This window comes from Aegilops tauschii, chromosome 5 (genome assembly GCF_002575655.3).
Source record: "Aegilops tauschii subsp. strangulata cultivar AL8/78 chromosome 5, Aet v6.0, whole genome shotgun sequence".
Lineage (NCBI taxonomy): Eukaryota > Viridiplantae > Streptophyta > Magnoliopsida > Poales > Poaceae > Aegilops > Aegilops tauschii.
In genome coordinates, this window is record NC_053039.3 from 463,134,224 (window position 1) to 463,206,312 (window position 72,089).

At 44.8% G+C, this 72,089-nt stretch overlaps 1 protein-coding gene across 1 annotated transcript; it reads right to left on the bottom strand.

Annotated features, from left to right (window-relative positions):
- Positions 1 to 32,763: 32,763 nt before the first annotated feature.
- On the bottom strand, positions 32,764 to 44,339 carry LOC109763283 (uncharacterized). Its single transcript, XM_020322125.4, has 16 exons — positions 43,860 to 44,339; positions 38,912 to 39,324; positions 38,603 to 38,828; positions 38,246 to 38,500; positions 38,052 to 38,161; positions 37,445 to 37,540; positions 37,275 to 37,362; positions 36,814 to 37,043; positions 36,391 to 36,575; positions 35,993 to 36,192; positions 35,427 to 35,759; positions 35,211 to 35,312; positions 34,269 to 34,566; positions 33,719 to 33,867; positions 33,361 to 33,645; positions 32,764 to 33,184 (listed from the first exon to the last, which is right to left on the bottom strand). Exons 2-16 carry the CDS (start codon positions 39,220 to 39,222, stop codon positions 32,984 to 32,986), a joined length of 3,069 nt encoding a protein of 1,022 aa, XP_020177714.1. The 5' UTR covers positions 39,223 to 39,324; positions 43,860 to 44,339; the 3' UTR covers positions 32,764 to 32,983.
- Between the last annotated feature and the right edge of the window lie 27,750 nt (positions 44,340 to 72,089).

Sequence of the window (72,089 nt, forward strand, 5' to 3'; positions counted from 1 at the left end):
AACTGGTACAGTGGGCGAACAACCTCAGGAGGAGTGTTCTTGTGCTCGATGAGCTGGTGGGTATGAGGATGATCTGAATGATCCGTCCCCCGCTATGGTGGTGGCTAAGTCCTATTTATAGTGACCTTGGTCCTCTTCCCAAATGTAAGGCGGGAAGGGATCCCACAACGGCCAAATTTGAAGGGGGACAACTAGTACATGCTATCCTGATAAAAGTAGTCTTCGCCTGCAAAAGCCACTGGTCGTGACGCCGTGGTGGGCTCGGCGATGACCTCCGTCCTGCCGTCCTGGCGGTCTTGGTCTTGTTGCACTGAAATGGAAACCTTTGGCTGATTCCTCGGGACTCCACGCCTGCGCTTGCCTCCTTAGCACAAACGAGGAAACTGGTACACTGCGCCCGCTGGCGCCCGCCTGGCCTTGATCGTCATGGCTCACGTCATCCGAACCTCGCGAGGTGAGCCTTGCATAGAAATCTCCGCTCCTCGGGAGCCAGCCTAAGGAGGCCGCCCCTCGAGGAGGTCTTGGTGTCGTCCGCCTCGCGAGGGTCTTAGGTTGTTGATCCTAAAGCTGGCCCGTACCAGGCCGTCGATGGAGCCACGTCATGGGCCGCAGGCAGGCAAGTCTGGGTACCCCCGGTCCCAGGAACCAACCAGTAAGGCCCACCAACCGCCCATTCTTCTTCCTTATCCTCACAAGGGGCACCCCAGCCACAAATCCCCCACATCTCCATCACACCATCTCGCATCTCTGGCTGGCTCACGCATGTCATGGCAGCCGCAAACTACAGACACAGCCAGATGCCGCCCCCATGAAATTGTTGCAGCCCAAGCCCACGCGAACCCCAGGAACTGCTGCAGGGACCAAGCTAGCGACGATGAATGCAGACTGACAATGGTTGTGTGCACTACAGCTGCAGCGTCAGAGCCGTGACCGTCGCGTGTCAGCAGTGGAGGGGGTTGGATGCCCAAGCTGATGGCGTGACGGGTGACAGGGGGTTGTGCATGCACGCGATGGGCGGTGAGCTCTCCGGTGACTTTTTTTTGCTGGAACCAGAGTTCTTGGTTGCTGGAATAGGCTGTCTTTTTTGCTACAGTCAATTTTTTGTTGGAGTTTGCTGCTTGTGGGATTTTTGCTGGAACCACAGTAACTTGTAGCTGGGATCGATTGTCTTGTTGCTGCAATCGATTTTTTGTTTGGAGTTTGTTATTTGTGGGATTTTTACTAGACCAGAGTAAAGTGTTGCTGGAACCGGCTATTTGTTTTGCTACAATCAAATTTGTTGGAGTTTGCTGTTTGTGGTATTTTTGTTGGAACCAGAATAAATTTTTGCTAGAATCGGCTTTTCGTTTTGCTACAATCGAATTTGTTGGGTTTTTCTATTTGTGGGATGTTGTTGGAACTAGTGTTCTTTTTTGCTGGAACCGACTACTTATTTTGCTTCAACTGACCACCATAGCCTTTTGTTTTGCTACAATCAAATTTGATCGAGTTTTTCTATTTGTGGGATTTTGCTGGAACCAGTGTTTTTTTTTGGCTGGAACTGACTACTTTTTTTTGCTTCAACTGACCACCATAGCCTTTTGTTTTGCTACATTCGAATTTTTTGGAGTTTTTCTATTTGTGGGATTTTGCTGGAACCAGTGTTTTTTGGCTGGAACCGGCTATTTTTTCGCTTCAACTGACCACCGTAGCTTTTTTGTTTTGTTGAGTTTTTCGCTGGAAGCCGGCAGCCCTAGTTAACGACTGCGGCAAGCCAGAGCCGAGGATGCAAGGATGTTGCAACCATGACGACCACCGCTGGAACCGGCTGGCGTCAGAGCTGCATCCATGGTAACCACACGTTGGGACCCATTGGCGGTCATGCTGCAATCCCAACGACCACGAGCGGGGGACTTCGCCGGTGCTCATCGGCCACGGCCCTGACGGCAGGGCAAACACTACTTTTGATATTTGGAAGCGATGAGTTGGGGACGGCACTGGTCTCTGCCCCCCCCCCCTTCTTTTTTTTGTCTCTGCTTTTGTTTTTGCTGTGAGGTGGTCGAAGGAACCGCATCGTACGCTTTAAAAAAGCCTTATTATGTGGTGGTGCGTCGACCGGCCCAAATTTTGGGCCGGCGTATCGGCGCATATCATGGCCCTTTCGTTTTAGGGCAGCCGACCAAGTGCGGTCTATTTTGTTGCACAAGAAGTGTTTAGGGCTGCCAAAAAATAAGATTGGGCAGGACGTTTCTTGCCCTCCTCTACCCTAAAAACAGTCCGTGCCTTATTGTAGGCCAGCTGTTGAAGATGCTCTAAATGCTGCTCAAGGCAAATATGCATGGAAAAACCCACCGCAACATTGAACCATGCATGAGAAAATGTTTTCCATTTAATTATTCTACTTATATTCAATAAATATTGTTACAACTATATATAAACAAATATAACATTGAGCTTGGCTATTGTGGACGACCACGCTCACTTGGTGGTTTTCATCCTCCTCTCATGAAGCACATGGTATTTCTTATTGACCTCACGCTTGATTTCACACTACCCCATGTATTCATTTTCTTTTATCTGTTTCATAGTAGTTTCTTTAATTGTTTGTTTTTTTTCTTTCTACTTCTTTTTTATTTCCTTTTGTTCTTTTCGCTATGAGCCATTGCAATATATAGGGGGTGGGGTTTACATATCTTCTCTCTCAATTTCACATGTCCGCATTTACAGAAGGCCCCATAACATCTACTCGTATCTTTTCATCGAAAGTACTAGGTACACATAGAAACATATAAACCATTGCATGCATCGATATACATAAAAATTAAGTCATACAAGCATAAGAACAATGTCCATACTAGGGTCCACAAGTCCACCCTCAAATTAAGTATCCAACATATCCACCCTCTAGTCCTTCTTCTTGGACGCCCCTTCCGCACCATCGTCTAGCGAGGACGCTTCTTGCCGCTCATCGACGACTTCTCGTCGTCCCCCCCCCCCCTCCCCCCTCCTCCTCCGACTAAGGATACACCAACACTGAGTTAGTCTCCGAGTCGCCCAATGAATCCTCGCTTAAAGTTGGACTGCGGGTGTCGTCGTCGGTGCAGGACTCTTGGTTCCATGACCATTTTCAGAAGGCCATTATTGCGCTGCATTTTTTACACTAATGAGTATTTACGAATATCCAGCTAACTATCTACTCCCTCCGTCCGGGTTTATTGGGCCCGGAGACCACTTTTCTTGGACCAAGTCATATAGTAATTTTCTCACATTAATCCTTCCATCACACTCCCAATGCACACTCTCACATGTCAGCTCTCACATGCAGCCAATAAAAAAACATACATGCAACATATTTATTATTCAGTCGTAGGACTAGCAATAATGCCTCTTGCTACAACCAATGAAATGGTTGCATGCAGGTAAGTTTCCAAAGTAGGATCTTATAAAAATGGACATGCTTGTGGTGCTCTTAGGCCTAATAAATCCGGACGGAGTTAGTAATAATTTACTAACTATAACTAGCATTTGCAAACATTTCAACACATATCCACATTTTAACAAAACATAGCAATTTTCTACTACTAACTTTTTCTTTCTTTTAAAATGACCTTTCATTTTATTTCTCCTAATCATTAATTTATTATTTATAAATATTCCTAAACTCTACTACACATGTATAGCATATCTACCCTCCTCTCCTCTCACCCTCTTCTCCTGTCATCTCCTCTTCTCCTATTCTCTCACACTCAAAATCATAAAAAATATTCACACATATCATCTAACATATTCATAGAAATTTCCATATTGATTCCATATTAGTTACATGTCATTTCATATCATCCAATGAATATTGACCTAGATAAGTAGCTAACAACTACTCTAACCACTGTACTAAACAATTAACAAATAAACACGTCTGACATTTTATGAAAGGAAAAAATACAGGGAAAAAGTGAAGAGCCTAACCTTGCATGCTTGATGGCCAGAGGAGGAGACTCGAGCTGGTGGCGGAGGAGATCTTCCGGGGTTGTCGGCTGAGTGCGCCACCGTGGTAGTTAGTGCCGACGAAGACGAGCAGGGCGACCAGCGGGATAGTAGAGTTACAGGGCACGCGATGGCAGGCTGGACTAGGAGGTGGACGACGCACAAGGCGGTGGTTGTCGAAAGGAGGAGGCCAGTGGAGTGGCGGTGGGGAGTGTGGGGGGAAGAGGAGGCGATGCAGCGGCGGCTGAGGAAGACGAAGTAGAGGCTAACGGAGCCACCCACGCGACGCGTATCATTTATACTGGTGCAAGTAGACAAAGTGTCAACGCTTTGCCGAGTTTTTATGTATGGGAGCTCGGCAAAGCAATGACCCCCGGCACTCCCTATCAAAAATATGGAAAAAGATAGCCAAGTTTCCGTTTGTGAAAATTCGGCAAAAACAGACCGGCGTCACTTTCCCTTAGTCTAGCCATTGGAAGGGCCCACCTATCAGGACATTGTCGGGTATCTTTCCATCGAAACTCGGTGAAGCTATGCCTTTTTTGAGTTTCTTATTGTCGCTGAGTTCCCTTTTTTGAAGCTTGGCCAACGAGAATGTGTGCCGAGTTGCTATGCACCGCCGGGTTAAATAGTCAGTGTATTCGACAAACGTCTTCCAATGCTGAGCTCCTGATAAAAGAAAAAGCTCGACATGAACGGGGATTCCAATAGTGCATATCGACGAGGTAGGAACGACAAGGGGGAGATGAGACCAGGAAGCAGATTGGCTGAGGCCAACGGTCCACAACATGGACGAGCCTCCACCGCCCAAACGCTGCCCACACAGTCGATCGGGTCAGTGAACACCTGATGCGCCATCCGCCGGACGAGATCATCGCCGCCCTAGATATAGGCCCCCTCCCCTGCAATGACGCAGGGCAGCGAAGCCTCACTGCCACCTTCAATGGAAGACGCGCTGCAGTGCCGGCGAGCTCCTCGGGTGACGGCGGGGAGGGGGAAGGGTGGGGTGGTCGCGAGACTAGGGTTAGGTCGCTGTCTCTCGTGAGGGGCAATGTGAGAGTGAATCATATGAATACTACTCACTCTGTAAAAAAAATATAAGAGCATTTAGGCTGAGCCGTGGCCGAAGACGGACTCTTCGTCTGCTAGAAAGCCGAAGAGGTTTCTTCGTTTCTACCTTGGCCGAAGAGCTATTATTCTTAGTAGTTCACCAGGCCGAAGAGAGTCATTCATCCACGTGGCCGATAGAATCTCAGCGAGTCGCGCAACTCTTGTTTATCTCGGCCATTCTATCAGCTCGTGGCTTGCGGTCTCAAAAAATATAAAAATCAGCTCGTGGCTATCCATGTTTACATGCCGGCCGGTGCGTGAGTATCAAGCATGTACGGTATGGGTATTTGAATACGTGCCCATCGGCCGCATCGATTCATTGTATGCATGCACTTAGGAATATGCAAATAAAAAAATGTAGGCAACCTTTGCATGCATGCACTTACAACATCTACAACCGTGATGGGCAAATCTGGCCCCTCAAACGTCAACGAAGGGGTTGCGCGTTCATCACCGCGTTCGGACGCCAGACAAACCGCACCGCCTCCGGCGAGGCAGCTACGACTGCCCTAGCGCCGGATCCATGCGCCATTTGGACGGACGCAATGAATCGACGGAAGGAGTCCGAGCGCTGCCGTCCACGGGCCTTCTCCGGGGAGCGGCAGAGCGCAAGCTGGACGACCATCTCCTCCTCAGGGCCGCGTGGGATGAGCTCGGGGTCGACGGATCTGGAGGTGAAGGACTCGGATCTGCTGCCTGCCATGCCGAAGACGGCCAGAAACCGCCGTAGGTGGTGGCTGCTCTCTGAAGATGAAATAAGCTTCTCACTGCCGGAGGTGGTTTATCTTTATTTATGTGTCTTCAGGTAAGATCCTTTTGATCGAAGAAGAACGTCGGTTGTGACAAATGAGGCATGGTAAGAAAAAAACACCCGGCCTCCAATTCCTTGGAGCTTAGTAATTGTACTGATGTTGGCATTCGAATACGTAGTACGCACACTAAAGTCTTTGCATGCATGCACTTAGGAATACGTAGGCAGCTGCTAATCTGAACAATGCATGTACAGATGCACTAGTGTGTGGCTTTTTTTTTTTTTTTTTTTTTTTTTGCGGGTAACACTAGTGTGTGCCTGTGTGCGTTGTCCAGCTAGTTTACTTGTATAGTTACGGATATCATCCACGTTAAAAGCTAATCTGAGCTAGGTTTATACGTGCATGCATGGCACTGTGCTTTTCGGTTTTGCCGGCGACGAAGAACACGTACGTCTTCGGCCAACAGGCGAACGAAGAGAAACTCTTCGGCCAGACTGCTACTATAAGTGAAGCTTTTCGGCCTGGGCGCGGACGAAGAGTACGTACTTCTTCGGCCTGAGCTCAACCGAAGAGTCACTCTTCGGCCAGCACGCGGCCGACAGGGTAATATAACTAAAATATCTTAAAACGGGTATATAGTTTTGCAATTTCCGAAAAATAAAATAATATTTTAAAAAAATCAGCATTTAGATCACTAAAGTTATGATCTAAACATTTTTATATTTCTTTATGAAGGGAATACAGGAGTACGCTTAAATTCAGCAGATAGATAAATGACAGCTTTACACATAGCATTGTTAACTATTCCAATCTACAAAAATATCTTCAACACTATTTATATGTTTGATGAGTTTCAACTTGCTCTTTAAGCATTCACACGGATTATCGCTCATGTAATGGTAATGTTGAACCCGTAAGCATTATCTTTGTACCGATTCTAGATGCGACCAGTTGTCTATATATCTATACCTTACCTAATAATAAAGGGCCATTGGTTCTACCGGCACGTCATCAAAATTGCCTTGCAAAATATTACCCACCAATGCTACCTATAAGTGATAAAAAATGTTTCACACATGAGAATCCCCAGCTGGGCCGGCCCATATAGTGGAAACCTTCTATATTGCACTCTGCACGCTGGGAGAAGACACAGCTCGCCTGTTTGTGGCCCATGTCCGGGCGGCCTATTTTTTTCTGTCTTTATTTTTTCTACTTTAGATAATTTGGAATTCAAAAACAATCCAAAAATAGAAAAAATACGAATTTTTAAATAAAATGTTTAAAAATTCATAAATGTTTGTGGATTCAGAAAATGTTCCCAATTTTGAAAACAAATGTTTGGGAAATCAAAAAATGTGCAAGATTTTTTTAAACAGTTCGTGTGTTAAAAAATGTTAATGAAATTGAACAAAAATTCGCCAATACAAAAAATGGTCATGAATTTAAAAATATCCTAAAAAACAAAAAACTGTTCGTGACTTACAAAATAGTTTATTGATTCATAAAATGTTCTCTTTTTTAAAAAAATGTTCGTTAAATCAAAATAATGTTCATGAATTTCAAAAATTCTTCCACCAATTTCCAAAAAAATGTTCGTCAATTCTAGAAATGTTCTCGTATTCCAAAACAATGTTGTAAACAATGTTCACCATTTTTTTCTCATATAGTATAAAATGTTTATGATTTTAGAAAATGTTCAGAATCTATAGAAATGTTAAATAATTTCAAAAATATTCATGATTTCAGATATGTTCATGAGTTAAAAAAATGTCCATGATTTTCTAAAATTGTTTGCAGCAAAATAACCATAACCATTGGAGATTATGATTTTTTTATCCACGTTGCAACGCACGGGCCGTTTTGTTAGTGGTTATTTATTTTCATTGTGCGCTTTGGTTCCGTCAACAGGCTGAAACCAGTGGAGTGGGATTACAACTGGCCGACCGGTGCATGGCTAGCATTGCAGGTTTGAACAGTTCCTAGAGTGAAGATGATTCGAGTGATTGACGACCGGTGCATGGCTGCGGCTGGTTCCTATTCCGAGGCTGCTACTTAATTTCTCCACTCCAACGAACTGCATGCATATGCAGTTATGCACGCACGCGATGTGAACGCGAAGCAGGTAGGTAGGTACGCGATGTGAACGCGAAGCAACTTGTACCCCTATATATATAATGCACCCCTCCAATCCATCTACTCCAACCTTGATCAGCAGCAAGAGCCCGAGCGAGATCAAGTGATCAAGAGCCGAAGCCATGGACACGATCCTAGCGAGCAGCAAGCGTCTCTGTCAGATGGTCTTCGACGCCGGCCTGCAGCCCGGCACCGAGGAGCGCCTGCGGATGGTGCTGGCGACCGCCGCGGCGGAGTGCATCTTCAACGCAAGCTTCGTCCCTTGGTTTAAGGAGGCGGTCGTCGGCTTCCTTGAAAGGTTCACCGTCGTCACCAGGACGGCGGACGAGCTCGCGGCGCGTCTTACTGCCATGCGCCCCACCTGCACGCTACCGGCTGCCCTCGCCGGCCTCCGCGGCGACAACCTATTCCGCGCGCTTCAGGCGCTGTGGCTCCCCACAACGGCCTCGGAGGGCGTCCACCTTGAGGTCGCGCTCGCCGCACAACGCCTCGCCCTGCAGGAAACCGTGGGCTGCGTCATCCGCGCCTATGAGCAGATCATCTACGAGCGGAAGAGCACAGCGTCGGTCTATGAAGACACCAGCATGGCCGCCTCCCTCCGCCGCAGGCTAACCTTAGATGGCATTGTGGAGAAGCACATCAACCTTGCCGCCGCCGCAGCAGCTCCTCGTCCGCCCACCACCCCGCCGGTGAACTAAACTGGAAAGGAGGTCGTTGATGGATCGATCCTTGTCTTCTTATGATTGCTATTATTATTGCCGCCTCATCGTCGTCAGGTCCAGAGTCCAGAATATATAAGAAATCTATCCAGTGCTACTAATATCCTATATGTGAGTTCGTATGAGCCACCGTCACTGTATGTTTGGCTGTAAGCGCCGTTTTTATTAAATATATTGCTATCGTTATTATCTACTCTACCTATACTTGCAGTGCCATCTACTTACAGTTATTCACCACTATACGTGCATGCATATTTTGCCTATGCTTTCATTTCTGCCGATGTTATCATCCATGCATCACAACGTTGACGTCGCTAGCCGCAAAATGTACGTACCTAGCTGAAGTGTTCTGCCAAATCACTGTTGCCCCAAGCTTTACAATTGAAGTCGCAACGTACATGCGCAGCTGGAGTGCAAATTAGCGATTTCCATGCTCATTAGTGTTGGTGTTAAGGGGCTACGAAGGCGTATCCCCTATCGCCCATCTTGTTCAATCTTCAATGTGGTCGCTGATATGTTGGATATCCTTATAGGAGGGCTAAGAGCATCTCCAGCCGCGTCCCCAAGAGGCCCTCCTCAGGCGTTTTTTTAGCACCGGCGGATGAAAATCGGCCCAGTCGCGCCCTCATGAGTCCGTTTTTCGTCGGGTTGGGCCGAAATAACAGCCGGCGCACCCGAGCCGCCATGCCGCCGAAGAAGTACGTGCTCCCCTGCGCCGCGACGGTTTCGACCGCCGCCGTCGCCCAACCGAAGCAGAGGAAGCCGAGGGGGCCATCGGGCATGTCCAACGCCGACTGGAGGGCGGAAGTTCAGCGTCGGGAGGCTGTCACCACTGACCGGCGGAACAGGGCCAACGCCAAGAAGGCCCGGGACAGCGCAGCGCACGCGGCTGCGGCTGCGGCGGATCAAGCGGAGCGCCCGGCCGAACAAGCCGAGGCGGCCCGCGTGAGGATGATGAATCCACCCGGCGGCCACGCCCAGTACGCGCCCTGGAGCCAGCAGAGTATCGGTTCACCGGCCGGCTTCTCGTCACCGCCGCAACCCTGGGCGCCCCCGAGGGCAACAAAGGGGCCAAGAAGGGGAAACACGCCGACTCGGCTACTGCGCGCGTGTAGGAGTCCATCGAGCATTGCCTCGCCAACGCACAGGCCTGGGCCGCCCTGCGTGAAGAGAAGACCAAGGCGCGGTGGTCGGCATTGATGACGAGCAGCGCCGTCAAGTTCGACCTACTCCAGACCAACGTCGCCGCGAAGAAGAGGAACACCGACCTGACTTTCCTGCTGGGCGGGGCGGACATGCTCCAGAGCAACGACGAGGCGGTCAAGCGTGGTACTTGGCGGAGCGCGGCCTCATCCTGAACCAGCTGCCGTCGACGGCGCCGCCAACTCCCACGCCCACGCCGCCGCCGCCGCCAAGCCCGAGCGATGATGCCTCCACGACTCCCCGCAGCACAGAACCCACGCCGACGCCGCCCAGCACAGAAGAAGCTCCGACCCCGCCATGCCCGCGCACGACCCCGCCAAGCCCGCGCACGCCGACTCCGTCGACGCGGGAGGCCGACCTCACCGTCTGATGCGCGCTGCACGCGCGTCCTTTCTTTTTTGTACGCCGAACTTTTCATTCGATCGCCGAACTATGGCCGATTGATCGCCGGATTTGTGGCGTCTATTTTGAGAGCGGGAATGACTACGTTTGAATTTGTCGTGGCTTGGGGGGGCGACGCCTGGGGGCGTGGTTGGGAGCTAGGTCGCCCCCAGAGGCCAATCTAGCGTCGGTTCGCCCCAGGCCGTTCTTTTTCGGCGCTCTGGGGGGCCGAACGGCTGGAGATGCTCGAAGGAGGATGGACAAGTAGGAGTGCTCACTCCTCACCTGGTTAATGGGGGAGTCTCTGTCGGTCTGTCCTATACTAGACGATGCTATTATTTTTGTGAAACATATGGAGAAAGCGATTAGTATGAAGTTGATCAATTGCTTGTACAAAAAATTGTCCGGACTTGAATTAATGTCCATAAAAGAGAGGTGTTCTGTTTTTGAAATGCCAAGACAGAACAACACCACTACAAGCAACTTCTTAGTTGCGAGGTTGGTTAGCTTCCATTTTGTTATCTTGGGATTCCCATTATTCACCTTCGTTGTCTTCGTTTTGGAAAATTATTTCTCAAAAAAAGGACTGGAAAACTATTAACGCCCGCTTGAGAAAATGCTCAGTAATTGAAAGGGCAAGCTTTTGTTGTGTGGAGATCGTCTCATCCTAATAAACATTGTCCTTACTATAGCTTGTCCATGTTCATCCTATCCTTCTTTGAAATACCCAAAGGGGTGCGAAAAAGAAAAAGGTCTAAGTGACGCTCATGTTTTCTGGTGACAGAAACCTCCGAAAAAAATCCATTGCTAGAAAGAAAAAGGTCTGATTTGGACAATATTCATGTGAACTCAACAAATTCTGTCAAAAGGCTTTGGCTGACAAGCTAAGCATCTGATAGCTAGCACAAGCTGCATCTAACACTGGAAAATATGTGCAAGACAATGTATAGACTTCAAAACGTGGCACAATAAAACCAGTTGCAACTGTCATCACATGGATCACTTAGAAACAAATAAATCCTTGGCAAAAACAAAGGGCAGATTGGCAATCAAAGCAAATTAGCAAAGTGAAGGCAGGGACCAGTAAATAAACGTGAAATGTAACATGTAGTGCCGAAATGCTGAAAAAATCATCAAAGTTTCATTCCACCACAATTATACAATGTAGAAATGTGAATGAAGGAATTTCCAAAAACTGGGCATTTTAGTGTGTTATCGCAAGCCGAAAACCTAGGAAACCCTCGAGACACGGGCTGGTAACTTGATATGGCCGGCAAAGCAAACAACTGCACATACACTGTTCCCTCTTAGGACTTGCAACAAGTTCAAAATCTGCACTGTATTGTCACTTCTAAAGTGTTTTAGAATTTCCGCGGCCTCCCAATCCCATGACACACTGCTACGGGGTTACGGTCAATTTTGTAACTACTCCTGCAAACAGTTGGCTGCCTTGTTCACTTTGAGTTCCCTCTTGCAACGATTGCTTAGATCTAGTGTGTTATCTCGAGCCGAAAACTAGGAAACCCGTGATGCACGTGTTGGTAACTTGATATGGCTGGGAAAGCAAAAAACTGCACATACACCATATTTTCTTGGGACTTGCCACGAGTTGAGAATCTGGACTGTATTGTCACTCCTAGAGTGTAAGAGAATTTCCGCGGCCTCCCAATCCCATGATACACTGATAGGGGGTTACGGTCCATTTTGTAACTGCTCATGCAAACAGTTGGCTGCCTTGTTCACTTTGAGTTTCCTCTTGTAACGATTGCTTAGATCTCGTGTGCCTTTATATACGAAGTAAGACAAACATGTATGCGGCATAGTGTCCTTACACTCAATTCTGGTCGACAAAGCGGACGGTAAGAAAACTATGTATAGAACTGAGGGCACGTTGAATGTCATTGATGGAGTATAAACTTGATGTGGTGGTGTAGGGCACCGTAATCGCCATCATAGATGCAAGACCACACCTAAGATAGGGACAAATTGCCAAATGCAATAAATGTAGCAATGCAATAAATGTATCACTTGGTAAAGTACTGGATGAATCCTATTGTTCATGCAAAAATGGTATAGGTAGGGGGAGACAAGTAAAGGGAGTGGGGCGCCATTGAACATTGATTTTATCCATAACATCCAGCCCAAGAACTATGATCGACGTATAGCACTCTTAGTGTCTGATTAGATTAGCTCCTGAGATTATTGACCTCCTCTTTTGGAGGCTGCAGAGTTATCCTATTTATTGAATGTTGATATATAATAATAAAACCCTACCTGAAGATGTTGGTTTAGGAAAGTTAGCGCCCCGTCGGCCGGCCCAAACTTTTGACCGCTTCACTTCCTAACCATTTGATTAAGCCCATGATAATTGTTTGATCCTATCCCTTGTCTCCTCGCACATTCCGCATCATCTTCCCTGCCTTCTCTTGTTCCCCCATGGAGGGTTTTTTTTTTCAACCCCGACCACGTCCCCCCGCATCCGTCCACCGTCAGAAAGCCCCATGCAACAACACATGCCGCTTACCATAGCACTTGGGGGCATGTTACATCGGCGTGTTTGGCATCCAGAGAAGGGAAGAGGGAGTTTCAGCACCGGTCACTGATGGCAGCTTGGGGTCATAACTTCTCCGATGACCATGGCCGATAGCAGCACCGTCACAACTTTCTGCGCCACCCGTTCCAGCATCACCGTACACTTCTCCCAGCATTCGGGCAATGTCGTTTTAACTTTCTAATGTGCAGTTGCAGAAAAGAATGTGGGTCGACGTGGTCTACTCTTCGAGGACAGACAACCTCGGTTGGAGAAAATCAAGAAGCTGGTTGGAGCAAATCATGTAGCCGGTTGTAGCAAAAAGAGACGTTGGTTGTAGCAAAAATGTGAAGCTGGATGTGCATCGTAGCTCCCCCCGCGCATATTGTTAACCCTTGACGCGCGTGTTGTTAACTTGATACGGACGAACATGCACTTGTCCTTCTTGGAACTTGCACTAGTGCAGGAATTCATAGCATTGGCGGGCGCAGAAGGGCCAGAAGCGGCGGGCAAGGCTCCCAGGGCTGCCCTCCACTGACCTTTTGCCACTGCTAACATCGCATCATTGGCGGACGTGCGCCCGTCACTGCTAGTGCCTTTGGAGTGGCGGGCAACAGACTTATGCCCGCGACTGGTAATAGTTGTGGCAGTGGCGTGTAGATTAGAGCGCTCGTGACTAAAAGCTTAGGCACGCAAATTAATTTTTTTGCAGCCACGACAACATTTGTGCTACCATGGTTGCATTTTGCATAAAATCCATCTAAGAAATTCAATACGCTATGACCTTTGAGACTAGAAGCAAATAGAGCACGCGCTGTAAGCTTAGGCATGCAAGTTCACTAGTTAATTAGTACTTTTCATGGCAACTACTAACACTTCCAATTTGTTCCAGTTAACAAACTGACATCAAGGTATCACACACATCTTAACTAACTAACTAAGAGTTCATCGGATTGGAGATTTTTGACTTGGACCTTATTTCTAAATAAGGTCTACAACAACCATCATCTGCAAGGTGTCCATGTTTTTATTCCTTATCGTGATGACCATTGCTGTGTCAATCCTTAGTCGTCTCTTTTCCTTCAGAAATTCCCGCCAGCCGACCACATAGAACGATATGTGGCCATTTGTGTCCATCTTATACTAAACGCTGGTGACATGACCTGTTGCTTGATACGTCTCCAACGTATCTATAATTTTTTATTGTTCCATGCTATATTATATTCTGTTTTGAATGTTTAATGGGCTTTATTATACACTTTTATATTATTTTTGGGACTAACCTATTAACCGGAAGCCCAACCCAAATTGCTGGGTTTTTTTTGCCTATTTCAGTGTTTCGAAGGAAAAGAATATCAAACGGAGTCCAAACGGAATGAAACCTTCGGGCACGTGATTTTCGGAACAAACGTGATTCAGGGGACTTGGAGTCTACGTAAAGCAATCAACAAGGAAGGCACGAGGCAGGGGGCGCGCCTACCCCCCTGCGCGCGCCCTCCACCCTCGTGGGCCCCTCGTTGCTCCACCGACGTGCTTCTTCCTCCTATATATACCTACGTACCCCCAAACCATCATATACGGAGCCAAAACCCTATTTCCACCGCCGCAACCTTTTGTACCCGTGAGATCCCATCTTGGGGCCTTTTCCGGCGCTCGCCGGAGGGGGAATTGATCACGGAGGGCTTCTACATCAACACCATAGCCTCTCCGATGATGTGTGAGTAGTTTACCTCAGACCTTCGGGTCCATAGTTATTAGCTAGATGGCTTCTTCTCTCTCTTTGGATCTCAATACAAAGTTCTCCTCGATCTTCTTGGAGATCTATTCGATGTAATCTTCTTTTGCGGTGTGTTTGTCGAGATCCGATGAATTGTGGGTTTATGATCAAGATTATCTCTGAAAAATATTTGAATCTCCTCTGAATTCTTTTATGTATGATTGGTTATCTTTGCAAGTCTCTTTGAATTATCAGTTTGGTTTGGCCTACTAGATTGATCTTTTTGCAATGGGAGAAGTGCTTAGCTTTGGGTTCAATCTTGCGGTGTCCTTTCCCAGTGACAGCAGGGGCAGCAAGGCACGTATTGTATTGTTGCCATCGAGGATAAAAAGATGGGGTTTATATCATATTGCATGAGTTTATCCCTCTACATCATGTCATCTTACTTAAAGCATTACTCTGTTCTTATGAACTTAATACTCTAGATGCATGTTGGATAGCGGTCGATGTGTGGAGTAATAGTAGTAGATGCAGAATCATGTCGGTCTACTTGTCATGGACGTGATGCCTATATACATGATCATACCTAGATATTCTCATAACTATGCTCAATTCTATCAATTGCTCGACAGTAATTCGTTTACCCACCGTAATACTTATGCTCTTGAGAGAAGCCACTAGTGAAACCTATGGCCCCCGGGTCTATTTTCCATCATATTAATCTCCCGACAACAAGCTATTTCTGGCGCCGTTTATTTTACTTTGCATCTTTATTTACTCTTTATCATAAAAATACCAAAAATATTATCTTATCATATCTATCAGATCTCACTCTCGTAAGTGACCGTGAAGGGATTGACAACCCCTTTATCGCGTTGGTTGCGAGGTTCTTATTTGTTTGTGTAGGTGCGTGGGACTCGAGCGTGGTCTCCTACTGGATTGATACCTTGGTTCTCAAAAACTGAGGGAAATACTTACGCTACTTTACTGCATCACCCTTCCCTCTTCAAGGGAAAACCAACGCAGTGCTCAAGAGGTAGCACTGCTCCAAAGCATACTCCAGCTCTGCCGACAGCAGGGATATCCTGGCCGAAAATCATCTTCATATGTAATTTTCATGATTAAAAGAAAATAGAGCATGGAATGTTAGACATCTCTCCATATAGTGTTATTTTGGTAGAATTTTTTGAGTTCCAGAAGTTTGCGTTAGTTACAGATTAGTACAGACTGTTCTGTTTTTGACAGATTCTGTTTTTCGTGTGTTGTTTGCTTATTTTGATGAATCTATGGCTAGTAAAAGAGTTTATAAACCATAGAGAAGTTGGAATACAGTAGGTTTAACATCAATATAAATAAAGAATGATTTCAATACAGTACCTTGAAGTGGTGTTTTGTTTTCTTTCGCTAACGGAGCTCACGAGATTTTCTGTTGAGTTTTGTGTTGTGAAGTTTTCAAATTTTGGGTAAAGATTTGATGGATTATGGAACAAGGAGAGGCAAGAGCCTAAGCTTGGGGATGCCCATGGCACCCCAAGGTAATCTAAGGACACCAAAAAGCCAAAGCTTGGGGATGCCCCGGAAGGCATCCCCTCTTTCGTCTTCGTCTAGCGGTAACTTTACTTGGAGCTATATTTTTATTCACCACATGATATGTGTTTTGTTTGGAGCGTCTTGTATGATTTGAGTCTTTGCTTTTTAGTTTACCACAATCATCCTTGCTGTACACACCTTTTGAGAGAGCCGCACATGATTCGGAATTTATTAGAATACTCTATGTGCTTCACTTATATCTTTTGAGCCATATAGTTTTAGCTCTAGTGCTTCACTTATATATTTTAGAGCACGGTGGTGGATTTGTTTTATAGAAAATTTTGTTCTCTCATGCTTCACTTATATTATTTTGAGAGTCCTACAAAACAGCATGGTAATTTTCTTTAATTATAAAAATTAGTCCTAATATGATAGGCATCCAAGATTAGTAAAAAAATCTTATGAGTGTGTTGAATACTATGAGAAGTTTGATGCTTGATAATTGTTTTGAGATATGAAGATGGTGATATTAGAGTCATGCTAGTTGAGTAGTTATGAATTTAAGAAATACTTGTGTTAAAGTTTGTGATTCCCGTAGCATGCACGTATGGTGAACCGTTATGTGATGAAGTCGGAGCATGATTTATTTATTGATTGTCTTCCTTATGAGTGGCGGTCAGGGACGAGCGATAGTCTTTTCCTACCAATCTATCCCCCTAGGAGCATGCGCGTAATACTTTGCTTTGATAACTTGTAGATTTTTGCAACAAGTATATGAGTTCTTTATGACTAATGTTGAGTCCATGGATTATACGCACTCTCATCCTTCCACCATTGCTAGCCTCTCTAATACCGCGCACTTTTCGCCGGTATCATACACCCACCATATACCTTCCTCAAAACAGCCACCATACCTACCTATCATGGCATTTCCATAGCCATTCTGAGATATATTGCCATGCAACTTACCACCGTTTCTTTTACTATGACACGCTTCATCATTGTCATAATTGCTTTGCGTGATCATGTAGTTGACATCGTATTTGTGGCAAAGCCACCGTTCATGATTCTTTGATACATGTCACTCTTGATTCATTGCATATCCCGGTACACCGCCGGAGGCATTCACATAGAGTCATATTTTGTTCTAAGTATTGAGTTGTAATTCTTGAGTTGTAAGTAAATAAAAGTGTGATGATCATCATTATTAGAGCATTGTCCCAAGTGAGGAAAGGATGATGGAGACTATGATTCCCCCACAAGTCGGGATGAGACTCCGGACGAAAAAAAAAAAAAAGAAAGGCCATATAAAAAAAAGAAGGCCCAAAAAATGAGAAAAAAAGAGAGAAGGGACAATGCTACTATCCTTTTTCCACACTTGTGCATCAAAGTAGCACCATGATCTTCATGATAGAGAGTCTCCTATGATATCACTTTCATATACTAGTGGGAATTTTTCATTATAGAACTTGGCTTGTATATTCCAATGATGGGCTTCCTCAAAATGCCCTAGGTCTTCGTGAGCAAGCGAGTTGGATGCACACCCACTTAGTTTCTTTTGTTGAGCTTTCATACACTTATAGCTCTAGTGCATCCGTTGCATGGCAATCCCTACTCACTCACATTTATATCTATTGATGGGCATCTCCATAGCCCGTTGATACGCCTAGTTGATGTGAGACTATCTTCTCCTTTTTTGTCTTCTCCACAACCACCATTCTATTCCACATATAGTGCTATGACCATGGCTCACGCTCATGTATTGCGTGAAGATTGAAAAAGTTTGAGAACACCAAAAGTATGAAACAATTGCTTGGCTTGTCATCGGTGTTGTGCATGATTTAAATATTTTATGTGGTGAAGATAGAGCATAGTCAGACTATATGATTTTGTAGGGATAACTTTCTTTGGCCATGTTATTTTGAGAAGACATAATTGCTTAGTTAGTATGCTTGAAGTATTATTATTTTTATGTCAATATTAAAATTTTATCTTGAATCTTTTGGATCTGAATATTCATACCACAAATAAGAGAATTACATTAAAAATTATGCTAAGTAGCATTCCACATCAAAAATTCTGTTTTTATCATTTACCTACTCGAGGACGAGCAGGAATTAAGCTTGGGGATGCTTGATACGTCTCCAACGTATCTATAATTTTTTATTGTTCTATGCTATATTATATTCTGTTTTGGATGTTTAATGGGCTTTATTATACACTTTTATATTATTTTTGGGACTAACCTATTAACCGGAGGCCCAGCCCAAATTGCTGTTTTTTGCCTATTTCAGTGTTTCGAAGGAAAAGAATATCAAACGGAGTCCAAACGGAATGAAACCTTCGGGAACGTGATTTTCGGACCAAACGTGATCCAGAGGACTTGGAGTCTACGTAAAGCAATCAACGAGGAAGGCACGAGGCAGGGGGCGCGCCTACCCCCCTGGGCGCACCCTCCACCCTCGTGGGCCCCTCGTTGCTCCACCAACGTACTTCTTCCTCCTATATATACCTATGTACCCCCAAACCATCATATACGGAGCCAAAACCCTATTTCCACTGCCGCAACCTTCTGTACCCGTGAGATCCCATCTTGGGGCCTTTTCCGGTGCTCCGCCGGAGGGGGAATTGATCACGGAGGGCTTCTACATCAACACCATAGCCTCTCCGATGATGTGTGAGTAGTTTACCTCAGACCTTCGGGTCCATAGTTATTAGCTAGATGGCTTCTTCTCTCTCTTTGGATCTCAATACAAAGTTATCCTCGATCTTCTTGGAGATCTATTCGATGTAATCTTCTTTTGCGGTGTGTTTGTCGAGATCCGATGAATTGTGGGTTTATGATCAAGATTATCTCTGAAAAATATTTGAATCTCCTCTGAATTCTTTTATGTATGATTGGTTATCTTTGCAAGTCTCTTTGAATTATCAGTTTGGTTTGGCCTACTAGATTGATCTTTTTGCAATGGGAGAAGTGCTTAGCTTTGGGTTCAATCTTGCGGTGTCCTTTCCCAGTGACAGCAGGGGCAGCAAGGCACGTATTGTATTGTTGCCATCGAGGATAAAAAGATGGGGTTTATATCATATTGCATGAGTTTATCCCTCTACATCATGTCATCTTACTTAAAGCATTACTCTGTTCTTATGAACTTAATACTCTAGATGCATGTTGGATAGCGGTCGATGTGTGGAGTAATAGTAGTAGATGCAGAATCGTGTCGGTCTACTTGTCATGGACGTGATGCCTATATACATGATCATACCTAGATATTCTCATAACTATGCTCAATTCTATCAATTGCTCGACAGTAATTCGTTTACCCACTGTAATACTTATACTCTTAAGAGAAGCCACTAGTGAATCCTATGGCCCCCGGGTCTATTTTCCATCATATTAATCTCCCGACAACAAGCTATTTCTGGCGCCGTTTATTTTACTTTGCATCTTTATTTACTCTTTATCATAAAAATACCAAAAATATTATCTTATCATATCTATCAGATCTCACTCTCGTAAGTAACCGTGAAGGGATTGACAACCCCTTTATCGCGTTGGTTGCGAGGTTCTTATTTGTTTGTGTAGGTGCGTGGGACTCGAGCGTGGTCTCCTACTGGATTGATACCTTGGTTCTCAAAAACTGAGGAAAATACTTACGCTACTTTATTGCATCACCCTTTCCTCTTCAAGGGAAAACCAACGCAGTGCTCAAGAGGTAGCACTGCTCCAAAGCATACTCCAGCTCTGCCGACAGCAGGGATATCCTGGCCGAAAATCATCTTCATATGTAATTTCCGTGATTAAAAGAAAATAGAGCATGCAATGTTAGACATCTCGACATATAGTGTTATGAACAAAAAAGAGAGGAAATAATACAAAACATACCATGGTGTGTTACACGATCTTGGTCTCTAAGTTAGACGGTGCACAAATGGCCTCCCCGAGTAGTGCCGCTTCTCAATATTACTTTCATGATTTAGCACCAATGATAACAGTATTTAACTTGTTTGTATTAGCAAAAGTATAAGGAAAAAAATTGACATAATCTTTGCTACAAAAGTGAACATATTGAGTTCTAGAAATTTGGCAAAATGGAAATTAATCAACATTCCGCCAAAACATTGAAACTCATGTTGTAATCCCTGCAAATATAACATAAAACTTGCACTTGCATTGTCATACGTAAGCAAATTCAACTCAACTTGATCATATTTTATATGACTGTATTGCAGAGAAAAATTGAATGCAGCATGTTTGTATTAGAAAAAGTATACAGAAAAAATTGGCATAACCTTTGCTACAAAAGTGAACATATTGAGTTCAAGAAATATGGCAAAACGAAAATTAAACAACGTTTTTTTCAAAATATTGGAACTCATTTTTAATTCCTGCAACTATAACATATAACTAGCACTTGCACTGCCATGCGTAAGCAAATTCAACTCGAGTTGATCTTTTTTATATTACTTTATTGGTTGAATTTTTTTAGTGCAATTAATTCCTGTTAGCAAAAGTCTACTTTGGGTAGTACAGACTACTTTCGCAGTGACACAAACCAATATCACAGGCTCGACCGACATTTCGATGGGATTACTCAAAAAACGGTTTGGAATTGAATCGTAGATCCGATCCCCTTACTATTGCATTGCTCTAACCCTAGGTACGTAGTGTAGTCTGTCACTATAAATGAATTTGTGAACTATCTATAGGCTATGATGGACTTAAAGGGATGTTAGGTTACCTCCTACATTGGCTCCGGCGGACGCGGCGGCGGATGGCATGGAATGCGGCTTCGAAAGACGGCTCTCCAACGGAGGACGTGGGGGCGGACGTGGCTGGATTCGGAGGAGCAATGGAGGGGGGGAGCAAGTGGTCATGAGGAAGACAAAATGGAAAATGGATAAGTTTCCCTCGGGCGGGTGGCGGCTCGGGGTATGTGAGGACTTACCATATGTGTGGCAGGCGGCCTAAGCTTCCCGCCAATACAAACATTTGATTTCTTTGAATGTTGTAGGCGCGAGTTGCCAAATATACGTGTGGCGAGTAGCGCTAGACGCCCGCCACTGGTACCTTCTGTAACGATGCCGGGAATACAATGCAGATACCTGTCAGATTCCATAGCTGATGAATCTCTTTCTTTTTTCACTCTAGAGCCGCACTCCAGAGTTGTTTGTGGCTATGTAGGGACCTTAATAAGAGTTTACATATGGCGAGCGGTAATTTCCGCCCGCCACTGCTCTACATATTCGAGTGTCGGGTAGGAGTTGTTAACCGCCACTGCTACTTTTCATACATAGCAGTGGTGGGTTCTTGTCCGTGCCCGTCACTAATGTGAGGCATCTTATAAGGCTTTTCCTAGTAGTGTTGCATCATGTTCAATCTGCACTGTATTGTCACTCCTGGAGTATATCAGAATTTCTGTAGCCTCCCAATCCCATGACACACTGCTAAGGGGTCACGGTCCATTTTATAACTATTTACGCGGACAGTTAGTTGCCTTGCTCGCTTTGTGTTCCCTGTTGCAACGATTGCTGCTTAGATCTAATGTGCTTTTATATACTATGAAGTAAGACAAGACATACATGTATGTGGCATAGTGTCCTTGCACCTAATCTTGGTCGACAGAGCAGACGGTTAGAAAACTTTTGTAGAATAGAGGGCATTTTAAATGTCATTGATGCAATATAAACTTGGTGTAGTTGTGTAGGGAACTGTAAACGCCATCATTGATGCACACCACACCTAAGATAGGGACAAATCGTCAAATGCAATAAATGTTTTACTTGGTAAAGTAGTGGATGAATTCTTTTGTTCAGACAACAGCGGTTTAGATAGGCGGAGCCAAGAACAGGGTGTGGACCGTCATTGAACATTTATTTTATCCATAACATCCTGCCAAAGAACTATGATCGATGTGTAGCATTCTCGGTGTGTCATTAGATTAGCTCTTGAAAGTATTAACCACCCCTCTTGGAGGCTATAACAATAAACCTTACTTTGCTAATAAAATGAAATGTAGTCCATAGCTCTTTTATAGTATCGTTTTCATACCTACACAATTTGGGGACATGTAGCATATGACAGAATGTGCGCTTCTCTCCACTGCTATCAGTAGGCAGTGTTATTTTGCAAGAACAACCATTGATAATTATTATAGCCTTTTACATACGCGTGCATCCAAATTATTGATATGCACATGAACAAGGAACTGTTGCAGATTAGATGTCTAGGCAAATTTGTACCAAATTAGATCTTGTGTATTCTCTAAATTGGAACATTGCTACCTTTGTTGTCCAATAGCTAGATAGTACCAGAATAATAGTAGATAATGTAACTAAACTTGTTGATATCACTAGCCGCCGGCCGTCCGGCCCAAACTTTCGGCCAGTCCACTTCCAACCATTTGATTACGCCAACGATAACCATTTGATCTTTCCCTTATCCCCTCGCACACTCCGCATCGTCTTTCTCGCCATCTCTTGATCCCCCGCATCGGAATTTTTTTCCCAAACCCGGTCGCGTCTACTCGCATCCCTCTTCACCATCGGAGAGGCCGCATGCAGCACCAAGGGCTACTCACGTCAGCACTTGGGGTCCCGTTGCATCAGCGCGTGCGGCATCCATAGAACGGAAGATAGAGTTTCATCACCCGCCACTTCTCCGATGGCCATTGCCGGTTGCACCATCATCACAACTTTATGAGCCGCCGTCGCATTTTCAACCATCGCCGATTTCAGCATCTCTGTCGCCGCCACTGAGGATTTGAACCACCACCGTGCTCCTGCTATGGTCTTGTTTGATTTCTTCGGTTGCAGCTTTTGATTTGCCGATTCCATCTTTTGATTCCGCTGGTCGCAACAATTTCCTCCATGAGTAGCAACTTTTGATTCCCCGGTCCACCATCTGGTGCTGCTGGTTCCAACATCTCCAGCAGCGGTTACAGCATCGCTCTGCCCTCTACCGCAACTTTCAGGGCTGCCGTCATAGCTTCGTGCAGTGCCTGTTCCAGCATCACCGCACACTTCTCCCAGTATTTGTGCAGTCCCCATTGTAGCTTTTCATTATGCAGTTGCAGCAAAGAACATTGGCCTGTGTGATTTGCTCTTGCAGCATGAACCACCTCGATTGAGCAAATCATGAAGTCGGTTATAGCAAAAACACAACACCGGTTGTGCGTTGTAGCTTCTCCCTAGCGGTGGTTGCAACTTCCCCGGGCGGTGGTTGCAGCTTTCGATGTCGCTGTTACAGCTCCGCGCGGTGGTGGTTGTAGCCTTCAGTGTCGATGGTCATTCTGCCGGCCTCGGAGAGCTTCAGCTGCAGTGATGCCGTGCTCTCCCGCAACAGATGTCCGTGTTTGGCTGGTGGCCTCAAAATCACGGCAAGCATGTGCATGGTGTTTGGGTGGTGGCCAGCACACAACATCTGGGGGAGGTGTAGAGAAAGGAGGGGGGCGAGCGAGCTCGGGGGTAAAACTACCCATGATAGCCGAGGAAGAAAAAGAAAAAGGGAGATATGGGAGAGGAAGAAGAAAGAGATAAGTATAGAGAGGGCGCGGGGAGGTGCGTGGACTCAGAAGCGGTCAATTTGCATTGGTGTCGTTCGATCTCGCCTCATCCTACAGCGCACAAAGGACCGATGTTATGCACGCTTTGGCCGGTCGGCCGCAAAGAATCGCTTTCCTATACGAAATTTAGCTGAATGATTGGCCGGCTTGCCTGTCTGTTGTTGATGAAGGATGATTACATTGAGGTATTTTCAACAACTAGATGACCCGTTGGGCCCAACAGCAGTCAAGAAGCCAAGCAACTTATAAACAATATGCTTTATGAATGATCCATCAAGAGGCAAAAGACAAATGCAACAAAAAAAGTTAGGTGAAGCATATGAAGAATATTTTGTTTGTGAATTGTCTGCAAGATTATGTTTATATTGCAATTGTAAGAAACTAACAGTACTGGTAATTGTGAAAATGACCTCCAAGGGAATGCCATAACTGAAAGGAATCAAAGCTCTACTGGCACAATTGACAAGAATCATAGCCCTATCGAAACTGATGGTAAGAAGTTTATTAGACTTAAATGAACTTGCATCTGTAGGAAGTGATGTAATCTGGTGGAAAATAATAGCACTACATCGTGTCCTCCCGCTACCAACAGACAGACAGAAAAATCATGTGAAACAGATGTCAACAAACCAAACTGCCCAAATTCCATTGAGGTAATCATCAAACAAGATGTACCATTTGCCAATGGTGCACCTACAGAGAAGGTTACACTTGATCTGAACATTAAAGATCTGAATACAATGGATGAGGTGAAACTGCAATGGATCCTTGGCTCAGCATTGCTGCAAGCCCTTGACAAGCTCAGAAACAGCAAGGCGAACGACTCCAACCAGGCTAAATCAAGCCCCTGTGAGAAAAAATAAAAACAGCAAGTTGAAAATGGAGATGAAATCAGCATCAAACATAGGTGCAACTGATGCTTTTAGCAAGACCACCTCTACTCCAGCATCTGGATAAGAAGAAACCTCAGCAATCCAGTTGTGGAGTATACCAACCGTAGGTTGTTACAGTAGCACTCACTTGTTTTTAGTTGATAAGGCATATCTACTTTATCTCAAGTCGAACGCTTTTCACTTTGACCAAGTTTATATAAAAAATAATACCAACATCTATCTACTTGACTAGATCGATGTTGATTGTTTTTTCTATAAACTTGGTCGAACTTAGGAGAGTTTTACTCGAGGCACAGTAGATATGCCCTATAAACTGAAGAGTACCAAGTAGTGTCATACGCATAGGTGAAAGAAAACCTATATTTTGCATGATATTTTGTGTTTTGGAGGAAGAAAGATAGGTTGTCAGTTTGCTGCTCTGTATGGCTGGCTGTCTGAGGCAGAACAGTTGTTACCTCGTATTAGTAATGAAATATCCTTTCTGTTACAGTGTTGATGTTTCGGTGTTACTTGTACTCCCTTCTCATCATGATCAGTCTCATGTGTGTGATGCTCTGTGTTTCACATGAGGCAATGCAACTGGTTAAACTTGGTAATGCTGGTGAAGGCATTACGCCAAGAAGTATGTACAGAGAACAAAGCCCTGGACTCAAAATGTACCAGAATAAAACCAGTAGTCAACTGTCATAATATGGACAAGGTAAAACTCGCATCAGATCAACAATATAGAAACGTCAGCGTGTCAGTGTGTTATCGTGAGCTGGAGATGAAGAAAAGGCCACAATAGTAGATTGTAACTTGATACAACACCAAACCAAACTGCAGCGCGTACATGGCTGCTGTTAAGAACCTCTACCAAAACAACATGTACAGGTCGCCCGTCCCAAATGCAAATCCGAATTCCGATTGTCTCCTAATCCCATGACACGCTGCTAATTAAGGGGTTATGGTCCACTTATAACTAACTATTCATGTAGATAATTAGTTGCCTTCATCGTTTCAACTATGTATGCCTTCTGTTCCTCTTGTGGCGGCGGTGGCTTAGATCCTTGTCTTCTTTTATAGATGAAGCAAGGCAGTCAACATGGGGCATGGTGTGTGTCATTTCACGCAATGCAATCGAGGTCGGTATGAAGATTTAATAGGTAACAAGGGCACTGTAATTGAGCTTCACTGATAAGTACATGGGTCACATCCATTCATTGCATTAGGGATTCCTCCCTGTCCTCATGGGAGGGGTATCTGACTGGTCTCAGTTCTTTAGTGTTCTATAATGTAATGTGGATGGTTGCAATTAATAGAAAGTCTATTTCCTTCATAAACCTGGATGATTGTTTGTTGATAGCAGAAATTGACGTTTCACGCGTGATTTGTAGCAAATATTTGATAGCGTTGATCTACTCCGCTATCGAGACGAGTCTGGGTACATCCTACTGTCCAGAATTAAGCTGTTGCGCATATGCCTTATGTGTTAGCTTTTAAAAAAAAGGATTATCCTCGGCCTCTGCATCAGCATGATGCACACAGTCATCTTTATTAATTATTCATCAGAGCTTGACAAAATAAATACAAGGATCAACCCAAAGTCACCTTCTAGGCAAACAAATTCGCTACACCTACAAGTAAACAAATGTGCCCTATCCGCATAACAGACACAATCTAATCCAGTGGCCTTAAGATCATCCTGTCTAGGTGTCCCATAACGTGCACTGCCTGCACGCGCTCTAGGATCTGCCGCCGCCATCTTCCGCCATCCTGTCTTTAGGAGGAATCACTGCATAGATCTTGCCAGTCCAATCTGTCGTCGACGTCACCACGACACCAGACAGCGCCACCAGCCTGCGCGCGTCGATCAAACCGCGTCCAACACTGAGACTTCACTGCTACACGTCGGTGAGACCCATCGTCTTCAATGCGGTCGATGTAACACGACTCCACCTGTTGGCCTCTCCAATGAACCACTGCTCCAAGACGATGCCCCCGGGAGGGAGAACGGCACCAAAGTCTCCAGAGTTTTGCTAATTCATTTGATGTTTTGTCTTCATTACTGCTTTTCTTTGTGCTTGTGTTTTCCATAGGTCACAAATGATGGTTGCAACTTAGGTCAATATATTTAGACACCCGTGTCTTGTTATTTTACAAACCATCAAAATAAAATTTAATATTTTGTTTCGGAAGCAATATATTTTGTGTTGATTGTACATAGTTTTTGCACATTTATAATGTATCCAGACAGGAATCACCATGTTCTTAATCTAGATCAGACATTGTTGTAACTACTAGTACATAACTTGTACCCCGATCGTAATCTATTGTGAACGATTGCAGGGTTGTTAAAGGCATCTCCAAGGCGGCAAATCTCCCGCAAGCGTTCGGACCGCGTTGTCTGGACGCAATTTGCTATCCAACGCAGTTCTGTAACGGTTTGCCGAGCAATCCGGACCATGTTTTTCTGGTAAACTGGAACTAAACGTTGGGGGAGGGGGTTGACAGGAGTCCGGACATCCCTCTGGACAATTAAAAGTCACCAAGTACCGTCTCTACTCTGCACCCGCTTAGAATGGCTAGCATTTGGTGGAAGACATTGTGCTAATTGTGTTATATTTGGCGAAAGGTAGTGAGGAAGACGTTTTTGCATTTGGCGGAAGGTACTAATTATGCTCGATTAGGCGGAGCTTAGTAGCTTCATTTGGCGGAAGCTAGATTTCTGCCAAATGCTTATCTAAGCTTAGCTATTAAACAAATGAAATATCACAGTTGCTACTTTTTAAGGCGAACATTTACTGTATAGGGCTGGATGGGTGGCTGTCGTATTCGTGTCCAGACACTAGTTCGGACCGATATTCGGACAAATACCATGTTCTTTTACGGGTCGGGGTTGGAGATGCCCTAACAGCCTATATAAATGCAAACCAGCGCCACAGGAGAGGTGACAGATCCAATCTATTTCATGTGTTTTACAACACCAAGCGTGGCGGCATCCAGAAAAGAACATGTAGCTCTATCATTCGCAACACTACGAATCTACATTAATGTTCCTCCTCGCACAAATCTGAGTCTTGTCGCCTTCCAATCCCATGGTACGCCACTAACTAGGGGTTACGGTCCATTCTATAACTAAGTATACATGTGGACAATTAGCTACCTTATTCAGTTTGAGTATGTATGCACTTTATCCCTGTTGCGAGCCGATTTAGATCCTAGGCTGCTTTTATACACGAACCAAGGTAGGAATGCATGTGGCATGATGTGTGTCCTTGCACGCAATGCAAGCAAGGTCAATAAAGCAATATGAAAACTTAATTGGTAGTGAGTGCACTATAAGCTTCATTGGTACATAGGGCACATCCATTCATTGCATTTGATGATTCCTCCTTGTATTAGGTGTACGCAGGTCCTCAACACGGTTTTACTATGCCAGTGATGTTTTTGTTTTCTTTTTTTTTCTATTTAAAAAGAGAAATAATGCTCAGTTCTACATAATACTTGTGTATGTACTACTCCCTCCGCCCCTTAATATAAGACGTTTTTGCAGTTCATTATTAAAGGACAGAGGTACTAGTAGATAAAATATCTCTTCATCTTCAGACAGCACGTCCCGATACAGATTGTTATGATATAGCCAATAATCCTATGAGAGGAGTCAGTGCATATCAGATGGGATATGAACAACGTCGAGGGGGAGGGGGGCAGAGGGACGGCTTGCTCCATCGCTATGTATTGGTAGTCTCGATGTTCTTGCTAGGACACTCAAACAAAGACCTACATGAAAATAGAAGAACTGAGTTCCCCTCCATCTCTCCACACCTCGATGGCAACTTGAGGTGGAGGCAAATGAAGATCTTGACTGAGAAAGAGTGAAAAAAACTAGCCGTCACCTTTGTGTGAGGAGTGTTGTGCAATTTTTTTTCTTTTTGAGTGTAGGGAGCAAGTATGCTTAGTTTTGCATGCATTGGAAACATGATAGGACTTTTTGTTGAGCTATTGTCTATGTCGATTTGTGTGAATGTTAAGCACGAGTAGTTTTTTTGGGATAAAATAAAGATTGTACTTGATGCACGATCACTCCTATCTCTGTAGCCAAGATTGGATTTTGGAAAATTCCACCAGCGTTCGTGCTACATACAAGATAAGCATGTCTTCATCCCTAGCATGAATCGAAATATTAGTGCAGAACAGGTCCAACCACCAACGTCAATGCATAAAAACTCCATGCATGTAACAAATTTGATAGAGGTAATCAGCAAACAAGATCAACCGGATGAAAGTGGTTCTCCTACAGAAAATATTACACTAGATTTTTAAAATGTTACGAACCCAAATATAGTGGTTGCAGGCACTTGACGAGCTCAGAAACATCAAGCCCAACGACTACAACAAGGCTAAATCAAGCTTCTATGGTAAAATTATAGATGAAATCGCCAACCGTAGACGTGATTGATAGTAATCCTCACCACTCCAATTGGAGTATACCAACCGCACCTAAAACTTGACCAGGTGAAAATTGAAGTAGATTTTATTCGATAGGACTATTCATCACTCGTCATTTCCAACTAAAAAAGGCTAAAACTTAACCAGGCAAAAACTGAAGTTTAATTTATTCGATAGGACTATTCATCCCTCAACATTCCAACTAAAAAACTAAAGAAACCATCAAAGCTTCATTTCAGACAGATATACAACATTCTTTACATATTGTTTCCTCATTCATTTGTACCTTATATCTTCAGTGGAAGAGCTACCAAAAATTTGTTGGATGGGCCAAGCTGACAGGAAACACATTTTTTTTCTCAGAAGGCCAAATTTTACCTTCTTTTTTTAGTTGAGCCTAGTTTTACCTATACTCTTCAATATTTCGGCCACGTGTTACAGTACAAGTCTACAACAGCCTATCAAATATTTCGGCCTATGAATTGATCACGCAGCACAGGCATCCAATACGACGCTGTGCGTTCCTATCATATCGGATGTCAGACTCAAAATTGTCATGCATTGTTTTCTCATCCCATGCAGATTTGAGTTCCCATCGCCTCCTAATCCCATGACATGCCTCCAGATGGCTTCATTTATATTCATGTAGGCAATTATAGCCACCTTCTTCACTTTGAGTATGGCTTCTTCCCTCTTGCAACGGCGACTGCTTTTATATATATACAAGGCAAGGGAGGCTGCATGGTGTGTGTCCTTGCACGCAGTGCAATCAAGGTGAACTAGAACACTTAGTATGGAAGCTTAACTAGTTGCATCCCGTTTGAAGCTTTTTTAGAAGCCGATGGTAGCTTCCTAGGATCAGGGACGGCCCCAGGATTTGTAGAGTGCGTATTCAAAATTCTAAAGGCTAACATTTTTTTTTTGGAAAGCCTTGTTTTTGCCGTGTATAACCGATTATGGCATCATATTGTACATATTGTATAATATGCAGAAGATATAACACTATATAATAGATTCATAAAATTATCATAACTTGGAATTGTTCAACCTACAATATATTAATTGTTCAATATATCGTGGCAACATATAAGATATATAGAGGAATATCAGATGATAGAGAGCTTACAAATTGCAGAATAAATTCCTGATCCTTGATGCTTTGAAAATGAGTGATGATATCCTCTTCCTTAACTTCCAAGAGAGCCCTGAAATTAGTAGTACCGCTATTCTTGCGCTTCATATTTTAGACCTAGAAATTAAAATCACTTAAGTTTCAGAGTACTAATTTTTATAAGTAACACTCGCTGTCGCAACTTTTTGCAAAATAACATTGCAAATAATATCAATATATTATACTAGTACTACTTAATAATTCTAATAATTCTAAATGATTTTCATATTTGAGAGGCGATTTCCTATGCATGGTGGTAGCTACGCACGCATGGTGGCAGCTACACACACTTTGGCATAAGTGTCTTTTGGGGTTTCTTATGGCATTGGCACAAGCGCATTTTTGTTGTATAGAAATTACTTTTTCTCACTTCTTTTTGTCTTTTTAATACTTGTTGACACAAGTGCCTTTTCGTTGTGCAGAATGGGTCTTCTTTCACTTCTCTTAGTCTCTTTGCCTCTTTGCTTGCCTTTGTGGCATAATTGCCTATTTCCTTGCCAGGCTGGTCCAAAGTCACGATATTTTCGTTATAGAGTTATTTTTTATAGTACAATATAATTAGCCAAAATAATTAGAGATAAAAATTAGGGCCATGCGTAAATATCATCACGGGTAGCAAATTATTTCCGCTCAGAGTATACCTCCCATGCAGAAAGGGTAAGTGGGACCATGTTAAAACTTCTCAGAATATGCTTGGAGAGTAAAATCAGTTGTCAAATATCATAACAAGGAACACTTATAATAAAGTTTTAAAAAAAACTCAGAGGACAATTTGACATCAGATCTCTATCATCACAATGATCGAAGTGAATGTTTAGACGAGCAAAACAAACATGAAACATAGCAGGTGGGCGAAAAAACTAAAATGGCGTTACGATTTCATTTCTGAACAAAAATACAACCGAAGGAATGTGGAGGAATCAATTTACGGTTTGGGTCAGTCCCTTCTGTTTCCTTGTAGCATGACTTAAAACTAGGAAATCCTCCTGGTGCATGTTGGTAACTCGACACGGCCAACAAACCAAACGGCTCCATATATGGCTCGCATTAAGAACATGAAGCTCGGTCATTTGCAGTGCATGGCTGCCACAGAGAGCCTACGCCACTCCAAGCGCATGGCTGCCACTAAGAATCTAGAAGAATGTTGTCACCCCCTAGCACAAATCTGAGTCCCGTGCCTTCCAATCCCATGATATGTCGCTAACTAGGGGTTATGGTCCATCTATAAGAATATAACTTACTATTCATGTGGACAATTAGCCACCTTGTTCAGGTTTGAGTATGTATGCCTTCAATCCGTGTTGCGAGCCGGACTAGATCCTGGTCTGCTTTTATACATGAGCCGGACTAGATACTAAGGTATGTGGTGAGAACAATGAAGCTTCATTGATACATGGGGCACATCCATTAATTGCATTTGGTGATTCCTACCTGGCTTTAGGTGTATGTATTTTAGGGTCTTCAATGCGGTTTTCTTCTTCTATTGAAAACGAGAAATGTTGTTGAATTTTACACACTCTTCATGTCAACCCATGCATATGGGATGGAATATGAACACCATCGGGGCGAGGAGCGGGCTAGAGGGACTTAGTCCATCGCCGTGCTGTCTTCGCAGCCTCGAATGCGCGAACAAAGACCTACATAGACAAAAGAGTACACATCGTATGAAGAACCGAGTTCCCCTCCGTCTCCCGCACCTCGATGGCGACTTGAGACAGACGGGAACGACAGCCTTGCTGGAGAAGCCGGAGAAAGCCTAGCCATCGCCTTTGTGTGAGGAGCAATGTGCAATTTTTTGTGAGAAGGAAAAATAAAGACTGCACTTCTTGCAGGAAATCATCATCACTCCTATCTCTCTAGCCAAGACTAGATTTTGAAAAAAATTCCATCGGATGTCCATTCTACATACAAGATGAACATGTCTTCATCCCTCGCATGAATTGCAATATTAGTGCAAAACAGATCCAAACACCTACACAAACATCAATTCACAAAAACTCCGTGATGCAAATTCAACGAGGTAATCTACAAACAAGATCAACAGTCTGAAGACGGGGCGCCTACAAAAAAGATTACACTTGATCCAAACGTTACGAATCTGAATACAACAAACAGTGTGGCAATCCTTCAACATGGTTGCAAACACATGACGAGCTCAAAAACGTCAAGCCCAACGACTCCAACAAGGCTGAATCAAGCTTCTGTGGTAAAAACAGCGAAGATGTAGATAAAATCACCAACAGTATAACAATTGATAGTGTTAGCAAGACTAGAACTGAACTTCGAGAGATGTGATTTGATAGTGATCCTACTACAGCAGCAGCTGGATAAGAAGAATACTCACCATTCCAGTTTGAGTTTACCAAGTGTAGCTAAAACTTGACCAGGTTAAAATTTAAGTAGATTTAATTTGATAGGAATATTCACCCCGCATCATTCCAACTAAAAAAGTGTCAAAAACGCTCTTATATTATGGGACGGAGGGAGTACAACTCAACCAGTTAAAAACTGTATTAGATTTTTTATTTGATAGGACAATTCACCCCCTCTAGTCCATGGAACTCCATCATCTTCCTAAGATTCCTAAGGTCAATGAGTCCTTTGTTTTCCTTTTAAGAGAAAAGTTGAACCACACATGCAATTTGTTCATTTGCTGGTACACAATTGCTTCATCTCCAAACCATACGTTGGTCAGTCAAGGCTTCATTCCAGAACAGATATACACCATTCCTCCCTCCTGCTGATTCGACATTTGCTTCTCTTAAACCTTTTCTACCTCGTAACTTGTTCTATGATATGTACAGCCAGCCTCTCCCAAGAAGATGGCACAAGGTAAACTACATACTTTACAATACAAGTTTACAACAGTGTGGCCTGTGTTAAGTCGGTCACGGAGCAGAGTCCGGTAAAAGAGGATCTACCGCTGTCCGTGGAATGACAAACTGGTCAACAACCCGAACTACGCTGGTCGGATCCGACCATCCCGACGCGGCTCGCCATTTGCTTGGGAACCTCCTGGTGTGGCTCATCTGCAATGGCTCCTTGGGCTCCATATCCCAGTCTGGATCCAGCATCCACTCTTTCGGCACCTGGTAATTGACAACACAGGTTAGACACGCCACAGGAAAAGCCAAGCTTGGAGAGCTAAACGCAAACCATATCAGACATTATAACTCGGTAGGAGTCGACACGATTAAAGATGGTGAATGCAACCAGAATCATGCAGAATGATGGTGCTGGTAAGTCAAACTAGCAGAGACATTACCTTGTCCACTGCCAGGGTGAAGACCTCAAGATCTCCACTCTTTTTTATGTGGAACCGCGTGAACGCCTTATAATTTGCTATGCGCAGGGAGGAGAAGGCCTCGTCAAAGTGGATATGGAACCAGTTTATGCACACGTATAAGTAGCTCCCAAACACCATCGACACAACAGGCGTCGACAAGACCCAAAAGTAGAGAAAGACAGACACATAGTAGATGATGGCGCCTCCCCGAGGGAGAGACTCTATTCCTTTTCTGCAGATTGTGCTTCTAGTTACTGCCATAACCTGAAAGAGAAAATGACAGTCAATAATGGTACAGCCCATCAGAAGTGGTGCTTGTATGGTTCAAAGGATAAACCTCTGGGATGTCGAAGGCAGACATAAGGTACTTGATACACGCAGGATAAAGTCCGAAAGTCCACTGTTCCAGACGAGCGCGAAGCCCCGTAGGATCAGGGAAATGTTCACTTTCCGCCTGACGGTACCATTCATAGAGGGTGTGGTAGCCTGTCAATGGGGAATCCAACATATTTTTACATGGGGGCATAGACGAGAGAAGTAGAAAAAGGAACACTCATGCAACAAATCTGTAAAACATGGAGAACAGCATCGAAAGTACATTGTCTTGGAACAATGGTGTCAACAGACAATGCATCTGTCACTAACGAGTACATTATTCTTGACAAACACATGAGAGGTGATGCAAAACAAGCAAGTACTATCCTGTCATTCTTCTCCAAATCGCTATAAATGAATCTGACTGCTACGAAAAGAAGTGGTGAAACTTGCGACCTTATTAAACGAAAATGGAATCTACGACTATAATTCATAACTTCTAAGGATTCAAGATGACAACATAACATGGTAATCGAGCAATGATGCACACAGAGGAAATACGAAACACAAACCTGATGTCGCTAGTAGATGGTTGCGGATGCATATCTCAATACCCAGTTCCATAAGCAGCATCAGTAGTACTGCCGAAGTTATATGAGCAGCAGCATGAAGAAAGCCAAGCAAAGCACGTCTTCTACGTGATAGTTTCGTGGGTACAAAGAAAAATGATACCGTCAACAGAGTAAGAACACCAGCTAGGGATACATAAGAATGCTCAAGAATCTCAAAAATAGCATTCCACGTTGCATTGAAGAAACTATTCACACGGCCATCCCAAGAGTCTTCATGCAAGATACGAAACGAATCACACTGAAGAAAAACATCATACTTACATCAGGCCACAAAAGATAGAAATTAAGAAACATAAGAACTATTATAACAAGTAAACTAAATAGTTGTGTCCCTCGCGTCTGTGGTTTTTTATGGGCCACGCATATTCATCATCTGGGGGAGCATAATTTACTTGTACATAGTGCTACAGACAATTATCATAAAATGTACAAAACCCTACGGGACAATACAGTTTCATTAAGTCTGAGAACATGTTAAGGTACCCAAGGAGTTAGGCTTAAAAATTAGAATGATCTGATCATATCAGTAAAACCCTGATTTTATTAAATCTTACAAAATTAACACTGAAAATAGATAGCCATACAATGGGTAACAGCATCGGCGCTGCTTTAAGTCCTAAAATATTTCAGGTCATGTTCAATGTCAATGCTAAGTAAGACAGCATAATCATTGATGAACTCGTATACCAACAAGGAAGCTTCAATGTTATGCCAGTTATTCCATCGATGGACAATCATTTTGATGCAGTTCCTAACTTAACATTTGTGGACAAGAAAACCAGTAATCACTATTGAAGCTTTAAGGCCTCACCTCGACCAAATAATGGAACGATAATTTCCTAACTATACAGTTAAGAACTACAGTATAATCTAGTTTCTCACCTGTGGAAACATTGAGAAGACCAACACGAAATACACAAAACCACCAATGACATCAAATTGCCAATTTTTCCTTCGGAATTTTAAAATATTACCAAGTGCAATCTAGATGGGCAAACAAAAGAAGCAGTCAGTTGGCAACAAGGCTGGCTATTCCAAGAACAACCCAGTTACATAATGAATCAAAGAAAGATAAACAAATGTAAGAGTCAACCTTACCTTGCTAGAATCTTCATAAGAAGGATATACAGCCTTTGTTTCATACTTGTTCCCATAGCATTCCTTGAAGTTCTCGAAGACATGTGTTGGATGCAAAAAGGCTCCACCACAACCATTTACAAGCAAGTGTTGCACATGTACTGGTTCTTTGGATTCAGTGCAAGAATGACGCATATAATGGTGCAGGTCACCAGCCATCCGCAATTTACATCTTCCCTTGAGGTACTCGCGTATTAAATATGTTACGTTTTTTCCAGTTTTATCACCCCAGTACCAGTCGAGAAGCCAATTTGGCTCATGGGTTATAAGAATTACAGAATCATGTTCTCCAACCTGCATAAATTTGACTAATACTAGTCAGCATGAAAATGAACATGCGGCAATCTTAATGCACAATACAAATATCTGCACTGCTTTCTGCTTAAGATAACAAGATTTACTAGCAGTGATCCCAATTTTCATCTACTGGTTTATTACTACTGAATCATCAAATTAACAAAAGATAACCATATCACCGACAGAAAAAAACAACGTCCTAATAGACTGCAGATGAAAGGATGTATTACCTTCTGTTGACATAATTCTGCAAAAAATTTGAACTGGTACACATCAATGTCGCCATGTAGAGCTTGGTCAAGACCAAAAACCCACCACCCATTGGGAAGCTTTAATGCAAAATAACTCCTCTTCTGGGGTAAAAACCACCCACCAAGCCAGCTCTTATGACAGACATACCTCATGAATGTGTTCAGTCCATCAAACCAATCTGCTCGAAAACAGTGCAGCTTTTGTCACTCTTATTTGCGTTCGTCCATTCACAATAATGTATTAGAAATATACAGTGTAACTTCTCCCATGCCAATACATCATTATGAGCACACAAAAAAATGTAACACTGATGGGAAGGAAGAAGACACATGAATGTCATAAAACACAAAGTACAGTGCAGATCACAGGTATTTACCATGGTTTCCAGGAATCATAAAACATTGTGGTCCACTATACTGCCTGAGCTCAGAAACTCCAAGAGGAAGTTCAGGTTTTTCCAATGCTATATGATCAGGCGTGTACCAAGCAGGAGGCTGTAGAGCATACTCAAAAGGACAGAAAAAACGCCGCTCATATGTAAATGAGCATGGATTTGGATATCTGCAGAAGAAACGAACAAATCAGCGTCTTTTTGAAGAGCTTATTCCAAGATCAACATGGAAAAATGAAAATCTAATATAACAAGCTGGCAAAAATAATTAATAGATGGCATCATCCATGAATGGAATGCAACTTGTGATAAACTAGCATATGACAAGCAAAACATTTACTAGTCATAAATCAGCAAACATGAACTGAAAACTTCTAATAATGTAAATGATCAAAGTATGCAGCATACGCGAGGTCTCCACCAATAAGTAGTAGTTCTCCACGGGGAAATATAAGCCTGGAATCATCAGATTTTACGACTAAAGAAGGTTGAGCAAGTAAGCGTGCTATAGCATATGTAGAGTTGCCACCATCGCCGGTATCTGCAATGAAGTCAAACCAAAGTTCGTCTTTCCCATCAAGATGATCGTATAAAAGGTCGCTGCTCTTTGATTCATCTGGAGTTTTGTTCATAGCAGCCTGGTTGGGTTAGAAAAAAAATTGTCAATTGTTTTAACAGAACAACAGGCTCAACTAGGAACTGTAATAATAACTGTGGGAAAGCAATTTAGAGAAGAACAAAATTCTAGGAAGGAGGGTATTCTTTTTTTTAAGCTTAGGAAGGAGGGTATTCTGAGACAAGATAAAACTGAAAACAAAAAAAAGCTAAACCAAAATGAGGACTGAAGCTTGAAATCACAGGTCATGTACCTGCATCATACGCATATCAAATCTACCAACAAAGAGTGTCACAGATATCATGAGGTCAAAAACGGTTTTGAACAAATCTGTTGAGGTCCTGCAGAACATACCAACAAATAGTCAGCCGTTTTTACAGCATATGTGGATAATAAGAGCTTATGGATAGACCAGTAACATACCCAGAGTACCAAGGAACCATGTCCTCAAAATCCGGTTTTAGCAGTTTCTTCAGAGTCTCATACTCCGAAATTGTTAAAGGATGAGTTAGAGCCCATCTATACAACAAGTCAAGGAAACAAGGGGAATAAATTAGTCCAACGCTGAACGAACAAACCAAGGATGTGCTGTTTATTCAGCCATTATACAGTTTTATGGCTATTTTCATATCGGCTAGATAATATCAGCATGCAAACACGTGAAAAAAGACAAATAAAGTGGTCATCATCATGTGCAACTCCTAAGTACCCAGTAAGTAATGACCTGAGGATATTTTACCCCCTCACATCATGTTATCTTCACTAAAGTATATTCATATAGGTAATGAACTGAATGCAACCCCTTCAGATTTTTCCACGATAACCATGGCATTTTGTTGAGGGTGTGAAGGTTGAAATTCATATATGTATAGTTCTGCTTAGATGAAACCTTGACAAATACATTGCATTTTCCTTGTCATCATCATAAGTTCCTTTGACACGACAGAATACAAACTTATCTGTTGAGGTGTTTATAATACATGATTAAAAATCTAACCACCAGATGGATGTGCTCAGACATTCGACATACCCAGTTGACCGCTCCACGACATAATTGGCCATGTAAAGACCAATGAATGTGGCCCACAAAGAGTAGACAGGTGAAATGATGTTGGAGTGTTCGGATCCATTGGAAGCTAACTGGAGCAAACATACAAGTTAAAAACAAACAGTAAATAAATAGAAAAGATATCCAAGCACAAACAGAAGGTGAAGTATACTAACTTCTCCATAAATGGCCCATTTCGAGAGAAGTGGGTAATCACTGGCAGAGCCAACCGGAGCAAACCAGGATGAGCAAATCTGGTCTTTAAACTTATGCATACGCAATAGCTTCGAAATCAGTGTGTTGTCCTCATTTTGCTTTCTCCACAGTGAAAATGCAACCCAGCTAGCAGTTCTACGATCAATAGATTTATCCCTTGAGAGAGTCCTGTTACCACAGTGGCTGTAGAACACGCAGCAAGCTATACTTATTACCTGTGATGTGACACGAAGTGCAAATCTTAGATAAATCAGAAGTATCTAAAGAAGATAATCGAAATACGATACACGTGAACCATTGTATGCCAAGAAACTTACTGCGCAATTTTGGATTATAGTAAGCATCTCTGGCTTTTTCTCTGCCATGCGAGAAACAAGACCCAAATACCAGAGTCCAAGAAATATGACGTGGAAAACGATCAAGAAAACTAGAGAGGAAATATAAATAGTGAGGAAGAGGGAAAGATTCATCCTCAAATCCAACCCCATTGACTGAAAACTAGGGAGATGGTATAATGCTGCCAAGAATATCCAAGCAACGTACCTGCATTCAAAAACAGCCTCAGAGAACTAATACATCTTGTTTTACTTAAAATTATCTTCTCACAGACTCCAGAGATTGCTTACCAACGACTAAAGTTTGAATAGTTTGGCTTGATAGTCTTCCTAATAAATGGTGATGAGAAGAAATAGAAGAAACCAATCAAACAGGCATACATCGACCACCATTTAAAATTCTTGTCCAATTTCATTATAAGGGTTTGTAAATTATCCGATGAAAGGAGGAAAAGCCAGCCAACAATCACAGCAATCATGAAATGTCTCGAGTGCTCATGTGGGTATGGGTATCTATGAGTCAGAATAGTCCTGACCCTCTCCATTTTAAGGGATTCAATCAGACGACCAGAGGGCTGCTTATGGAGCTTTTCTCTTCCCATAAAAACACTGCTCCCAAGTCAATGATAGTTCATACGCCTACTCAAAGCAACCACAGGGGGCCCTTTGTCACTGGTGAAAATTCCAGAACTGTGCCACCAGATCTGCATAAAGAAATAATTGTGAAAATCTGACAAAATGGCAATATGCGTGCAGAACAGCAATATTAAAACTAACTTCTGAAAGAAGTCACAAACTACAAAGTAGACATAGGGTGGGAAACAACTGGTAAGATTAAATGTGCCTCTTTTGCTCTATACCAAAAAGATCAAGCTAATTTATTGTACTTTGGTGCTTGAGTGAATCCCAGAAGTTATGCAGAGTATTCTCTGTATTCTGCAACAGCCACAAAATATCACATAGTACCCTCACCAGATTGGCATGCTATCCTAGAAATCATCGCACACTAAATCATGTAAATACTTAGTCACTTTACAGAACCTACCAAGACTTTCAAGGATTGCTCACTTAGTCAATCCTGTTCCGAAATAAAGTGGACCTAAAGTAAATAAATACGACTGTCTTTCTGCATAGGATGCTTTCTAAGAATGCATTGCACTTTTCCAAATGCTGACATCCTCAAAGGTGAATCTTTATATCATTTCACAAGATATGGCAATGGTATTAATCTAATAGCCATCCTCACATGCTATATAAAAGAATCCCAAGAGGGAAAATGTGGATGCAGAGACAAATGGAGATAGAAAATGTACAGGTAGGCAAAGTGAAGGAGCATATTAAGCACACGGCATCAACAGATTCCACAGGAAAGGGACAGAGAGGCAATCATTACCAGAAACAAACACTACTCTTAGTGAAGACATTATTATCAAGCAAAGATGGCTCTAAAAGAACGAAACTTTCCCTACAATTTTCCCCTAAAATCTTCATAAGACCACAAGTTCAGGTCTACACATAGAACAAATAACTGAAATCATCCAGTAATGTACATGGCCAAAATAAAGCTAGGAAATGACAGAGAATAAAAGACAAATCTGATAACCAAAACCAAAAAATAAAGTAAGTGTCTAGGCGGATTTTGACAGAACAAATATCGCAAAATCAGAGTGATTTGTCGGCGAAGGCCACTTGGATGTACCTATCCTGCTTCTTATCCTCCCTAGGCGTGGACTCCTATTCCCGATGCATCTTATTCATACATAGGCTTCCAACAATGAATCTTACAACAAACCCCTGATATGTTACCTAGCTGGATAACCTCAATCATGCATCCAACTCAGCCATGGTTACTAAAGATGCTAATCTGCCATGGAGCACACGAAGGTCGAAAGAAAAACTGCCAAACTAATGATGGACATTGTGAAGCAGCAGCAGTGCAAGCATATATAAATAGGTCGACTATGCTGCTGTAAAGAAAAGAAACAGATTGTGGTGCAAGGAGGGACTCAGACCAGAGTAGTTGTCAACCACCTACCGCCGTGATGTTTATCATGTGGATGTGCTAGTGAAGAGAGATGATCTACAATGAATGTAAAGGTATTTATTTTCTGCGTTCAAGATTAAGGATAGAAAATTCGACGAAAAGAAGGAAGAATCCTAGAAGTTATGCAGAGTATCCTCTGTATACTGCCACAGCCACACAGGTAAACAGGTAGTACCCTGACCCTGTTGGCATGATATCCTACAAGTTTCCTCAGCAGCTCGACATCCAAGGATGTAGTAAATACTTAAGTCACTTTTACAGCACCTACCGAGTACTGATACCCCTAATGGTTGCTCAGTAAATCAATTCTGTTTCAAAATGAAGTACACCACATACTCAATGCATAAGATTGATTGTCTTTTTGCATAGGATGCTTTCAACAGATGCAGCAGGAAGCATGCATTGTAGATTTGCAAATGGCGACAACTAAAATGAAGTATGTCAATTGTATTAGACTAACAGCCATCCATCCCATGCTATATAAACAAATCCCAGGAGGGGAAATTGGATATAGAGACAAGAGAACCGGAAAAAATAAAGTGTAAGTGGACAAACTGCAGGAACACATTAAGCACATGGATTCCGTGGGAAAGTGACAGGAGGCAATCATTAGCAGAGACAGAAACCTAGTCTTAATCAAGACATTATTATGAAGCAAAGGTAGCTGAACAGGAGGGAACTTGTTCCCCCTACAGTTCTCCCCTGAAATCTTGATAAGACCACGGCTACATAGAAGAAAGATCTGAAAGTCGGAAACGATATCCACTGTCCAGCACTTCTAGTAAAATGCACATGACCAGGCCAACAAATCTTACTAGTAGGAAATTAGAGAGTGACATGAGGTCTGTTCTCTAATAAAAGAGATTACAGAGAACAAAGGGACAAATCTGGTTGGCCCAAAGAGAGAGACAAATAAAGAGACAGACAACAAATCTGGGAGAGGAACAAAGATCGTGCCTGCTTTTGTTTTCCCCTCGATATGCCGGCGACGAACACTAGAAACCAGTGCGACTAAGAAACACAGATATCAAGGAGGAGAAACTGGCAGTATAACTAACTGGTCGGGTGTAGAAAGCAGAGGAACCAGACCTGGATTGCGCGCGCGCACACACAAGCTCCGTAGCCAGTATAACTAACAGCCACAAAATATCACATAGTACCCTCACCATATTGGCATGCTATCCTACAAATCATCACACAGCTTTACACTAAATCATGTAAATACGTAAGTCATTTTACAGAACCTACCGAGACCTTCAAGGATTGCTCACTTGGTCAATTCCGTTCCGAAATAAAGTGGCCCTATAGTAAACACATACGACTGTCTTTTTGCATTGGATGCTTTCTAAGAATGCATTGTACTTTTGCAAATGCTGACATCCTCAAAGCTGAATCCTTATATAATTTCACAAATATGGCAATGGTATTAATCTAATAGCAATCCTCCCATGCTATATAAATGAATCTGAAGACAGAAAATGTGGATATAGAGATAAATCAGCACAAAAAATGTTCAAGTAGACAAACTGAAGGAGCACATGGCATTAACAGATTCCATGGGAAAGGGACAAGGAGGTCTTCATCGCCAGAGACAAAAACCACTCTTAATCAAGACATTGTCAAGGAAAGATGGCTCTGACAGGACGAAACTTTCCCAACAATTTCCACCTAAAATCTTCATAGAAACACAGATCCATGTCTACTAGGCGGATTTCGTCAGAACAAAGACCTAAGAATCGGAGTGGTCTGTCGTCTTGGGCCCCTTGGATGTACCTCCTACTTTGTGTCATTCTAGCAGCATCACTTTGTTCTGGACATGGACTCCTATTCCCGACGCATCTCATTCAATAGATAGGCTTCATATAATGAATCATACAATGAACCCTTGATATGTTACCCAGCTGGATAACCTCAATTGTGCATCCAACTTGGCCGTCGCAACTAGAGATGTTAATATATCATAGAGCACACGAAGCTCAAAGGCCAAACTACCAAACTAGTGAAAGATCATTGTGAAGCAGCAGCAGTGCAAGCACATATATATCACTACGCTGCTGTAAAGAGAAGAAATCGATTGTGGCACAAGGAGGGATTCGGACAATAGTGGTTCTGAACCACCTAACTGCTGTGATGCTTATCATGCGGATGTGCTAGTGCAGAGAGATGGTCTACAATGAATGTAAAGGTACTTCTTTGTCAAGGTTAACAATAGAGCATTCACTGAAGAGAAAAAGAGAAAATCCTAGAAGTTATACCGAGTATTCTCTGCATACTGCCACAGCCACACAGTAAGGCATGGTACCCTGACAATGTTGGCATGATATATCCTACAAATTATCTCAGTAGCTCGAACGCAGACATCTAAAAGGTTGGGTGAATCATTAATATCGTGTGGCAAATTGGGCAATGGCATTAATCTAACAAGCATCCCTCCATCCCATACGCAATATATAAACGAATCCCTAGAGGGAAAATTGGATAGAGAGACAAGAGAACCAAAAAGAAAAGTATAAGTGGACAAACTGCAGGAGCCCATTAAGCACATGGATTCTTTGGGAAAGGGACAGCAGGCAATCATTACTGGAGACTAAAAAACAGCTCCTAATCAGACATTATTATGAAGCAAATCTAGCTCTAACATGAGGAAACTAGTTTCCCTAGTAATAGTACCATTCTCCCATGAAACCATGATAGGACCACAGCTACATAGAACTCGGAGAAGTGAAAGCCTGAAACCACCCACTGTCCAGTAATCCAATGAATAAAATGTACTACACGGGCAGGCCAATAAATCTGGGAAATTACAGAGAACGAGGGACAAATCTGGGTGGCCCAGAAAGACAGATAAATGAAGTAGTACTAGCAAGTTTCTTTATATCATAATATATAAGAGCATTAGGCGCAGAGGAACAAAGATAGTAGTACCCACTCTGTTTTCTCCTCCTCGATACTCCGGCGACGAACACGAGAAACCAGTGAGACTATAAACAACACGGGTATCTAGGAGTAGAAACTGCCGGTAAAACTAAATTGGTGGGGGGAGTGGGGGTAGAGAGCAGAGGAAGCAACTGAACTGAATTGCGCGCGCGCGCAAGCTCCTACCCCCAAGATCCGCCGCGCCCCCTAATCCCAGCCCCAATCCCGCCGAGCACCACGAAAGGAAGGAAGCAATCAGGGGAGGGGAGCGAGGCTTACCAAGTAGTAATAATCCGGGAAGGGGGCGAGCGCCCGCGCCGCGCCGCCGCTGGCCGGCGGCGAAATTCGGGAGAGTGGGGAGAAAAAGGCGAGATCTTTGGCGGCGGAATCTGCCCTCGCTGCGCCGCTCTGCCCTTGTGTAGCTTGCTGCTGGCTGGTGGTGGTGGTTAAATCGGTGGTGGGGAAGTGGGGAGGGAGAAGAGGGGCGAGCAGAGCAGGACACGAAGCGGCCGCGGGGGATTAATTAAAGAAGGAAAGAATTGGAGGGAGGGAGAAGGAAGGAAATGCTTGCGGTTTTGGTGTTCCCTCCCCTGCCGGTGCAGATGGCGGCGTGGTCCGACTCTGACCCGAAGATTTTTCCTTGCTTTCCGCAGCCATGGAGGAAAGGAAAGGAGCCACACATCGATCGATGGCCGGCCGGACGCGCATCCTTCCAGCGGAAGGCGGTGGTATATTCTGAATTTGGGCCATTGCGTCGTCAAATTGGTCCTATGCGGTCGGCGTGCGTGGTTAGTCCCACGTCATCTCCCACTCTTCCACCTATCTTTCTGACTAGCAAAGAATTGGATGGGGTGGGTTGATTCGGTCATGGCCGGTGGTGCTACACAAGCCTCTTCCCCTCTTTCTTTTTTTTTGCAGGGCTACACACGCCATTTTAAAAAAAATGAAACCAACCCAGGGTTAACCTTTGTTGGTTTTTTTACAGGAGAAAACTCCGCGAGCACCGCGTGCTAGAGCCGAGGCTCGAACGCGGGCGGGCTGGCATCTACCCCAACTGCCTAGCCAATAGGTCGACACCCCTTTCTCACACACGCCATTGGAGCAGTGAACAAATGGACATAGTTCGCCGCCAATTCTACTTTTTTCTATTAATTTAGCAAAAGAGAATTATTCGATTAATTACCACATGGTACATGTGGTAAGCAAGCTATCTAAAAACCCAACATATCAAAAAGAAATGCTCGATCAATCAGAGAAAACCAAAAAGGTGGAAAGCAGGGCTGCATCACGCTGTGCGGTAATCGACCCACTAACCAATCATGAGCAAAAGCACGATCAGATGAAAGCATGCTTGATCAAAGGCATGATCGATGGGTTATTATATGTGAGTACTACATTTTCTACGGTTCTTTCAGCATACACTTCATACGGCAAGTGCAAACTTTTCTAGCCTTGATCGTCCCTGTGGCTCTTTTTCAGTTAGGCCCTCGTTTCTTTCCATTAATTTCTTAACAGAAATATTCAGTACAAGTGTTTCAAAACGTCTTAACTAGCGACCGTGTACAGATGGGGAAGGAGACGGAAAAAGGGAGAGGCGAGGTGGGGCATTAACAGGAAACCCACCTCGCATATGCCCAAAATGCGAGCAATTGTCGAGGAGCGAAAACCTGTTAACATCATCAACCACCAACAAAAGATACACTGGACACAGTAACATAGTCTAGGCATGATCTAAGCAGCAAACTCAGCGGGCAACAAACCACAATGAGCAAAATAGGAGACCCCTAGAAAGTAGATGCAACAAAGGCATCAATTCACTCATCCACTCCGGGCACCAACGTGCTCTGTTCAGAACAGCAACATATTTGCCTATACTAAAAACATTATTGCACATCTCGTTGCATAATCAAACTAATAAACATCCACTACACAAGTAACTAAACATCATATTGCATATTTTGCTGCATAGTGACCTAAACTATGAACATTATTAAAGAGCATTACTCATCCTCGCTGGAGGAGCAATGGTTAAAATACTCGTAATTCGACTTCTTCATTGTAGGTGCTTCCTCGAGCTCAATGGCCTTTTCGTTGAAATATTCCCTAGCCGCGTGCAACATCCTTTGTTCAAAGGAGGGATCCCTGTTCTTGCCCGCATAGACCATGTCCTTAACCATTTCGTAAACACAGGCGTTGCCAAGTGACAAGATCGACTTCCAAGCTGGTGTGAAGAGATATGTCCAAGTTGCCGCATCTTTGGCTGATCATGTTGTTCTAGGGGAAGGTAGTGGATTGTTGATGCTGCTGTTCTTGCAAACAAAGCAAGTCACATCGACGAAACCGTGAAAGATGATTGTCAGCATCACACACACTTCCATTAACTCAACTGTGTGCCGAAAAAGTACATAATTCTCAGCAATCAAACGTATGCATTGGCACAAGTTGTCAGATATGTGCTGCACTTACAAAACTATGTGCGAAACTTCGCACACAGTGTGATCTTATCTAATGTGTGCGATGCTTGAAATAATCGCTAACAATTAATATAAACAACTCGTTTGCCAAAGAATAGACACAATTCTAGATGACTCCTGTGTGTTAAGATTAGTTATCACACGCGTGTTTTTTCTGGACTATGTGCCCTTTTTATCACATGGTTTGCACATCAAAATTGTGCCACAATGGATGGACCTTTGCCCACGTTTCATTTTTTGGCACACGATTTTCTTTTTTACGTTTGCAATGTCTGCATTGCATCACACACAGATGTGCCATAGATATGTCTTTTTAGCACCATGTGTGTGCACGCGCGCGCGTGTGTGCTAGCCCACTAGGGAGCGACATAGAGGCGTAGCCATTTGTGAGGCAAATACTATGGAGATCCGTAGATCAAACTCATAAGATATAGTTTATGATCAAGTGTACTATAGGTATTTCTATACTTGTAAGTTATCTTTCCACATTAATTGTCAATAGATGGAAGATAGCCACTAAGGCCTTGTACAATGGGAGGTGCTTAGGGGAGGTGTTTAGAGAAATAAACCAGGCTTTCCTTAAGCACCGCAGCTTATTTGTACTAGGTAGACGCTTAACTAAGCGTCTCTCTTGTAGAAATAGGCACCGGTGCTTCAGAAAAACTCGGTTCATTTTTCTAAGCACCTCCCTAAGCACCTTCCATTGTACAAGGCCTAATAATACATTTGTCAAATATGTGGGAACTGGCGGTAGAGCTGTACCATTGCTTCGTGATGAAGTAGTATAGATTTTTCAGTTAGCAATATAAAAATTCCAGTTAGCAACTTTAGCACGCCTATACATTTTCAATTTCAATATGATATCATCACATAATAAATCTGTGTTGACTGGGTGACAAACGAAACTTGATTGGTATATATGTCATAGTATTTTTATAAATACATTTTATCGATTCATATGTGGAAACCTTGTTTTCTTCCGTAGCAATTAATAAACCAACCGTTAGCGCAGAAGCACACAAGTTTCCATGTGATTAATTAATGTATGGACCGAATTAAACAAAATCGCCCTCGAGCAAGACAGCAACATGATATTATATGTGATCCTAAAAAGAACGTGTTATTATATGCAAATATTTTCTTAGCGTTGGTTGGATAAAAGTCATGGAATGAGTCGACGTTGGTTCTAAGAAAAGGCACCGATGGATCTAATTTTAAAATAGATGGAGTGACCGTCGTGCTTTGGTTTTTTCCATGCACATTTTTCATTCGCACATACACGTTACAGTTAGTCTTATTGGCGTTACTAAAATCCAATTAATTAGGTAGTGGAGTAGAATCATTAGGGAAGCCTCAAGCATCTAATAACCTCATCCGGACATGCTAGTAGTATATTCGTTTTTCCTTGGCTGGTCTAGCTGGCTCACACGTCGACCCTCTGGTCAATAGCTCACATGTTGTGCTCCATCAGTCCGCGTGTTGATGGCGAGACCGGTGGCTGTAGATGGACCTCTCTCTAAACAAAACATTTTTCTTGCATGTGGCGCCCTCGCGGGTCTCGAATCGAAGCCACGAGCTCCCAGCACGACCGAAACCCAGGTAGAGACGTGGCCCCACAGTTGCATGCTTATGTTTGATGGTAAGAGCATCAACACCTGGCCTTCTTAAATCCTCGTCGAACGTTCGTGGACCCGCTAGTCAGTGATCGAGGTTTCTCTTTGTTGACGTATAATGTCCTGCTTAGTCTTTTCCATCAGATCGGTTTTTTGATTGCATTGGCTAGACCATACACTTCTATATGATATCAGAGCCAAGAGGTCTTGAGTTCAAGATCCGGCTGGTGCAATTAAATTGCAGCCCACTTTCGGTCCACATTTAAGCCTGAGGGAGGCACACGTGAGGGGGAGTGTTGACGTATAATGTGCTGTCTGGTCTCTTCTATCAGATCTGTCTTTTGGTTGCATTGACTAGAGCATGCACTTCTAGACTCTTTCATGCGTTTCCTTCGCCATTTTGGTCACACAACCTCACAAGCTAACTACTCACCAGAGTCAACGGTCAATTGGCTATTAATTCCTCACCTTGCAGTGCAATATAAGGCACCGTGCATACACACACACACACCAACTCACGTGGAGCTGCATCATTGGTCGGGTTCATGGCCAATGTGCTGGCAGTCCAATAATACATTACTAGCTTGTTGCATTGCTTGGACATGAAGTATTTGGGTCTCATGGATATGTTTTTCACTCTAGCATTGTCCAATTACGCACGCATTCCGATTAGATTAATTCGTATCGCGTATGTAGTCAACCGGCTCTGACATTTCTTTTCCGTAGATCCTCAGCTACCGACCTTGGTATACCAATGGATAAGGAGATTTGTTTCTTTTTAAAGTAAATTGATATTGTTGCGACATTGCTTAATTTGATATAGCTAGGCAATCATTTGGCCAAGGCGTGAAGCCAGTAGGTAGCTATAGCCTATAGCTACAAACGTCTTGGACTAACCTTCGCCGTTTCCGACAAAGCTGTATATTATACGGAGTATACAGACAGAAGCATTATATACGGACAAGCTTTAAAGGATGCCGGCGTGAACTCGCGGTGGGTATCCAGGCGTCCACGCCGTCCGTTGCCGAAAGCTGGCGATCCATGAGAACCATGCATCCGTGGACAAGCATGTGGTCGGTCCACGCGTCCATGACCAGCACAGGTGGCCGCCGGTGGAGGCATCTTTTCTGGCAACATCTAGAAGGAGCCCATGCCAACGCGTGGACGTTCTTCTTACTCGAGCCGCTCACAACGTGGGCCCCGCCTCCCACATGCAAACAGTACCTGAGATGCTGCTGCATGGGACTAAAAAAAGGTGCAAGTTCTTTAGGAACGTCGCACATGCAGGTCTGGTTCGATCCTTCATGACTTCATGTAGTGGTGTGAGTGTGACTAGAGATTGGCCGTGGCCAACGGAATCGGTGCTGCTAACCGTTTCGTTCCATCGTTCCAGTGACAAATACCAGACGATCGATCGAGCTCAATAACGTGCGAAAACGAGCAATTGCTTACAAGTTGTGGTCACTCAAAAATACTAGAGGACCTTACCTTGTGTCATGCTTTAATGGCTTCTCTCATACATGCTTTATATATTAGGGCATCTTCAATGGTGATCTATAAATTTTCTCCCGCATCAGTCTACGGACACGGATGCGGGAGGCCGTCATCCAACGCTACTCCGCATTTGAATTAACCAGACGGAATTCATGCAAACCGGCCGATATTGATCAAAATTCGGATAGAAAATATCACAAATCATCCATACATAGCATGCAAATTAAGTCTAGTATAACAATGTCTCAAATTCGACTAGATTAATCGGATGTCCAGCAAGTTTTTCATCAACGGATCATGCCGTCCGACACATACTCCTCCTTCAGCTTCATCCAACAACGTGTACGTAAATGGTCGTTTCTCAGTCTTGTGGTGCATCACGGCAGCGCGCGCGGGCTACATAATGTGTAGACCAACATTGTGTGAACGAATCAATCAACAAGTTGAGCAAGAAGAAAAAAAAACTTACGATCTCGTCCTCTGCCGCATGCAATAGCCACATTACCTCCAGCTGACGAATCACGTTACAAAACTTGTTGACGCTGGTCAGGATAGCATATCAGCGATACGATAACGACCGCACATTGTGTTCTTCAATGATGTACATGTCGTAGGTTCGAATGTGCTTTCGTGCGTGAGACGATTCATGCACTTGCTGCTAGAAGGTCCCCCTCTCTGCTTCTGCCTACGAAATTCGTGGATACAGCCAACCACGCATCACCTAGCAACTTATCCTCCATGGTCGAGTAGCTCACCATCCTTCGTACTCTAAAAAACGACATAGCATTCGAAAATAAGCTCAATGGCATTTGATCGAACACCAGCCGAGCATGGTCTACGCCATGGAAGCCGTCGACAGAGGGGCGGATTGTACCTGGATACAAACGGCTCCAGGGTGGACAACGCCGTCTAGAGGCGAGCGGACGCGTCGGTGCTGGTTGCGGACGTCCGGAAATGCCTCTGTGGCGGCCGGAGACGTACAACAACGGCGACGAAGGTGGAGGGTGCGAATGCAAAGTAAGGAGAAGGGGTGAAGTGGAAGGAAATGGAACCGGGAGTGGGGACTGGGTGGGTCTAGGGTGATGGATTCCTACGTGGCTGCTGTCCAGACTCCCGCACCCCCGGTCTCCAATTTGCGGGAGAAAACACGTCCGGGCCGCTCGACGGACCGATACAGACCCGCGTCGGATTGCTTCCACGGTCCGGATGTATGCGGACGGTTTGAGGGTCGATGTTGGAAATTGCCTTACTTGGTAGTGGAGTATTCTATGATATGTAGAAGTTTATCAATTACACAAGATGGTTTTTTTTCATTGGAAACGACAACTACTTACTTTTTCGCTTGGAATTTTCTTTCTATTATATTTACGGCAAAATACTTCCGTTATTATTTTAAAGAGAGAAACAAATTTCCTTGCTGAACTCGACAAAGCTCGCTTAACTAGATGAATATTGATCTTGTTGAGTATTATGTTTAGTTAGGAAATACGAGATAGACCACGATATATTTTATCTTGTCTTGTACTTTAAGTTGATTATTGTACTCTTATATATATGTCCACGAGGCTCAAGCAATAAACATCATATTCCGCCAATCCTTTCTATTCCCTTCTAACATGGTATCAGCCTAATCGATCCAAACCATAGCCGCCGCCCGACACTTCCGCCCGCGCGCCGCCCCTGGGGCGGTCGGCCTCCATGACCGCCGCCGGGGGCCGCGCCGCCCGTACCTAGGGTTCGTCCGCCGGTCGTGTTGACCGACTGCCCTAGAGAGTCTTTTTTCCGAGCCCTTGCTCCGGGTTCTTTCTCTCTCTCCCGCCGATCATCTTGATTGGTATTTTCTTTTTGGTTTTCCGATCTAAGATATAAACAGCCCGCCGCCATCTTCATGTAAACAACCCATCGCCGCCATCGACTCCCGCGCCTCTACTCCGACATTGGCGTTGACTACACCGGCCACTTCGTCATCAACCGTGCGGTGTAGTCGACGGCGGTCCTTTCTTTTTGACTTTACCAACAACGTCGCCATCAACTCCGATCTACGCGTCGTCCCTGCCATGGCGCATACAGCGCCGCCGTCGGTCTGATCAACCGATCACGCGCCTGTCTTCGCCAAGCACGTCCCCGAGCACGCGCCTACCGCTGATCGAGCCACAGGTTGCCATCATGCCGTCCCTTTAGACCGTTGCGTTGCCGCCCTGAGGTCTTCCCGCCGGCTACCCCGACCCACGCGCCGCTCCCGCCGACCCCCCTTCGGGCTGTCGCGTCGCGACGCGCGGTCCACGCCGCCGCCCCGAGACCCTCCGCTGGCTACCCCCGTAGCCACCGCCGCCTTTGCGTCGCCCCTTAGGGCTTTTGCGCCTCGGCACGCGGTCCACGCCGCCTCCCGTCGGGCTGGCGCTCCCGGCTAGTGGTTCTCCCTGCGGCTGCCCCGACACGCGAGCCGCTGCTACACCGTCTCTTCGGGCTGTAGCGCCACGAAACATGGTCACTGCCGCTGCCCAGGGCCGTCGTCGCGGCATCACCGACCCGTGCACCGCCGCTGCGCCGCCCGTCCACCCCCTTCGTCTTCGTCCAACACCATCTCGTCGCCAGTGTCACCATCATCTTCCCCGACAACTTCGTCTACTCCGACTACCGTTGCACTACTAGGAAAAGGCTAATTAGTGGCGCACCTGTTTTGGCCATTAATGGCGCATTTTTTTCTTAATCTCAGGTCACTATGGCTTAATCTCGAGTCAATATGCTTAATCTCAAGTCAAATCGCACTCCGTGGTCAAGCTTCCCGAAAGGTCACCCATCCTCACACTACTCCAGCCCGAGCATGCTTAACTTCGTAGTTGTACACTAGTAGAAAAAGGGTCAAATGTCAAGCACATTAGTGCCGGTTTGCTTTTGAGCCGGCACTAATGTGTGCATTAGTGCCGGTTCCAACGGCTAGCCAGCCGCTTTCATTAGTACCGGTTCGTGCCACGGACCGGTACTAAAGTGAGTGGTGGCAGGATGTTGTCAGTCCGAGGCCCCTCCAGCACCTTTAGTATCGGTTCATGGCACGAACCGGTGCTAAAGGTCGTCCTACATAAACCCTTCGTCCACCCGAGCTCGCTCTGTTCTTCCCCTTTCCCCTCTCCTCTCTGTTCTTCCCCTCTTCCTCTTGAGCTCATCACACATTTTGCCCAAAATTTGTCAAGATTTGAAGGCCCCCATCCATTCAAATGATCACAAAGGTTAGCAACTTTGTCCTTTCATCTCTATTGCTAGATTAGCTCTTGCAATGCTTTGTATAGTGATTAATTTATGAGTTTAGTAATTTGGTAGAAAATATATGTGCTAGTATTTGATTTATATGCAATTTGTGGTCAAAACTAACACTTAGTTTGCATATGTAGGTGTGGTTTACTTAGTGCCTTCTAAATCTCCGTCGTAACCACAATCAATCGCCCGCACCGTTCCGTCGCCGGCACCACCTTGTGGTGAGCCTCTTGTTCATGAATGTTTTACATTACCAAATTGATGTTTGTGTGATTTGGATATATAGTTACTCGTAAATTATCTTACCCGTACGCTATTTGTTATACATAGTGCCATGGTTTTGATATCCGTCCCCGTCGGCCCTCGTCCTTGTTATGATTCGGATGTGGTATATTCTCTTTTAAAACTAGTTGTTGCATTTCGTGTTTATGACAAATTATGCCCATCAAGTTGACATAGATATTTTTGTCTAGGAGGTTTGTGAACCGGAAATTCCAACCGACCCTATTGTCGAGAGGTTAAATTTAGTTGAAAGAGAAAACGAGTATTTGAAAGAAAAATTGAAAAGAATTGAGGGGGAGAAGATGGAATTGGAGTTGCATGTTGCCGATGTCGTCGATGATCACAAGATCAAGATGGAGAAAATGCGCTTGAAGATTAGAAAGATTAGAAAATATGCCATTGATAGTGAGGCTTGGTATCATTATGCTGTTGGATCAATTGTTACCTTAGTTGCGATCTTGATCGCATTTGTTGTTGCATTTAAATTCTTTAGTTAGAGAGTTATTTGTTTGTTGCATTTAAGTCTTGTATGAACTTGTATTAATTTGGTCTATTCGGTGTTGTGTAATGAAGATGAGCCGACAATGGATGTACGATGACCGATGCTCTCCCGAGTTCATTAATGGCGTGCAAACTTTTCTGCTTGCGGCTGAGGCAAACAAGCGGGCGGATGGTTTTATGCCTTGTCCATGTTTAGTCTGTAAGAATGATCACAATTACTCTACGTCAAGAACCATTCACGTCCACCTGTTTAAGTCCGGTTTCATGCCCCACTATAATGTTTGGACCAAGCACGGAGAAAGAGGGGTTATGATGGAAGACAATGAAGAAGAAGAGGACGACGACAACTATCCTGGCCATGGGTTCCCTGAATACGATGATACAACAATGGGGGAAGAAGCTGAGCCGGCAATGCGGGAAGAAGCTGAAGAAGAGGCATCAGATGAGCCCGCTGATGATCTAGGTCGGGCCATTGCCGATGCAAAGAGAAACTGCGCAAGTGATTTGGAGAAGAAGAAGTTGCAGCGCATGTTAGAGGATCACAAGAAATTGTTGTACCCGAATTGCGAAGCTGACAAGAAAAAGTTGGGCACCACACTGGAATTGCTGCAATGGAAGGCAGAGAATGGTGTATCTGACAAGGGATTTGGAAAGTTGCTGGTAATGATAAAGAATATGATTCCAAAGGACAACGAATTGCCCGAGCATACGTACGAAGCAAAGAAGGCTGTCTGCCCTCTAGGGTTAGAGGTGCAGAAGATACATGCATGCCCTAATGACTGCATCCTCTACCGCGGTGAGTACGAGGATTTGAACGCTTGCCCGGTATGCGGTGCATTGCGCTATAAGATTAGGCGCGATGACCCTGGTGATGTCGAGGGCGAGCGCCCCAGGAAGAAGATTCCTGCCAAGGTGATGTGGTATGCTCCTATAATAGCACGGTTGAAATGTTTGTTCCAAAACAAAGAGCATGCCAACGCGATGCGATGGCACAGAGAAGACCGTAAGAAAGACGGAAAGTTGAGAGTACCCCCTGACCGGTCACAGTGGAGAAAAATTGAGAGAAAGTACGGGAAGGAGTTTGCAGATGACGCAAGGAACGTATGGTTTGGTCTAAGCGCAGATGGCATTAATCCTTTTGGGGAGCAGAGCAGCAACCATAGCACCTGGCCTGTGCCTCTATGTTTGTATAACCTTCCTCCTTGGTTGTGCATGAAGCGGAAGTTCATTATGATGCCAGTGCTCATCCAAGGCCCTAAGCAACCCGGCAACGACATTGATGTGTACCTAAGGCCATTAGTTGAAGAACTCTTACAGCTGTGGAATGGAACAGGTGTACGTGCGTGGGATGAGCACATGGGGGAAGAATTTGACCTAAAGGCCTTGCTGTTCATGACCATCAATGATTGGCCTGCTCTCAGTAACCTTTCAGGACAGACAAACAAGGGATACCGCGCATGCACGCACTGTTTGGATGATACCGACAGTATATATTTGGACAATTGTAGGAAGAATGTGTACCTGGGACATCATCGATTTCTTCCGAGCAGGCATCCCGTAAGAAAGAAAGGCAAGCATTTCAAAGGTGAGGCGGATCACCGGACGAAGCCTCGCCACCGTACTGGTGCTGATGTACATGATATGGTCAAGGATTTGAAGGTAGTCTTTGGAAAGGGTCCTGGCGGACAACCTGTTCCGAATGACGCTGACGGACACGCACCCATGTGGAAGAAGAAATCTATATTTTGGGACCTGCCCTATTGGAAAGATCTAGAGGTCCGCTCTGTAATCGACGTGATGCACGTGACGAAGAATCTTTGCGTGACCCTGCTTGGCTTCTTGGGCGTGTATGGGAAGACAAAAGATACACCTGAGGCACGGGAGGACCAGCAACGTATGCATGGAAAAGACGGCATACATCAGGGTCATGCCAGCTACGCTCTTACCAAAGAAGAGAAGGAAATCTTCTTTGAATGTCTGCTCAGTATTAAGGTACCGCCTGGCTTCTCGTCGAATATAAAGGAATAATAAACATGGCAGAGAAAAAGTTCTAGAACCTAAAGTCTCATGACTGCCACGTGATTATGACGCAACTGCTTCCGGTTGCATTGAGGGGGCTTCTACCGGATAACGTTCGATTAGCCATTGTGAAGCTATGTGCATTCCTCAATGCAATCTCTCAGAAGGTAATCGATCCAGAAATCATACCAAGGTTAGAGAATGATTTGGTGCAATGTCTTGTCAGTTTCAAGTTGGTGTTCCCACCATCCTTCTTCAACATCATGACGCACGTCCTAGTTCACCTATGCGAAGAGATGAGCGTTTTGGGTCCTGTATTTCTACATAATATGTTCCCCTTTGAGAGGTTCATGGGAGTCTTAAAGAAATATGTTCATAACCGTGCTAGGCCAGAAGGAAGCATCTCCAAGGGCCATGAAAATGAGGAGGTCATTGAGTTTTGTATTGACTTTATTCCTGACCTTAAGCCGATTGGTGTTCCTGAATCGCGGCATAAGGGCAGACTGGATGGAAAAGGCACGCTAGGAGGGAATCAAAAAATATGTATGGACGGACATTCTCTCACTGAAGCACACTACACAGTTATACAGAATTCCGCCTTGGTGGCTCCGTATATGGACGAACACAAGAATTTTCTACGCTCCAAACACCCGGAGCGGTCTGATGACTGGATTACACGTGAACAAACCAGGAGTTTCGCCGGCTGGTTGCAGACACGTACCATGCATGACGCCTCTATTGAAGATGACCTGTACTCGCTGTCCCAGTTACCATCTTCGAATATAATGACTTTCAAAGGGTACGAGATAAATGGTAATACATTTTACACGATCGCCCAAGATAAGAAGAGCACCAACCAAAACAGTGGTGTCCGCTTTGATGCAACAACCAAGACGGGAAAGGAAACATATTATGGTTACATAGAGGAGATATGGGAACTTGACTATGGACGTGATTTGAAGGTCCCTTTGTTTCGGTGCAAATGGGTCAATATGACACGATATGGGGTAACGGAAGACCCGCAGTATGGAATGACAACAGTGGATCTCAACAATCTTGCGTATGCAGACGAACCATTCGTCCTAGCTAATGATGTGGCATAGGTTTTCTATGTGAAGGATATGTCTACCAAGCCGAGAAAAAGAAAAGATAAGGAAGCGAATGCATCATACGATGAGCCAAAGCGCCACATAGTTCTTTCTGGGAAGAGAAACATCGTGGGAGTGGATGACAAGACAGACATGTCAGAAGATTATGAAAAGTTTGATGAAATTGCTGCATTCACAGTGAATATCGACCCGAGCATCCAGTTAAATGATGAAGATTTTCCATGGCTACGGCGCAAAGGGACATACACGAAGAAAAAGTTTCACACCCAAAGATTTGGGATGTGATCGGCTTCACTATCATCAATTTCTTCTGTGTTTCACACCCAGGAGGGAATCTCTGTAATAGTTTGGGTAGTTATGTGTTTTGGCATTTGAAACGCGAAGAAATTTTATGTGCAAACAAATTCTTTCATTCATTTACTGATTTTTTCAGCTAAATGACCCTGAAATTGAAAAGCATTTCAAATGAACTCAGAAAAGGTTGAAAGTTGGCATGGTATCATAATTTCACCCACATAGCATGTGCAAAAAAGTAGAGAGGGTTACCACAAAAACTGGATGCACTTCGTATATAAAATGTACAATCTCTTTCGAAATATCAGGGTTTCGGACGAAAACTCATCCGTTACAAAGAGATTTCATTTTTTAAATAACCTAAGCATTACCAAATTGAATATAATGATAAAACACACTAATATTAAACATAAGAAAAAAAGAATCACTGAAAATCTATTTTCAAAGTTAAGTTATTCACAAACTAGTGATTCACACAAATTTCAAATAATTCAAAATGTAAACTATTCAAATTTGTAAACTACCGGCACTAACAGAAAGTTTGTAATTTTTTGTACCTAAAGCAAAAATATTCCCAAAGAAACTCTAAATACAGCAAAAAACAACTCAAAAATAATAAACCAAAAATAAATAAAGCAAAAAAAATAAGAAAATAAAAAAGCCAACCTACTGGGCCAGAGCGGCCTGCATACGACTAGAAACCCAACCTGTAGTTGGGCCAGGATGCAGGCCCGCAAGCCCAGTAGGCCCACAGGCAGAATAGGAGAGGTAGGCCCAGAAGGCCTGCTATTGAGAGGAGCTCAATGCAGTGCCTGCGTCGGGGCTTATAAACTGGTCCTGGCGCTCCTCAACTAGCGAGGTGGGACTAAACTTCTCCGCCCCTGCGTGGCAGCGCACACCCTTTAATACCGGGTGGTGGCACCAACCGGTACTAAAGGGTGGGTCTTTAGTACCGGTTGGTGCCACCACCCGATACTAAAGGGGTGCGCTTCCCGCCGCTTGGGCTGGCCAAATTTGACCTTTAGTACCGGTCGGTGGCTCCAACCGGTACTAAAGGCCCATCCTATATAAGCAGCACTTAGAAAATTCGTCAGTTTTCATCTGCTTCTTCTCCTCTGCCCCGTCGCCCGCCGCCCCCCGTCGCCGCCCCTGTCGCTGCCCCCGTCGACGCCCCCGTCGCCACCCCTCGTCGACACCCCCGTCGCCGCCCCGTCCCCGTCGTCGCCGCCCCGTCCCAGTCGTCGCTGCCCCGGCCGTCCCCGTCCCCATCGTCGCCATCCGCGTCATCGCCGTCCCCGTCGCCTCGCCTCGCCGGTGAGCGCCTGCCCCGGCCGCCATGTCCACACACACACACATTGTTAATTAGTTGTAAAATTGTTAGTACTTTTTATGTTTTTAGTTATAGAAATATTTATAGAAATGTTAGAATTTTTTTTTGTTTTTTAGTTATAGAAATATTATTAGAAATGTTAGAAATTTTTCTGTTTTTAGTTATAGAAATATTTAGAGAAATGTTAGAAATTTTTCTATTTTTTAGTTATAGAAATATTAGAAATGTTATAGAAATGTTAGTTATATAGAAATGTTATAAATTTTTTCTGTTTTTAAGTTACAGAAATATTTATAGAAATGTTAGCAATTTTTCTGTTTTTTAGTTATAGAAATATTAGAAATGTTATAGAAATATTAGTTATATATATAGAAATGTTAGATATTTTAGAATTAGTTTTAGTTAGATGAATTAGATTAATGTCAAATTGTTAGAATTTGCATATAGAATTTTAGTTATCACAATCCAATCATTTAAAAAATGTTAATTTTTGCGGGCATATAGTATTTGTTCTCGACGATGCCCGGCCCGCATCCTCGCCGTCGACCCGTTCGCGACGACGTCCGGCTGACCCATGTCCGGGATTGGGCTCCGCCGGGCTGGCACTGGGAGGTGCTACCTGGAGGGGCGCGCCGCTTGGTGAGGAACCCGGCCTCGGGTCCCGTCGTCGATCCTGATCTCCTTTGGTGGCGTTCGCATGGGCCACATTCGGTGCAGAGGGAGCCGGCCCCGCCGGAGGTGGTGCGTCGTCGTGTCAGGGAGGAGGACGAGCACGTCCATCGCTACATGGCTGCTATGGACGTCAGGTTCTCCAATACCTGGCAGGTTCTTTGGACAGATGACCGGAGATATGATCCTGTGATGGTTCCTTGTCTTTGGGTGTCCACCGCCCGCGCCCCAGGAACCGCGAGTGGCCTAGATTCTTCTATAGTATTCGATCTTTATTAGCTACCTAGCCAGTGATGTATTCGAGATTATATATTATTCGAGACGATGTATTCGAGATTATATATTATTCGAGACGATGTATTCGAGATTATATATTATTCGAGATGATGTATTCGAGATTATATATTATTCGAGACGATGCATATTATGTACTATATGATTCAATTTTTCCTTATTGATTGCATCCATGCATTGTAATTTGAATACTAAATTGTTTTATATTTCTTCTGTATTAGTTAAATAAAAGCTATGGCGGACAATACCGGCAGAGGGGGAGAAGAGGCCCTGTTCGAGATCATACGCAGCCCTAGCAGGCCAGATGATCTTAATGAAGCAAATGACGGCTCCCAATATCTGAACAATACCGGGGAGGGTGATGATAAGATATTCGATCTCGACGACCGAGCTGATGAAGTCATGAACTATGATTATGATTATGATGACGCAGACAATGATTATGATGACGAATACAATGTTGATCCTGAAATAACAAAGACTACCGGCGAGGTATATTTATATAAGCAGGCATCTAGTGATCATCACATGTTTTTTATTTGAAGATATATTAACGAATCGATCTTTCTTCTTTCAGCCCTCCGGATCGAGCAAATCTGCTTCTACAGACAGCGGGACAAAGCGCGGCCCGAGCAAAAAGTTGAAGGAGGGTGTAAAGTACAACATCGATTCCATCAAAGCTAGTGGCGAACACCTCACGCCTAAGAACATTGCGAGCAAGTTCGTTCGTCAGTGCGGAGTTCTTGTGAAGGACCAACTCCCGATCTCCATTCAAGAATGGAAGGAGCCAAAAACTAAACGCCCAGATGTTACATGGGTCGACGACAGAGCAAAACAAAAGCTTTGGGAATCTCTGATGGAACATTTCACCCTACCAGATTATTTCACTGATGCAGATGTGCAGAAAGTCAAGGACGCTGCTCTTAAGAAGATGGCAATTGCATTCAACACCCACAAGAAAACTGTATGGGCCAACTACCTCGCTGCAGAAAGGAAGATTCCATAATTCAAGGGAACACTGGAGAAGCAAAGAGAACACTGGCCCGCTTTCGTGAAATTCAAGGAATCAGAATTATCTAAGGAACGGTCGAGAAAAAACAAGGCCAATGCCGCAAAAAAGACGCAGTTCCATAGGCTGGGTCCAGGTGGCTACACGGTGGCAATGCCTAAGTGGGATAAGTCTGAGCAAGAGATGGAGGATGCAGGGGTCACTCTGGTTACTAGGAGCTGGCCCCCCAGGTGCAGAACTTGGTTCTATGCGCATGGGGGGCGTTGGACCCGAAGACAGGCCTGGTTTCGAAGAAGGCAAGTCTAAACGGAGCAGAACAAAAGTTACTTGACGCAATAGAAGATGCTCGAAAGGGGGTGTTCACGCCCAACAGAGAGAACGACGAGCTTACGCGTGCCCTGGGAAATCCTGAACACCCGGGAAGAACACGAGGCAAGGGTGTTATTCCCTGGTATGAGGGCTTTTCAGAATGGAACGACGACTACAGGACCCGTGCAAGAAAGAAGATGGAGGAGGAGAAGAAGAGGAAGCTGGAGGAGGAGCAGAGGAAGCAGGACGCAGAACGCCTTCAAGGCCTAGAAGCAAGGCACGCGGACTTGGCACTCAAATTCCAGTAGCAGCAGCAGCAGGTCGACTCACTTAGCCAGGAAAGGGGGTCTCAGCAGCGGTAGCAGCAAGCGGATGATCATCCAGCATTGGATAGCACCGTCCCATCCATACCGAGAAGCAACGTTGGTTCCGCCCCGGGCGACGCGCTGCTGGATACATACCCTGTGGATGACATCATAGAGAACACTAACTGTGAGCTACACTACAAAATGAAGAACATATCCATGAAGGTGGCGAACGCCGTTGCTTTTACAATTACCCCCGAAGCAACCTTCCATTGCGCCCCGATTCCAGAGGGCTATGCTCGTGTCTTGGTTGATGAGGTGGTGGGCCCATATTCGGGGCTAGAGCTTGACATTCCTGGAGGTGACGACGAGCAAACACTGGGAGAGGCCATACATCGTTTCATCATATGGAAAAAGGATTGCATCATCTTTCGAAGTCGACGACACCGCGTCTGCCGACTCCTCCTCGAAGTCCGCCACCGTGTCAGCAGACTCCCGCTCCTCAGAGTCCGCCACCGTGTCAGGCCACACCTCCTGCTTCAAGTCCGGCACAGCGTCAGGCCACACCTCCTGCTTCAAGTCCGGCACAGCGTCAGGCCACTCCTCCTGCTCCAGCTAAGCCACGTCAGCCGTCTCCGCCGCCTAAGCAATCGCAGAAGAGACACGCCGCAGCTATGGTGCGTAGCGGTACGAGTCGAGGTAGTACAGAAAGTACAGGCGGAGACAAGCGATATAAATATGGTCCAAGCAGCCTCGCTCCTCTTCCTCAGAGGCCTTACGACATGACCGAGGAGCAAAACGATGCAATAGTGCGGGCCGAAGTGGACGCTCATTTTGGACCGAAACCGGCAACGCCGCCGAGGGAGAAAGTGCCTGAGGAAAAGATTGACCACTTCATTTGTATGGCTAGACCACCAGCTCCCAAGCCTGTTGACTGAGACTATGAGCGCCAAATCAAGAAGGCACATCGAGCACGACTATAGAAAGAAGCGAGCTCGAGCTCGAGCCAACAAGCAGCTGTCAAAAAATGCGGGAAAACCGTTCCCCAGCTGGGAGAACAGGCGGCGCAATCGACCCCCCCGCTTTTTGTGCCAACAACACATGAGAGTACGCGCGCCCAATATTATTGTGGGCAAACCGTTTACGTTCCCGAGCTGGGCGATGTGGTAATAACCGAGGAGCATATAATGCAGGTTGAAATGCTCAAGATCACTGTTGGACAACTCCTCGAGATCGAGCCCATGCCTCCGCTTAGAGAGGAGGAAATAAAACGGAAATATGTCCGGGGCCAACCTTTGGTCGAGCCCGAGGAGGTCAAGAACCTCCCAACGAGAATGTATGAATTGCATGATTGGTACATGAAAATTACCAAGATTTCCAATCGAGAGTCCCTCATGGTGCAAGTCGAGGAAGATCATTACTTCCATAAGAAAGCTCTGGCCATTGAGTATTCAGAACTATTTCAGTTATTCAATAAAGATGCACTCGACAAATCTATCGTCAGTTGCTATTGTCTATAAGTGATTTCTTTCCATAATTTAAGTCTCAAGCTAGCTCTAGTGCTCATTGATTGATCATTAATTACCTGTAATTATATATCCTCGCTATATATTCTTTTCTGTGGTATTATGCAGGATGAAGATGTATGAAATGAAAAAAGCTGGACGCTATGGCATTGGGTTCATTGACCCAAATACCGTTAATGAATACACATGGAAATTGGAATGGTGTAGACAAGATGTAGAGAAATGCATGCTAGAGTTCTTGAAGCGCCTCAATAGCAATGAAGATATACTACTTCCTTACAACTTCGAGTGAGTCACACTGTCTTGTACTACAAATTCTGTTTTTGCTTACTAGCTAGATGTTAATAAGTGTATAGGGTTTAGGGTTATAGTTGATTAGTGTTATGCACATGCCCGCTTAATTTATACATGCAAACGTATGCGCATGCAGCTTCCACTGGATCTTGTTAGACATTAAAGTTGACGAAGGAAAAGTTGAAGTACTGGACTCACTACTTAAAAAAAATAGTGACTACAGCATCGTGAAGGGGATAGTCGACAAGTTATTTCAATCATTATTAACTATATCTCGGCCTATTTAGTTCGTCATTTCCTGATATGAACTATTTATAATAACCCCTTTATTAATTTTCTTTGCCGGCGGGCAGGGCTTGGGCAAAGTACATCAAGGTGACTCCAGGAAAATGGCGACAAAAGCTATGTTGGTATCGACCCAAGGTAAGTAATTAAGTAGTACTAGCTAGCTACCATCTCTTTAATTCTTGTTTCAATACCATTAATTAATTAACATGCTTGATTAATTATTATTTGATTAAATTCTATTGTCGTAAAGGCCCTGAAGCAGGCGCCGGGGACTGAAGTGTGTGCATACTACGTTTGCGAGAACATTCGCATGATGGCGTCCGAAAGGAGCAGATCTGATAGACAGGACTGGGTACGTTTGCCAAAACACTATTCACAAATCTTACATGATTGTCGATATCTAGTCACACAACTAATACACATGCATATTAATCTCCTTCTTAACAGTTCAAAGAGGTGCGGGACAAGCTCCTATCAGAGGAGCGCATACCAGCACTTCAAGAGGAAATAACGGGATTTTTGCTCGACCAGGTCATAGATCCCAAAGGAGAATAGTATTACCCGCTACCGCCCCATGAACCACTTGTCATCGTGCTCCGAAGGGACCAAGGCAACATGTAGGAGAAATTGTATATATATATATACATGTGTATGTGTGAATAATTAATGGTGGTTGTGAGACATTCGATTATATATATATATATGATCGGTTCTACGAGAAAATCTATTTATATATATGCATAACGTGTACAATATGTAGTATCGTAAAATACCAGCAAACAAAAAAGAATTAAATGGAAAACACAAAATTAATGGAAAAATAAAAATTAAAACCAAAACCCCCCCAAACATTTAGTACCGGTTGGTGCTACCAACCGGTACTAATGGTCTACCAGCACCTGGGCCTGGCTCGTGCCACGTGGTGGCACTTTAGCGCCGGTCCGTGCCGAACCGGTAGTAAAGGGGGGGCCTTTAGTCTCCACTCCATAGTGCCGGTTGCAGAACCGACACTAAAGGCCCTTACGAACCGGTGATAAAGGCATGTTCTGCACTAGTGGTATCCAACCCCAGCACTAGCTCTCTTAACATGCACTTGTTGATATATCTATCATATCAATCCTATTAAACCTTGTTGATGTTTATGACTTTGTTCATGTTCATGAGTGTGATGAAATTTTGAAAAAATATTTCAAACTTCCCAGTCATATTACGTATCATATTTTGAACATTTTTTCCAAAAAAAAAAATTTGAAACCAATTTTTTTCTGTTACTAGTGGCGCACCTAGCAAATTGTGCGCCATTAGTAAGTTTGAAATTTTTTCCATTTTCCCCCTCTAGATCTTAAAAGCCCCGTATCTTTTATTCGGTTAGGTTTTTGGGGATTCTGAAAATCTTCAACGGGGTTCGAGTAGATGATTTTTCATATAAAAAACTTTTTAATATGAGTTCGTATGCAAAAGTTATGCCCATTTTACTAAATTCCAGAGAGATTTTGCAAATAAAGTCAAAATTCATATTTGTAAATTTTCCCAACAACTAGACCACATATCACGTGGGAAACTTATTTTCTTTTATTTGTTGACATTTCATCATTTTCTTTTATTTTTTTTAAACTGAAAAAGGCGGTCCAGGGGGTGCATTTGGTTATGAGTTGTTAGCAGTGGCGCACCAGGGGATAGTGCGCCATTACTAGTTGACATAGTAATGGTGCACCTGTACAAAGTGCGCCATTACTATGTGTATGACTTGGTCAAACTTAGTATTGGCGCACTTTGTGTAGGTGTGCCATTACTAAGTTTGACATAGTAATGGCGCACCTATGCAAAGTGCGCCATTACTAAGTTTGACCAAGGTTTGACCAAGTCACACACATAGTAATGGCGCATTTTGTAGAGGTGCGCCATTACTATGTCAACTAGTAATGGCGTACTATCCCCTGGTGCGCCACTGCTAACAAATTTTTTTTTTCAAAACTAGTAATGGCGCACCACACACCAGGTGCGCCATTAGTAATATGTCAATAATGGCGTACCTGTATCTGGTGCGCCACTGGCAGTGGCGCACCACATACACGGTGCGCCATTAATGTCCATATTAGCTATAGCCCTTTTCCTAGTAGTGTTGGCGACATCAGCCCCGCGCCGATTGGCGCCACTGTTGGGGAACGTAGTAATTTCAAAAAAAATCATACGCACACACAGGATCATGGTGATGCATAGCAACGAGAGGGGAGAGTGTGTCCACGTACCCTCGTAGACCGAAAGCGGAAGCGTTAGCACAACGCGGTTGATGTACTCGTACGTCTTCACGATCCGACCGATCCAAGTACCGAACACACGACACCTCCGAGTTCAGCACACGTTCAGTTCGATGACGTCCCGCGAACTCTGATCCAGTAGAGCTTCACGGGAGAGTTCCGTCATCACGACGGCATGATGACGGTGATTATGTTGCTACCGACGCAGGGCTTCGCCTAAGCACCGCTACGATATGACCGAGGTGGATTATGGTTGAGGGGGGCACCGCACACGGCTGGGAGAGATCAACATATCAACTTGTGTCTATGGGGTGCCCCTGGCCATGTATATAAAGGAGTGGAGGAGGGGGAGAGGGCCGGCCCCTATGGCGCGCCCTGGAGGAGTCCTAATCCCACCGGGAGTAGGATTCCTCCCCTTCCAAGTAGTAGGAGTAGGAGACAAGGAAGGGGAAGAGGGAATAGAAGGAAGGAGGGGGCGCCGCCCCTCCCCCTAGTCCAATTCGTACTAGTCATTGGGGGGGGGGGGCGCGGCCTGCCTCTCTCTCTCTCCCCTAAAGCCCAATAAGGCCCATATACTTCTTCTCCCGTATTCCCGTAACTCCCCGGTACTCCGAAAAATACCCGAACCACTCGGAACCTTTCCGATGTCCTCGTCATGTCCCCGATCTCATCTGGGACTCCGAACTACCTTCGGTACATCAAATCACATAAACTCATAATATAAATCGTCACCGAACGTTAAGCGTGCGGACCCTACGGGTTCGAGAACTATGTAGACATGACCGAGACACGTCTCCGGTCAATAACCAATAGCGGAACCTGGATGCTCATATTGGCTCCCACATATTCTACGAAGATCTTTATCGGTCAAACCGCATAACAACATACGTAGTTTCCTTTGTCATCGGTATGTTACTTGCCCGAGATTCGATCGTCGGTATCTCAATACCTAGTTCAATCTCGTTACCGGCAAGTCTCTTTACTCATTCCGTAATGCATCATCCCGCAACTAACTCATTAGTCACATTGCTTGCAAGGCTTATAGTGATGTGCATTACCGAGAGGGCCCAGAGATACCTCTCCGACAATCAGAGTGACAAATCCTAATCTCGAAATACGCCAACTCAACAAGTACCTTCGGAGACACCTGTAGAGCACCTTTATAATCACCCAGTTACGTTGTGACGTTTGGTAGCACACAAAGTGTTCCTCTGGTAAACGGGAGTTGCATAATCTCATAGTCATAGGAACATGTATAAGTCATGAAGAAAGCAATAGCAACATACTAAACGATCAAGTGCTAAGCTAACGGAATGGGTCAAGTCAATCACATCATTCTCCTAATGATGTGGTCCCGTTATTCAAATGACAACTCATGTCTATGGTTAGGAAACTTAACCATCTTTGATTAACGAGCTAGTCAAGTAGAGGCATACTAGTGACACTATGTTTGTCTATGTATTCACACATGTATTATGTTTCCGTTTAATACAATTCTAGCATGGATAATTGACATTTATCATGAAATAAGGAAATAAATAATAACTTTATTATTGCCTCTAGGGCATATTTCCTTCAGCCACAGCCATCGCCGAGTCCTTGTCTGCTAGCCCCTCTGATTTCTCCGACATGGCGTACAGCTCGTGCAGGTCCCTCGTATATGCATGCCCAGTGCTGGCAACACCGATGCGTTCCTTCGTCCATGACGTGTCCATGGGCCTGGCAAACCTAGTGCGGCGCTTCGTCAACTTCGTCTTCGTCCGTCTACGCAGGCCCCGTGTTGGCAACAACGACGTATGCCTTCATCTACGACGTGTCCCCGGGTTTGGCAAACCCGGCGCGACGCCTCGTCAACATCGTCTTCTTCCCGGCGCACCACTACTTCAACACCACTGCGCCCATGACTAACTCGACACCTCCTTGCGCCCGCGACTCCACGGCGACTTCCTCGACACCGGCCACCCCGACTCGACATCGACCACACGGCATTCTTCGCACGGCTACCTCGACCACGGTTCCACCACCCTACGCTCTCGGCTACCTCAACAACGGCACAAAGGGCTACCGCCTTTGCTTGAGCAACCTCGTCGGTTTCCACTCCAGCCATGACTTCCGTGATGCACCGACCGTTATGACTGCCGGGGGGGGGGGGGTCCGTAGGCCTGCTTTCGGGTTCTTCTTCAGTCTCACCGTCTGCGTCGCTACCGTTGTGACTGCCAGGGGATGTTGAGTATTATGTTTAGTTAGGAAATACGAGATAGACTAGGATATGTTATGGCTTGTCTTCTACTCCAAGTTGATCATTATACTCCTATATATATGCCCACGAGGCTCAAGCAATAAACATCGTATTCCGCCAATCCCTTTCTATTCCCTTCTAACGGATCTATATTCTTTATGATTTTTGCTGAGAAGCTCGGACATATTCGAACTGTACTGGTCTAATTTTTTGTATGAGTGGACAATGTTTTTCTGTATGACTTACCAACTCTATTGAGCCTAGCTGAAGCCTAGGCAAGCTTATCAATGTGATTTATGAAAGAAAATAATGGCGTCTACAAATCAACCGGCTGAGGAAATCAGTCGTGTCGCCAGCCGTCTGATATGTTATCCCAGCCCTTGAAAAAATAGTCAATGCACGCACGCCATCCTCCTCTCGCATCACACCAACCACCCCTGCTGCGATCCCTCTCGCCGTAGCAAGGCAGCAACGCGCCCTGCTGCAGCTGCCGCCAGCAAGCACTAGTTGCAACGCCGGGAGCCACCCCCAGCCGCAGCTGCCGGCGAACACTCCACTGCAGCACTAGCAATCGAGCGTTGCGCCGCAGCAGCAAGCACTGCATTGCAAATGCCGGCAGCTGCTACCGACAGCTTCATCGCAGCTCCTAGAGCTGCCGGCGAGCGCTCCACTGCAACACCAACATCAAGCGTTGCATCACAGCTCCGAGTGCCACCGGCGAGCTCTGCTACACAACACCAAGAGCCACCGGCTAGAGCTCCATTGGTGTACCGTGCGCTGCGCTGCAGCTTCAAGAGCCGCTGGCAAGCGCTGCAACGCAACATCGGGAGCCGCTGGCGAGAGCTCCATTGCAGCACCGCCGACAGCGAGCTCCACGGGTCACGACGTCGCTTGTGTTGCACTGCAGCTCCCCCGCCGTGGCGAGATCCACGGGGACTCAGCTCCCCCGGCTTTGCAGCGCCGATGTCCCAGATGAGAAGCAACCGCGGTGTCCCTCCATTGCAGCACCGCCGGCGGCGAGCTCGACGGGTCGCGCCGCCGCTTGTGCTGCACTGCAGCCCGCCGCTGTGGCGAGATCCACGGGGACGCAACTCCCCCGGCTTTGCAGCGCCAATGTCCCAGATGAGAAGCAACCGCGGTGTCCCTCCATTGCAGCATCGCCGGCGGAGAACTTGACGGGTCGCGACGCCGCTTGTGCAGCACTGCAGCTCCGGCGTCGTGGTGATATCCACGAGATGCAGCTCCTCCGGCTTTGTAGCGTCGGTATCCCTGATGAGAAGCAACTGTGATTTCCGCTGGTAGCACCGATGCCCTGGGAAGGGACGCAGCCGTGCTGTCCCTTGCGTAGCTCGAGTGGCCGATTGATGGGTCGATGTTGCTTCTTCGGTGGAGGAATGGGGATACGGAAGAGAGCAAGAGGAAAAAGTGGTTGTGGAGGAGATAAGGTGGAGAGATAAGAAAAAAGTGATGCGTCTTGCAGAGGCCACGTGGCAGAAGTAGGAGGAGGCTTGCGTTTGGTTGTTTTCATCCAACTTAAATTAAATGTTTTTCGAAAATAATTTAGACACAAGCTTGCAACAAGTGCAAGGTTAGTACATTTTTTTAAGGAGGATTGCCCCGGCCTCTGCATCTGGACGATGCATGCAACCATAAATGATAGTACATGTGAGTTGTGAAATTTGCTTGGTTCCGAACTCAACATGCACATGAGTTCACTAGGTTCTAAATGTGAGACTAGTAGTAAAACAGGCACACGCCATGAGGTCAGGTTACAATTATTGCAAATGGAGGGCTTGTGTCCTCCGGCTCAGCAGCCCCTAGGCATTTAGGGTTGCTCGCCTCCCGCATGCGCCGCTGTCAATCTTCTTCGTCTCCTGTGATCTTAGTGTAAGTGCACCTAGTGCCCCTTGGTGGTTTGAAGTATAGAAGACAAAGGGTTAAGAGACTAATGTGTTTGTGAGTGCACACATGAGTTAAAATCCCTGAAGATTTGGTTTAACCGACAAAAGACGACCCCTAAAAATGTATATTTCTTCAAGTGAAGAATTGGGTGCTCCTTTGAAGAAACCGAAGTAAAGAATTAGAAGCTTGAAGACTTTGTTTTCGTAGTTTCTTTCTTCTTATTTTGAATCATAAGAAACACTGTACTGTTAAAAGGGTCTAGGTGATACATATGCGTATTTCCGAAGTGATGCTCATACCCAACAACTACCTAATTCTTCGAGTTGAAGACTTTGGAAATCTGTTGCAGTACAGTCAAGTTCTTCAGTGATAGAGACGAAGTTCTTCTGGTCGTTGACAAAATGGTCTGACTAGGGAGTTCGGATTTCGCCAGTGCGACTTTCATATCGTGAGGAAATTGAGTGCCTCAATGAATTTGAGAGTTCAAATTTCCAACCGTTATTGCGATTGTGCCAGCTGTTGAGTGGATCCTTATCCTGACAACGGTAATGTCCAAAGGGGCATTTATACCCTATCATGTCGGGTTGCCCCTGGCTATAAATAGCCGCCCCCACAATCATTTGTTGCTTGGCTACTCTAAGAGAGAGATTGACACTTGTCATTTGAGAGCAACTTATCCTCCGACGACTTTGAGAAACCAAGTGAGAAAAAACCCAACTAGAGCCAAAGTGACTGAGCATCACTGAAGAGATTGACCTATGTGATCTGACGCCTATGACCGTCATTCTTCCAGATGGTTAGATGTCAAGTTCTAAGCACTCAATAAGAAATTCTAGAGTGCCATAGAACAAGTCTGTGAGGGTTTTGGAAGTCTACCCTGAAGGCTTACGACGAGTGATTAGGCGGGGTCTGGGTGACCTTACCTCAAGAGGAATACAATGAGAAGTAAGTGTCTTCTGAGTTCAATCTCAAGCCGCCTCAACCAGATGTACAGTTGATACATCAACTGGAAATGGTCGACCAAATCACCGTGTCATAACCGAGCCAACCTAGTTTAAAATTCCTCAACCATTTTACTTTCAGTACATCTGCATTTGAGGAATTTGTGTGACGCATGAGGGAGTCCTGGATTAGGGGGTCCTCGGATAGTCGGACTATATCCTTCGGCCGGACTATTGGACTATGAAGATACAAGATTGAAGAATTCGTCCCGTGTCCGGATGGGACTCTCCTTGGCGTGGAAGGCAAGCTTGGCAATACGGATATGTAGATCTCCTCCCTTGTAACCGACTCTGTGTAACCCTAGCCCCCTCCGTTGTCTATATAAACCGGAGGGTTTAGTCCGTAGGACAACAACAATCATACCATAGGCTAGCTTCTAGGGTTTAGCCTCTACGATCTTGTGGTAGATCAACTCTTGTAATACTCATATCATCAAGATCAATCAAGCAGGAAGTAGGGTATTACCTCCATCGAGAGGGCCCGAACCTGGGTAAACATCGTGTCCCCCGCCTCCTGTTACCACCCGCCTTAGACGCACAGTTCGAGACCCCCTACCAGAGATCCGCCGGTTTTGACACCGACATTGGTGCTTTCATTGAGAGTACTACTGTGCCATCACCGTAAGGCTAGATGGCCCCTTCGATCATCGGCAACGATGCGATCCAAGGTGAGGTTTTCCTCCCCGGACAGATCTTCGTATTCGGCGGCTTCGTACTGCGGGCCAACTCGCTTGGCCATCTGGAGCAGATCGAGAGCTACGCCCCTGGCCATCAGGTCAGGTTTGGAAACATGAACTATACTGCCGACATCCGCGGAGACTTGATCTTCGATGGATTCGAGCCCATGTTAGGTGCGCCGCACAATCACGACGAGCGTGACTTAGCTCTGCCGTCGGACAGTGTTCGGGAGATCACACCTGCAACTACTCCGGCCCTCAATCCGGAACAAATCGCGCCATCTGAGAACGGGTGGATAGACCCCACCATGGAGGCCGCACACTCAGCGGCGAAAGAGCCGAACACTGACTTCACCTCCCACGAGACCCGTGTTGCCGAACCGTTGGATTCGTCCCCGGCCATGGGAACCGAGCCGCCTGCGTCCGTGCCTATCGAATCCGATTGGGCACCGATCATGGAGTTTACCTCCGTGGATATCTTTCAGCACTCGCCCTTTGGTGACATGCTAAACTCGTTGAGGTCACTCTCCCTGTCAGGAGACCCTTGGCCGAACTATGTCCGGCTAGAATGGGATGCAGACGACGAAGAAATTCGTTCCCCACCCACCACCCACTTAGTAGCCACTGTCGACGATTTAACCGACATGCTCGACTTCGGCTCCGAAGACATCGACGGTATGGACGGCGATGCAGGAGACGAATAGGAACCACCGCCCACAGGGCGCTGGACATCCACTTCATCACACGATATATATATGGTGGATACACCCGAAGAAAACAATGACGAGGAACGGAAGGATGCAGCGAAGGATAACTCCCTCGAGTAGCAACCAAAGCGACGGCGTAGGCGCCGCTCCAAATCCCGCCTCGGCAAGAACAGCGATAACAGCGCAAGAAAAAATAGCACCCCGGTCGACTCCAGAGGAAACGACGACCACATTGACCCAGCGACAGAACAGGATGAACCAGCGGACGGCAAACATAGTACGGAGCCGCTGTCCGATCACGGCGACGCCGAGGATAAAGCTCATCAACCTCTCTCCGGAGAAGAAAACAGTCCGGACGATGATGCACACATCATCCCGGAAAGGCACTTGGAACAAGAGAACCTCCGTAGAAGGCTTATTGCCACCGCGAGGAGTCTGAAGAAGCAGAAGCAAAGGCTTAAGGCCGCGCAGAACACGCTCAACAGTAGATGGAACAAAGTGCTTGACACTAAAGAAAAGTATGGTGGCAGTCGCCACACAAAGAGCTATCCAAAGCGCAAGCTGTTGCCTGAATTCGATGATGAGGCCTTAGAGCCCACACAGCCGAAAAATAAAACGGCCGACTGGTCGGATCGACCACCTCGTGGCCATGATAGAGCGGCT

Coding starts and splice junctions, on each gene's coding strand:
- LOC109763283 (XM_020322125.4), bottom strand. CDS start 39,222: ATGGGAAGAGAAAAGCTCCATAAGCAGCCCTCTGGTCGTCTGATTGAA. Junction 37,044..37,274: donor TTGATATGCGTATGATGCAG/GTACATGACCTG, acceptor TAACCCAACCAG/GCTGCTATGAACAAAACTCC. Junction 33,646..33,718: donor CTGCCTTCGACATCCCAGAG/GTTTATCCTTTG, acceptor TTTCTCTTTCAG/GTTATGGCAGTAACTAGAAG.